The sequence below is a fragment of the Arachis ipaensis genome, chromosome B7 (genome assembly GCF_059453495.1).
Source record: "Arachis ipaensis isolate K30076 ecotype BB chromosome B7, ASM5945349v1, whole genome shotgun sequence".
Classification (NCBI taxonomy): Eukaryota; Viridiplantae; Streptophyta; class Magnoliopsida; order Fabales; family Fabaceae; genus Arachis; species Arachis ipaensis.
Window position 1 is genome coordinate 28,780,348 of NC_142442.1, and position 59,174 is coordinate 28,839,521.

Here is a 59,174-nt window from a genome sequence, read left to right on the forward strand (position 1 = left end):
CTGTAAACACTTTACTGATGATTGTATATCTTTTGAATGTATGATATGAGATGTGTATATTCTATTATTTTTATTTATGTTCAAATATTAATTATTCCTATATGGCTTACAAGGCTAAATCAATAAATGTTATTCAAAAAAATTTTAATTATTCTATATAAACAATTACGTTTTAACAACGAATCTGAATTATATGTTAAATATTAGGTAATAATTAGAGAAGCGAGTTAGTAACGCATAACTTTTAGTGTGATCATAAGACCATCTCCAATAGGGAACTCATCCCAATTCCTGTTTATGGCCCACCTGTCATAAAAAGTAACTCCACAACAGCTTTTGCGTCTGATGATTAGACTTTTGTGTGGCTTAGAATTTCACAAATGAAATCTCGTTGCAATATAGTTTCTAAACCAACAATAGTCCTTTCATACAAGAATTTGGTTGTCACTAGTACAAACCCCTAAATTTATAAACCGAAGTATTAGAACCTCGGGTCGTTCTCCCTAGGAATTGCAATAAAGTGCTTTGTTATTGGTTATGGAGCTATGTTTGGGGTTTTTGAGGTTTTAGGCATGAAATGTAAATGGCAAAGGAAATTAAACTAACAACTAGAAAAGCTCTTGGCAAGATATGAGAACTAGAAGTCCTATCCTAGTTATCCTCCTCAATTGTGACCACAATTGTCCATTGCTACCACTTAGTTAACCTCTAACCATGGAGGAAAGTCAAGTGGATGAATCAACTTGATTCCACAAGTCCTAGCCAACTCCCAAGGGAAAGACTAGCTTTAGTGGTATCCAAATCAATTAGTAACTTGTAATTATCAATCTACAAAGGAATTAGATAACTCAAGCGTCACTAATTACTCTACCTAGGCCAAGAGGAACAAAATCTATACTAAAGCTAAAAGAAGCATTTTATCAAACACATAAGAGGCATAAAAAGAATCATATGAAATCTACAATAAGAATGAAATCTAACAACAATTATTGTAAGAAATTAACAACAACAATCAAAAGAAATACAATTATTATGAATTACCTCAACTTGAATTGAAAGAAAAGAGAAGGAGCAAGAGTAGATCTACAACAAAGTATAGAAGCAACATAAAGAAAATTACAACAAAAGAGTAGAAGAAGATGATTGCAACAACAAAGAATTAAGAAGCAAAAGTAGAGGGAAGCATGAACTAAAACCTAGATCTAAGATCTAAACCTAATCCTAATTCCTAACCCTAGAGAGAAGTGAGAGCTTCTCTCTCTAAAACTACTCTAAACTAATCCTAATGAGTGTAAATGATGCTAAGTGTTGATTCCCTTCAATCCTTGGTCCTTTAAATGCATTTTGGCGCCAAAGTTGGTTGCAAATTGGGCCCCACAGCTCCTCAAAATCGCTGGGCACGTTTTCTATTAAAATATCATGTGCGGCCACCGACACGTACGTGTACAGTGTGCGTACGCGTCCCTTGCGTTTTCGCGATCCACGCGTGTGCGTACGGTGCGCGTGCGTGTGGATGAAGATATCCAAATCTTTGGATTTTTTATGTGTTCTCCACTTTGCATGCTTTTCTCTCCATTTTCTTGATCATTCCTAGCCCTTTTCAACCTGAAATTACTTAACAAACAGATCAAGGCATCTAGTGGAATCAAAGATGAATTAAATTTAGCTAATTAAGGACTAAAAAGCATGTTTTCACACTTAAACATAAATTGGGAGACAATCATGAAACCATGCTATTTCATTGGATAAATGTGGGTTAAAAGGTTATAAAATCCTCTAAATTCAACACAAGATAAACCCTCCAAATGGGGTTTATCAGCGTCATAAACAGTAAATAGGAACTCAAAGCATCTCTCTCTTCTCCATTAGGAGGAACTAACTTTAGTCCCTGTTGTGGTCCCACTTAAATAATTAATTAAAATACTTAAAATTAATGTAATTAATTTTTTTCAATAATATAATTTAAATTTAGGAATTTAAAAATAATTCACTATTAAAAGATATTAATATTAAATAAATTCATATATAACAATAATACACAATATATAATTCAGGATTACACTAATTTGTAAAATTACTTAATACAATGAAAAATATAATTAAGCTCTATAGTTGACGACAAGCATTGTGAAATTGCCATATGTGTTCAATCAAGTCCTCTTTCAATTGTCTATGTTGCTGCCTATTTCGAAGTTGGGCATTTCTTTGGAGAAATTGATGGTATGGTGCAAAATCTTCTTCTCCCAGCTGTGGTTGTGATAAGCCATTTTCGACATCATCATACTCTAAATCTTGAGCAAAATTTCCTGCATAAGTGTCTCTTTCATCCTCAACAATTATATTACGTAATATAATACAAGCTCTCATTATGTTAGCAAGCTTCTTCTTTTCCCAAAAGCGAGCTGGACCACGTATAATTACAAAGCGTGCTTGCAACACTCCGAATGCTCGCTCCACATCTTTTCTTTCCCCTTCTTGGTATTGTGCAAATAACTTGTGTTTCTCTCCTTGTGGCTTTGAGATTGATTTGACAAATGTGGCCTATTGATAAACCACTATTTTATGGTTTATCTTGTGCTCAATTGAGTAGATTTTATCAACTCTTTACCCACTTATTCATAATATTTGCATGGTTTTATATTTCCTTCTTGATTGTGCTATGATTGAAAACATGCTTCTTTGATCTTATATTTGCTTATTATTAATCCTCTCTTATTACCATTAGATGCCTTGATATGTGTGTTAAGTGATTTCAGATATTACAGGGCAGAAATGGCTCAGAGGATGGAAAGGAAGCATGCAAAAGTGGAAGGAATACAAGAAGTTGGAGAAATTGCTAAGCTGTCCAGCCTGACCTCTTCGCACTCAAACGGCTATAACTTTAGCTACAGAGGTCCAAACGACGCGGTTTCAGTTGCGTTGGAAAGATAACGTCCGGATTTTCGATTTAATATATAACATGATATAGTTTTCCTGATGCTAAGCGACACGACCGCGTGATCTATGCGGCCGCGTCGCAGTGACGAAAAATCAGCGTGGCAAAATTCGAAACCAGCGAATTCTGGACTGTTTTTGACCCAGTTTGCGGCCCAGAAAACACAGATTAGAGGCTATAAAGTGGGGGATTACATCCATTCATGAGAACGCTTCCATATTCACCATTTTAGGAGTAGATGTAGTTTTTAGAGAGAGAGGTTGTCTCCTCTCTCTTAGGATTAGGATTTAGGATTTCTCTTAGTTTTAGGAGTAGCTCTCAATCCGAGGTTCTTTATTTTTATTTATTTTTATTTAATTTATGAACTCTTCCGTGTTACATATAATTTTCTTAATTAATGTTATTTGAGGTAATTCAGATTTAAGATTGCTTTGCTCTGTTTAAGATTGCTTTCAATTTAATTTAGATATTTTTCTCCCTTTTGGCTTTGGTCAAGTGATTGGTAATACTTGAGTTATCAAACTCAGCAAGTGGTTGAAATTGGCAGATTTTGCTTGAGCTAGGATTGCTCTAACACTAGTCTCTCCACAGGAGTTGACTAGGACTTGAGAATCAAGCTGATCAGTCCACTTAACCTTCCTTTGTTTAATAAAGGATGACCAAGTGGGATTAAAACCCAATCTTCTTCACACCTGATCAATGGCGGATCCACGGGGGGACCTAAGGTGGCCATGGTCCCCCCCAAAATTTTAAAAAAAAAATAGTAAATAGTAATAATTAATAATATTAAATTTTTTTATATATAATATTTTACAAAATTTTATAAATTAAAATAACTAAAAAATGCACTATGTATTGGATATTTGAATTATTGTTGCTCTTGTTAACAAATAGCCCATTCTAATAATTAATAAAAATAGTTCTATTATACTAGTCCAAACCCATACTATTAATTAAAGTAACCCTAGTACATTTTTCAAATATTTGTTTCAAACCATCAGAGGCATCAGCGCCACTTTTCTCTCTCTTTTAGTGGTTCCCAAACTTTTGGTCTTCTACTCTTCTCATTCTAATTTTCCTTCCATACTAAAACAAGACATATGAAGAAAAACCATTGAAGAGAAATGAACAGCAAAATATTAACCATTGAATGCACAACAAAGATTCAAAGAGGTATATTTCAATTTTTTTTAAGTTAATAACAATGTCAAGTATTATTTATATTATTTATTTAAAATAATTAATTTATTTTTTTTATAATGGACAGTGTTCAAAGATTGAAGTGAGGACAAAACTCAATAGAATTATTTTTTGGTGAGACTTGGAACAAAAAAATAATCAGGTAAATCAATAACTTTATTTTTTGTTATTATATATTTGTGTTTCTAAAATTATTTGTTATTGCTCAATAGGTTTAATATTTTTTTTAAGAAAATAATATATATGCAATTATTTTTATTTTTTTTTGTTAAATAGTTCAAGTTAAGTTAAAAATGTCAAAGATGAAAACAATTCACTCATTTTTCAAGAGAAAAAAGAGAATATATGATGAACAAAATTCAGCTTCAGATTCTTTGAGTAATGTTCAAAATATTATTGAACAACCTGTGACACAACTTGTTGAGCAAGATATTCAACCCCCTGCTTCCAAAATAACAAGGACTGAAATAGATCAAGTTAATATTGATACATTGATGCGTGATCCCAGAAAGCGTCCGTAAAAAGGATGTTGTCACTGTTGAACACCACTATCGTGTTGACATTTTTACTAGCGTGATAGATTTTCAATTGAAAGAGCTAAATAGTAGATTTAGTGAGCAAGCAACCGAGCTCCTCATATTGAGTACATCTTTAGATCCTAAAGATGCTTTCAAGTTATTCAGTGTTTGCAACATATGCAATCTTGTAAAGAATTTCTATTCTTTAGATTTTTCTGAGCAAGAAAAGATTCAATTGGATTATGAGTTACAACATTATGAACTTGATGTGGTTAAAACTCCAGATTTTCAGAATTTGTCTACTCTTGCTGAATTGTGTCAAAAATTGACAGAGACAGGAAAATCAAATATATATCCTTTAATTGATAGATTAATTCATCTTGTTTTGACTCTTCCTGTGACAACGTAACAGCAACAACTGAACGGGCCTTTTCAGCTATGAAGATTATTAAAACAAGGCTTCGAAACAAGATGGAAGATGAATTTTTAGCAGATTGTATGATTGTATATATTGAAAAGGAAATAGCTTCAAAATTCACTTCAGAGATGATAATTGATGATTTTAGTTCTATGAAGCATCGTCGAGCAAGTTTAAAAATATCAAAATCTTAAAGTATGTAGTTGAACATTGACTTTTATATAATATAATTACTTTTTTGATATATATGCTACAAATCATATTTTGTTAATTTTTTGTTATATTTATATTTAATTGGCCCCTCTTATGAAATTTCTGGTTCCGCCACTGCACCTGATAAGGATAACTAGGATAGGAATTCCAATTCTTACACCTTGCCAAGAGATTTTATTATTATTATTTTATTTTACTTGTCATATAACATATTCCCACCTTACTTCCAAAACCCCAATTTACAAACTCATAACCAATAATAAGAACATACCTCCCTGCAATTCCTTGAGAAGACGACCCGAGGTTTAATACTCGGTTATCAATTTAAAAAGGGGTTTGTTACTTGTGACAACCAAAACGTTTGTACAAAGGGATTTTTGTCGGTTTAGAGACTATATCTACAACGCAACTGTTTTTATGACATTCTTTAGTGGCAAAAATCCTAACGTCAAAATGGCGCCGTTGCCGGGGAATTGCAAACGTGTGCCTTATTATTGGTTATTGTAAATATTTTATTTTTGCTTGTTTTTATTTTTGTTTTTATTTTTGCTTTTTTTTCTTAAGTTAAGAGGTTATTTGTTTTTATTTAGTTATTAAAAATTTTTTTTTTCAAAAATTTGTTCTTAGTGTTCATCTTGATCTTCAAGTTGTTCTTCACGTTCATCTTGACCTTCAAGCTGTTCTTAGTTGTTTTCTTCGTTTTGATCTAAAAATTTAAAATTTGGTGCCATTTTATTGTTTTTTTCTTTCTTCATTAAATTCAAAAATATTTTTAATTAATTTTTTTCGAAAAAAAATTTCAGATTTTTATTTTTAAAATTTTTATCTTATCTTATCTTATTTCAAAAATCAAATTTCAAAATTCAAATTTAAAAATTTTCAAAATTTAAATTTCAAAATTTAATTCAAAATTTAAATAACCTTTTAATTTAAATTTATTTTTATTTTCATTTTTTAATTTTTATTTTCTACTATGAACTCTCACCCCTTTGGCTATGAGTCTGGTTACAATTATATTGCAGGAAGAAGAAATTACAATGAGAACAGGCATCAAGGTTGGAACAATCAAAGATGGGAGGAGGCACAAGGATTTGATCAACCCTCATGGCAACAACCACCTCCAATGGACTATCAACAACCACCATCATATGCCTATGAACCTCCTCAACACAACTTGGGACCACCATATTCACAAGCCCCTTTACACCATTCACCTCCATATGACCCTAACCCACATCCACCATACCAACCACCTTATGAACCAAATGAACCATACATAGATCCACCCCAAACCTCCATGGAGAAAGCACTTGCCGATCTAAACTCTACTATACAAGCTCTCTTCACCCAAATCAGACCACCAAATACCTTCAACAATCAACCCTCAAGTTCTAGTGCACTTCCTTGTCAACCACAGAATAATCTCTCCATCCCATCACCACCATCCATGGAAGAGCACCCACATCCATCAATCCAAGAGCAAGATGATCTCAATTATGCTATTGATATGGAACAGAAAAAAGGAATCATCTTCGCGAATCTATACTTCATAAGGAGCTAGAGGGGGCCTTAGGGGTAAAGGTAGGAGAGACCCTTGAAGATAAAGGAGTAGTTGAAAGGAGTTGTCATGGAAAGAAAATCATCGAGGATGAGTACGATTTTATCCTTAAACAACTGGACAAAGCAGCAATTATTAAAAAGGAAGAAGTGGTTGCAGACTTAAGAGATGTTGTACCTCCATTGGAAAGTCCAGTCACAGAGCCTCCTTCCATGGTGTTTGATGTTGATGTTGAAGAGAGCGTACAACCTCCCAGGCAGATCATGGTTGAAGACTTTGTAGAGGTTGATCAAGAGATGGAGATTAAAGAAGAAGAAGCACAACCTCCCATGCCCTTGGTGAGCAATGAAGAAGAGATTGAATTGGAAGAAAGCTACCAAGAGGAAGAGGTTGAAATTGAAGAAACTTGCAAAGAGGTGGAAGTAGTCAAAGAGCACAAGGGAGTGGAGCTTGAAATCACCTTGCCAAAGTTATTGGAGACCCCTCCCTCTAAGTTGCCATCATCCTTCACAACATTCAAGTGGGTAAAATTCATATCCCATAGCTTTCTAATCCCACTTGAATATGGGCTACTGGAGACGGATGGTCAACTTAGAGCTCTTTGTGGCATTAAGAGTAAGAGGAAGATGGCCAATGATAAGAATTGTCGAGCAAGGTTCATTATGGTTGGAAGCTTTAAGTTTAAATGCAAAGGTTGGTATAAAACTCAACTGAATGGGTCTAGGAAGCTGTTTGGATGTCTCAGTGAGAATTCCGACTGTTCACCACCCAAGTGGAAAAATGATGATCAACAAGAAGATGGGTGCAAAGGTAAGGTCTGGGACCCCGGAATTCATCCCAGAAATCAACACTCTTGGGGCCTTGTCACTTGCTTTAACTTGCTTGAAGGCTTTCTGCGCCTAGTTTGGGATCCCGGAGGCCATTGGAATCACAAACATTGGTGGAGATTCCTGGATGAGTTCAAGCACAAGCCTCCATAACAAAGGACTCCCCAAATGTCCAACTTAAGGACTTTAACTAAAAGTGCTAGGTGGGAGACAACCCACCATAGTATGATCGTTCATTTTTTATTTTTATTTAGTTTTATTTGTTTTCAAGTTTTATTTTATTTTATTGAACCTGGAGTTCTGCATCACATTCATATTAACACTGCATTCTGCATCTTTTCAGACTTAAAAAAAAAAAAGCGAGCACGCGACGCGACGCGTCCGTGTCGCAAGGAGATGGAAGACAATATTAATATAAACAGAGAGTTTCGCAAGAGCAGCGCTGGAGGCGTGCCAATGGCACAAATCACCCCACGCGACCGCGTCATATGGGAATAATGGCCTCCCACGCGACCGCGTCACCCACGCGGCCGCGTGACCTGAAATCGGCGTAAAAAGGGTGTATGGCAGAGAGTTATGCTGGAATTGGACTGGACCCGTGCTAGTAGCACAAGCCCTGCCACGCGAATGCGTCACCCACGCGTCCGCGTCATATTGGAAATAAGGCCACCCGCGCGATCGCGTCAACCACGCGATCGCGTCACTCAGGATTTTGGCAATACTAAGTTTTGAACAGAGAGTTGTGCGACCGCGAGGCTGTACTCGCGCCACTAGCACAAATCAAGTCACGCGATCGCGTGCCCCACGCGTCCGCGTCGCCTGACCTTATTGCGCATCACGCGGCCGCGTCACCCACGTGACCGCGTCGCCAGCGTCGCACACCTTAACCTCATATGCCAAAATATCTTGTCTTTCTCTTCCCCAAATCCTATTTTCTCTTTTCCTTCCTTATTTCTTACTTACTTCTCCTCTCTTTCTTTCCCTTCTCATTCTTCTTATCTTTCATTTTATTTTACTTTATTTATTTGCATATTTCATTCATTGCATTATTTTCACTGGTGTTGGAATTTTATTTGGGTCATTGTGGATTATTGCATAATTGTTTGACAATTATATATTACTTTTTAAAGGATGATTGCATGTTCAATTTAATACTTTCAAATAGCTTATTTACCATACATGCTATGTGTTTGTGAAAAAGCCCATATGGCATTATGCACTTCTCTTTTATACTTTATACTATTTAATGCTTGCTTTTCATAAACCCCCTTTACTATTTTAATTGAATATAATTGTCAATACAAACATGGTAATTTATTACAAGTAATGCTTGGTCTATGCTACTCATGCCCTTTTCCGGCATGCCAATAAACACCCTGCATCCACTTATCTTTCGATGCACTGGCAATTTTTCATTCCTGGCTTTTCACATGTACTCGAGAGCATGTGTTAATGTCAATTACATCCTAATGTGCATCCATCACCACTCTTCCATTCTCTTCCTTGCTATATATCTATTTGAATTTAATTTACTTTCTCTTCCCTTCTTCAGGATGGCCACTAAGGAAGGATAGGAGAAAGCTACTCCCAAACCGCCGGCAAGAAAAGGAACAACAAAGAGCCCAGCTGAGAAACCACAACCCCCATCCACTTGCACATCTTAGCATGCACCGAGGACGGTGCAATCTTTAAGTGTGGGGAGGTCGATACCGATCTCCGTGAGTTAGTACCTTCCTATCTCAAACACCAATGTTTTATTTTTTTCTTGTTAGTTGTTGCATTTGTATATTTAATTGCATGTTTATTTGATTTTATGCATTTAGTTACTACTTGGTTGAAGTAATATTTTCTTTTTCAAGAAATTTTATAGCATTTCACTAATTTGAAAAAAAAAATTTATGTTAAAACTTGTTTGAAGTTGTATTTGGAACATGGTTTTTAAGCCAAAGAACACACAACCTGTGAGATTTGAGCTTATTTATATGGTTACATTATTTAACCATAAATATTTTATTCATGTGTGTTTCCTTCTCTATAATTGTAATCTATTTTCTTGTTCCATTCTATATGTCCAACATTTAGTGTATTTACATGCTTGCATATGATTGAGGCCATTGTTTGATTTTAGCTCACTTATCCCAAAATTAGCCTACCTTTTACATTACCCTTGTTAGCCCCCTTGAGCTTTTAAATCCCTTCTGTTTTATAACCACATTACTAGCCTTAAGCAGAAAAACAAAATAAGAATCCCAAGTTGAATCCTTGGTTAGCTTAAGATAGATATTGTGTAAAATTTAAGTGTGGAAAATTTTATGGGAACATGGGATGATATGAAAAAGTAGGGAATTAAATTGAATAAGTTATTTAAAAATTTGGGAAGTATGCTCATGTGAAATCAAAATAATTAAATTACCATGCGCATTGAAGAAAAATATATTAAGTAATTAAATAAGGGGATACAAAAAAAAAGAAAAAAAGAAAGAAAGAAAAAAGAAGAAAAGAAAAATGAAAAAAAAAACCCCAAATGCAAAATAAAAAAAAATTCAATGCACATGGGACAAAATTCAAAAAATAAGTTTGATACATGAGCATGTAATACAAAAGTGGGAAAATTTTGGGTAGCTAGGTAAAGTATTTTTAAATTATATAAAGTATGTATATGTTAGGTGAGATCTTAGACTAATCAAGGATTCACTTTGTTAGCTCACTTAGCCTTATATATATATACCCTCACCCTTACCTTAGCCCCATTACAACCTTGAAAAGACCTCATGATGTTTGCATTGGTACATTAAATTTTTGTTGATTGGTTAGATGAAGAACAAGGTTTAGAAAGCATGACTAGAGAAGAGTAGAGTGAATAACCCTATACACTTGAGAGATTAGAGTGATATACACTTCCAGTGAGGGTTCAACGCTTAAATTCTATGTTCCCTGCTTTCATGAGCTGTCTTCTAACAAGTTCACTTGCTTTTTATTGTCTGATTTGAATTAGTGAAAATTGGTTTGTATTTGTCTTGGAGAACTTATTTACTCTTAACCAAGTAAGTAAAAGCATTTAGCATGTAGTTGCATTCATAGGTTGCATTTCATACCATTCCTCTTCATCTTTATAGTTTCTCTTGAGCTTAGCATGAGGATATGCTAATGTTTAAGTGTGGGGAGGTTGATAAACCACTATTTTATGGTTTATCTTGTGCTCAATTGAGTGAATTTTATCAACTCTTTACCCACTTATTCATAATATTTGCATGGTTTTATATTTCCTTCCTGATTTTGTGCTATGATTGAAAACATGCTTCTTTGATCTTATATTTGCTTATTATTAATCCTCTCTTATTACCATTAGATGCCTTGATATGTGTGTTAAGTGATTTCAGATATTACAGGGCAGGAATGGCTCAGAGGATGGAAAGGAAGCATGCAAAAGTGGAAGGAATACAAGAAGTTGGAGAAATTGCTAAGTTGTCCAGCCTGACCTCTTCGCACTCAAATGGCTATAACTTTAGCTACAGAGGTCCAAACGATGCGGTTTCAGTTGCGTTGGAAAGCTAACGTCCGGGGGCTTCGATTTGATATATAATATAATATAGTTTCCCTGACGCTAGATAACACGACCGCGTGATCTATGTGGCCGCATCGCAGTGACGAAAAACCAGCGTGGCAAAATTCGAAACCAACGAATTCTGGACTGTTTTTGACCCAATTTGCGGCCCAGAAAACACAGATTAGAGGCTATAAAGTGGGAGATTGCATCCATTCATGAGAACGCTTCCATATTCATCATTTTAGGAGTAGATGTAGTTTTTAGAGAGAGAGGTTCTCTCCTCTCTCTTAGGATTATGATTTAGAATTTCTCTTAGTTTTAGGAGTAGCTCTCAATCCCAGGTTCTTTATTTTTATTTATTTTTATTTAATTTATAAACTCTTCCGTGTTACATATAATTTTCTTAATTAATGTTATTTGAGGTAATTCAGATTTAAGATTGCTTTGCTCTGTTTAAGATTGCTTTCAATTTAATTTAGATATTTTTCTCCCTTTTGGCTTTGGTCAAGTGATTGGTAATACTTGAGTTATCAAACTCAGCAAGTGGTTGAAATTGGCAGATTTTGCTTGAGCTAGGATTGCTCTAATACTAGTCTCTCTACAGGAGTTGACTAGGACTTGAGAATCAAGCTGATCAGTCCACTTAACCTTCCTTTGTTTAATAAAGGATGACCAAGTGGGATTAAAACCCAATCTTTCTTCACACCTGATAAGGATAACTAGGATAGGAATTCCAATTCTTACACCTTGCCAAGAGATTTTGTTATTATTATTTTATTTTACTTGTCATATAACATATTCCCACCTTACTTCCAAAACCTCAATTTACAAACTCATAACCAATAATAAGAACATACCTCCCTGCAATTCCTTGAGAAGACGACCCGAGGTTTAATACTCGGTTATCAATTTAAAAAGGGGTTTGTTACTTGTGACAACTAAAACGTTTGTACGAAGGGATTTTTGTCGGTTTAGAGACTATATCTACAACGCGACTGTTTTTATGACATTCTTTACTGGCAAAAATCCTAACGTCACCTATTCAGGATAAATACCATCTGCTAAATAGTATCTCATGGTATAATTATTACCATTAATAGTATAATTTACCTCCGGAGCACGGTCATTTAGAATATCATCGAACACTGGAGAACGATCTAACACGTTGATATCGTTATTTGAACCAGAAACTCCAAAGAACGCATGCCATATCCAAAGGTCTGAAGATGCTACAACCTCAAGTACAATGGTTGCAACCCCACGATAACCACTCATGTACATACCTTTCCACGCCTTTGGACAATTTTTCCATTGCCAATGCATGCAGTCAATGCTACCCAACATGCCAGGAAAGCCACGACCCTCTGCCATTTGTAGCAGGCATCGTACGTCATTTGGATTTGGTTTTCATAAGTATTCATCCTCGAACACCGAAATGACACCTTCAACAAAATTTTCCAAGCATTTGATTGTAGTGCTCTCGCCTATGCGCACATAATCATCAACAGCATTAGCTGCTACGCCATATGCTAACATCCGTATCGCAGCGGTACATTTTTGGAGTGGTGACAAGCCTCTTCTTTCAGTTGCATCAACCATCTGTTGGAAATACGGATAGACGTTTGAGAGAGCGTCTACTATCCAAAGAAACACATGTCTTCTCATTCGAAATCTCCGTCGGAAAATGTCAGCATTATACACTGGTTCGTCTGCAAAGTAATCTTGGAAAAGGCGATTATGTCCTGCTTCTCGATCTCTATTGATCTATCTATGAGGAGTTGGGATAGAGCTTCTATCGATATCTTCTTCTTCTGAATCTTCGAGTAAACACTCATCGATCCAATTATCTATGATTGTGTTATCTTGCAGTCTTCTTTTGCCATACAAAGCCTCATTAAACATATCATCAAAATTTCTAGCCATATCTAGAAATATAATTTTTAGTTCTCTTTCGAGGTGAGAAACAAGAGTTGAAGTGGAGTTGCAGAGTCATTGATAGTTGATATTTATAAGTGTGTCTGCAATAAGTACCTACTCCTTAACGGCTAGTTTTGCAATGGCTACTTAACGGCTAGTTCTGCAACGGCTACTTAACGGCTACTTTTGCAATGGTTACTTTCATGAACAATAACGGCACAATAATATTGAATAATTTAAAAAATTACATCAGAAATAAATAAAATAAACTACATCACATACCAGTAATACGCAATAAAAATAAGAACATACTACATGACTCTACGAATACAAGGAACCATTAAGTAAACCACTTGGCGATTATTTTCTCACATGCAATCTCATGAAGAGCTCGTCGTTTTTCACTCATTGTAGACGTGTCAGCATTAAGTATTTGCATATCCATTTTCCTTTCCCTTTTCTTGGCCATCCTTTCCATTTCCCTTTCTTTTGCATTTGTCTCCATTTCTTTAATATACCTCTGAGTTTGTAATTCTTGTTCTTTCATTGCCGCTTGAATTTGTAACTCCTTCTCTTTGATTGCCATAATCTTTGCTTTATGTTCCCTCTCATCTTCTCTTTCTTTTTTCCTATCCATTAGTTCCTTTTCTCTAACATTCTTAATATCTTCCATGAGAGATAACTTTTTAACCACTGATGATTTCTTTTCGCAAAAATATTCAGACATTTGTGCTTTTTCCTTACCTTTTCGCTTGCTCTTTTTTTATCCTTGTGGGCGAACGGGAGAGTCCACACCGGGTTCGTCAGCCAATGGTGTTTCTGGGTTTGATGAGGATGAGTATGCTCCAGTTGCACTAACCTTGGTTCTCTTTAAACCGCCACTCTGTGTAGGTAGTTGGCTTCTCCATTTTTGCTCCAACCGAAGCATGTTCCAATGCCTCTCAAAAGTAAATTTTGACCATAATTTGTGGAATAAAGTTTATAGGCAAACTCCTTTATATCATCAGTGTTCGAACCACTCCTTATGTTTCGACTAGCTTGATCGTAGCAACCAGCAAATTGTGCAACAGTCTTGTTGATCTTATACCATCATTTCTTACATGCAACTATCCCCCTTGTCATGTCGGAGCAAAATTCTACACAGTAGCTATGAATTCGACTCCAAAATATTTCTCCCTTTTGATCGGTACCAACTATAAGGTCAGTTGAAACATTTAACCATGCACTGATCAGCATCTCATCCTCTTTCCACTGCCAGTGTTGAATACTATCTTGCCTCCGATCTTCAATATCATCATCATTGAGGTCGATAGCATCTAATCTACGAGGGTTGGCAAAATCTGAATATTGCAAATTTGGACTAGATTGTATAGGAGTCTGAGAGGATGGGTTAGAAGAGCCACCAACACCAGATGAGTTATTTCTTGATGCACTAAATTGACTTGGAAACGGCAAGGAAGTTGGACTAACATTTCCAATAGAGGGGTTAAATATGGAAGAAAATGAAAAATGTGGTGTTTGTGAATTTTGATTTTGTGGTTAGAATATAGGAAATTGATTATTATAAGGAGCTTGAAAATTGAAATTAGAAAGATTTTGTGTATTTGGATTTTGAAATGTATTCAGTAGTGTGAAGTTTTGATTTGGAATTTGAGAGTTTGAAGTTTGAGATGGTTAATGAACGGAATTTTGATGGTATAGAATTTTTCTAATGAAATCTCGTCAAAGTATAGTTTCTAAACCAACAATAATCCTTTCATACAAACATTTGTTTGTCACAAGTACAAACCCCTAAAATTATAAACCGAAGTATTCAAACCTCGGGTCGTCTCTCACAGGAATTGCAGGGTAGTGTTCTTGTTACTGGCTATGGACATGTACATTTTGGGGTTTTGAATGAGAGATAAGAAAAATAAATGGTAATGGAAATCAAATGACAAAAAGGTCTTGACAAGGTTTAGTGGTCAAGGATCTCTATCCTTATCACTAACCACAATATGACAATTGCAAGGATCAATCCCACTAAGTCATCCTCTAACAAGTAAAGAAAAGTCAAATGAGCTATATCAATCCAAGTCCATAGGTCCTAGCTATTCACTAATTGAATTAATGAGAGCTAGAGTCAATGGCTACCAACCATCAATCACTTGGACATTAGCAACTCAAGAATTCCTAAGTTACCTTCCCAAGCCAAGAGCATAAAATTCTACTCTAACATCCTCTCAAGCATTTTGACAAACACTTGGAAGGTATAAAAGGGAAGCATAGTAAATTGGCAACAACAATTATTGCAAGGAATTAACATCAACAATCAAAAGAGAACATTATTGACATGAATTACCTCAAATTGAATTGAAAGAAAATAGAAGAAGCAAGAGTAGATCTACAACAAAGCATGAAAACAAAATAGGATAAATTACAACAAAGAATAGAGGAACAAGATGTAACAACAAGGAATTGAGAGGGAAAAGTAGAAGAAAGCATTACTTAAACCCTAGATCTAAGCTTATTGACCTAAATCTAATCCTAATTCTAGAGAGAAGTGAGAGCTTCTCTCTCTAAAACTAACTCTAAACTAATCCTAATGTGCCTAATCATGGAACCCCCCACACTGAATGATAGATGATGCATTCCCCTTTAATCCTTGGTCCTTTAAAGCATTTTGGCGCCAAAGTTGGTTTGGATTGGGCCCTACAGCTTCTTAGAATTTGTTGGGCATGTTTTCACTAAAAAATCACGTGCCAGCACCGACGCGTATGCGTACAGCGCGCGCGCGTCCCTGGGAATTTTACAATCCACGCGTGCGCGTCTAGTGTGCGTGCGCGTGGATGAGCACATCCAATTCTTTGGCTTTTCCATGTGTTCTCCACTTTGCATGCTTTCCTCTTCACTCCTTTGTCCATTCCTAGCCTTTTCAATCCTGAAATCACTAGCAAACACATCAAGGCATCTAGTTAAACCAAAGAAAGATTAAAATTATCAAATTAAGGGTCTAAAAGCATGTTTTCACATTTAAGCACAAATTAAGGGAGAATCACAAAATCATGCTATTTCCTTGAATAAATGTGAGAAAAGATTGATAAAAGACTCTAAATTCAACACAAGATAAACCCTAAAAAGGGGTTTATCAATGGTTGGGTATTTGGAATTTGAGAAAAAATTTGTAAGTAATTGAAAAAAGAGTTGAGTTGGTTTGGATCTATTTTTTCGAACAAAAAATAATATTACCAGAGCTTTGATTTCGTAAACTTGGAAGAAGATGAAGAAGAGTAGTAGAAAGTGTGAGAATAGAAGTGTATCTAACTGGTATATATAGAGTAATAAAATATTAATTTATTAATAATAACAGTAACATAATAACGGCTAATTTTCAACGACTAATTTTAAAATGGCTAATTTTACAACGGCTAATTTAATATAATAATATAAATAATATTCAATATTAATTATGACATAAATAATTAATATGAATCATTAATTAAATAGAAATTTAATTATTTAATCTAATTAATTATTATAATTATTAATGAATTAATTACAATTTAATTATTATTTAAATAATTAATATAAATTATTAATTAAATAAAAATATAATTATTTATTTTAATATAATTATTTAATATAATTAATTAAAATTTTATATAATTATTTATTTAAATAATAACTTGCCAATTAGTAAATTATTATTCGCTACTTCCAGAGTTACTATTCAGAGGAACTTTGTTCCATTGGTCCTTGTGCAAGGTCCAATTCTATTTTGCTCCAAAGGACAGGAACTCATTTGTGTCAGTAAAAATTAGCAAGGCACTCCACAGATGGTCTAAACATACTAAAAATTCGTAGGGCTACACATGGATCGGATAATATCCGCATATCCGCGGTAATTATCCGCATCCGATCCGAATTTTGCAGATATTATCTGATCCGTACTATGGTAGGATTGGATTACGGATTTAGCAGTGATATCCGCAGATCCGATCCGCAAATTCGCATATCCGCACGTCTCATATAAATAGCATAGTTTAAGAAAGTAAACCCTAATATGATATGAATTTTAGTGTGTTGTTTTATGAATTTTATGATATCTTGTTTTTAATTTTTTATGTTGTACTTCAACTTAGAATAATTAAACTTAAATCTTGTGTTATTATTTTTTTTTTGGTTATTCAAGAGAACTTTTATTGATAATATTTTAGGAGTAAATAGGCTCAAACAGTGAAAAATAAATTTTATGGATATTTTTTTGTAAAAATAGTCAAATAAAATCTTAAAATATATTTTTTTTAAAATATATTTTTTAAAATATATTTTTTTAATCGAATCAGATCTGATCTGAAAAAATGCAGATATTGTATCCAATCCGATCCGATGAGTACAGTGCGGATTGAATAGAATTTTAGGTTATATCCAATCCGATCCGATCCAATCCGTGTGCAGCCCTACAAAATTGGATCTATTACACAATTTTCAGAAATAGAGTATCATTCCAGTAAGACTACTCATCACCTAACCTCGACTCTGGGATCACGTTAGAAGATTCTGTGCGTCAAATGGGATTTGCCTTCTCCACTCGCCTTGGACTTGGTCCTCACACCAGGATAGCCATTGCATGATTTACTTCAAGGGGAGATCACTCTACTTAATCGCCAACCCTATTAGGTTCATCTATAAATATCTTAGATAAGGTCTAAAACCATGTTACGAATATCCTACTTATACATCTGTTAATCTTAGTATCGAAATTTCTTATAGACATTATCTTTCAATCGCTGTTTTGTACACTAGAGCTCTAAATCACTCTCGTTCCAAATCCAATTTACCTTCAACAATTCAAGGTAACACCTCAAAACAAATTATTGATCTTCTCCCTCAACGTTACTAATTTTATTCTTTTTTTTTTCTTGGTCATACTAATTGTATTCTTAAGTACGAAATGAACAAGATTGCAAGTATAAAATTAATCGCCCACCAGGCCACCACCGTATAATTTCAAGTGCACAATTATGTAAGTTAATTAAATATTCAATTTAGGACATAACCCATTTCATTTTCGGACCCAAAAGTGTGGCGTTTGTTAGTTTTTAATTTCTAATGGACTTGGAGAACATCTAAATTAGAGGTCCCTCTTTATTTAAGTAGCCCCAACCCCCACCCCATAAAAGAAAGTTAAAAAAGGAGAATAGCAGCCACTATCCAGTATCCACTAGCAGTCAAGCAAAAGCACCATGGCCTTTGGTGTGCCACACGTCAAATCCAGAACCTCAGGCCTCACATGTAAGGATGAAGTGATGAACCCCTCATCCTGCCATATACACATTTTCCCTTCATCGGTAAGAAATTTTAGTGGGGTGTGTGTGTATATAATTATGTATATGTAGACACACACACACAATCAAGATAAGACACTTGTGGAGAACTCATGCTACTCATTACCCACTATCGCATGTCACCATGCAATAAAATTAAACCAAGAAAAAATATGGTATAAACAGAGTGCGAAAGATTTGGTACTGATATTTTTTTTAATTTTGGCACTGATAAATATTTTAAAAAAATGCATGGTGTTTGATAAAATAGTCAAAATGAGTGAATTATTATTAAACAATTATTTAAATTTATTCATAATTTAACAATTTAGATAAACTGCTTTGTATATTTCAATTTCTTTTTGGATCATTTTTTATAATGCTATTATTATTCGAAATCTATTTTAATGGTTAACTATAATATAATTATACAAATTAGATGAAGTCATATAAAATGGATTAAACCATAAATAAATGAATGTATTTAACGAAATCTATTTTTATTCTGAGTATATATAAATAAAAACATAATAAACTTGTAAATACAAAATTAAGTTAGATTAGTCTAATAGTTAACTCACTAATTTGTTTAAATAAGTGTTAGGATTCGAGAATTTAAAATTCTCTTTGTGTATATAGTAATTCATTAGCAATAACAAGTCCTTAAATGAAATTTAGATCTACCATGGATTAGTCCTTTAGCACGCTAGGTTAGAGAATTATGCGAGAACCCAAAACTTGAAAATACAAGAATCTTCAAAAACCAATCCAAAGGCTCACATTCACTTGAGAGAAGGAACCACAAGAAGTGATATATATTATCATTGGCACTTGGCCCTCCACACACTAATCAAAATCCAAACCAAAACATTATAAGGCACTCTGTTCATTCTAGTTTTTCTTTCATTGTTAATTAAAAATGGCTTCAATGATCATGTCATTTGCACCAGCAACAACAGTAAGAGTCTATGCAGCAACAGCAGCAAAGGGTGCTGGTGGCAGCAAAGAAGAGAAAGGTCTTCTTGATTGGATCCTTGGAGGGTTGCAGAAGGAGGACCAGCTTCTAGAAACTGATCCTATCCTCAACAAGGTGGAGGGAAAGACCGGAGGCGGCACCACCAGCGGCCGCAAGAACTCCGTCGCCGTGCCGCCACCCAAGAAGAAGGGTGGCTTTGGTGGTCTCTTTGCCAAGAATGAATAAGAAAGCAAGAAATTTTAGTACCTAAGAATTCCAAGTGCATGCATTGCAATTTGCAATTTGTATCTATCTATATATATTCATGTCAATCCATTTAGACTTCAATCTTATATTTTTTACCATTATAAATTGTTAAATTTGTGTTTGTTTTGGCCTTACTTTACTGAACTCCAATTTATTTATGGAATAATTCCATGAAATAATAGATGTTACTGAATTGAACCAAGCCCAAAATTATTAAGAACTAAACTAGATACAATGTCTTCATCTATGGGGCGGAGTTTCAATCTGGAAAGTAATGTTGTACTTGAAATGAAAGATCCCTCTGCTTTCAGTAACATTAGTACTATTTTCTGTTGCAAAAACAGTCACAATAAAACCATTCAGATTTGCAAAATAGTCCATGACTTTGATATTCAATATAAATTCCAATAGATCCAAAGACTAAAGAACTATGTATATATGACAAAGGTATTTGATAAAGATCCCAAAGAATCATTGCATATTAGTTTCACTCTCAACAAAATCAAGTTATAGTTTAAGGCTTCGGCCCAGCATCTAGGAGTAATTACTAAATGGCTTTCCAACAGATTATCAACTAATGACTTTTATGCACTGTTGGTTAGTGAAAAGAGTTTTACACTTGATATTCAATCATGTGTTAAGCATGTTTATAAATCCTTCAAAAGAATATACAGTGTTTCTGTTTGTACAGAAAGATAAAGGATCACATAGTAGATGAAGTTCCCATTCTTTTTTATCTATGGGAAGAAATCAAATCATGAAGATATATGCTAAAATACAGTAGCAAGCACACCTTCACCTTATTGGTCTGTGATCAAGTGTCTCAAGGAGCATGTATAGAATCTTGGCGAGACGTGGCAGTCGAAGAATTGGATCTAGAAAATGAAGAGTGGATGAATTCAATGCAGTCCTCAACAGCAGCTGTTCTATAAGAATCAACAGAGGATCTTTCTGATTTCGATCTTCCTAAGGAAGACGAACCGCGATGTAAGGATTTCTTGATAGGAACGAAGCGCAAAGATTTCGTTACTCTTTCTGCAATGTCCTTGACAAGCTCAGCAGGGGAGAATTCAGACTGCCAAGGAATCCTGCACATGCAGCTCCTTACCTGCCGGTTTCGGGACGCTCTCTGGCTAGAATTTTTGCAGGACTGGTTTGTTTTCTCATCCATTTCTCCCTTTGTGGCCCTTATTCTTGTTTGCATGATGATGATAATATGTTACAGGAAATAGAGAAGATAGTAGTAATGAGAAACTGTATCTTTGAATGTGGAGTTGCAAGAGTTTTAGGTGAAAATGTTGGAGAAGTTTGGGAACTAAGTAATGAGGGAGTGTCTTTGTGTGCTTTTGAGTGAGAAACAAAGCATTTTTATAGGGGTGATTACTATGGTACAGAATTAAATTTTACATAACAGAGACACTGTAAATTGTGAATGTTATTAGGTAAAGATATTTAAATAAAAGAGAGTTACATTATCTTTTTGTATCTCTATGCATTCTTACTCCGTACCAAAGTCTGAGCATATGTGAATCATGAAAGAGCTTTTGTAAAAGGGAAAATTGCAAAGACAAGTTCACAAGAGAAGAAATTTAAGTACTGATGAAAATGACAGAAAGATGGGTGAGAAAGTCCAAAAGAGGCACATTTAAGGAGTGGAAAAAATAGCACAAACACTTGACATCTTTATTACTAACACTGCATTTTCTTTCATAGAACACCTTTTTTTTATGCTTTCCATGTAATGTAGATGTAGTATCTGAGTTTGAGTAAAACCAAAGATAGCAGAAACGTTATTAAAAAAATTGAAATAAAATAAGTAGAACTGTAGAAGGAATATATTTTTGGTCTAAAGTGAATGATTTCATCATTCCTGTCCAAACTTCATCACACCCTAAGAAGTAAGAAAAACTAATTTAAAAACGTGAGGTGGGGGCTACAATCACACTGAACCCACTCACACTAAACTGAAACCAACACTAGAATTTGCACCATTGTTAATTTGTTCATTCTTTTCTCAAAGCTCACAGTACAATAACATGCATTGCCAACTGTTTTTACTGCCAAATAGTAAATATCTGATCTATAAAAGAGTATATCCTATTGGAAGAATTTTAAGTATACCGAAAATATTGGTGTTCCAGTTGTTTTAACTGTCGATCTAAATTATAAAAAATATATATAATATATATTAATTGAAATCAACTATTAAAACAATGAAATATCAGTGTTTTATGGTAGACTTGAAATTTTTCCTATCCTATTAGTTAGTGTGAACAAGTTGACCTGACATATGATAGTTCCTCATTCAACAATGCCAAAGGGGTCATGGTCTAAAGTTGTAGGTAAACGTAGAACTTGACATTAAAATAATCAGGGTGGAACTGTATTAGAGACAAAATAGTCCATTAAAATTAATCTTACCAAAAAAAAAAAAAAAAAATAGTCCATTAAAATTTGATATACAAGAATAATTTCATTTTGTATTAGACAAATTTATCTATGTTATTTATGAAATTAAAAATACTAATATTTTTTTATGTCTATATAAATTTTATACATAAAGACTTATTTACGGGTGTTTAAGTCCTAACGGAGTCTGAAATCTGATCCGAATATGAAAGATGTTCTATCGAGTTTAGATTTATCATTTTTATCCAATATAGTTTTCGAATTGAATTCGGGTTAAATTTGAATAAATCTAACCTGGTTTGATGTCATATTTTATAATTAAAATATATTTTAAAGTAAAATTCATAATAATATATTATATTTTTATATTTTAATTAATTTTTTTTATATTATACTAATATATATATTCGTGCTCTATACAGAATAACATACAAAAATATATAAAGTAAAACCTCACTCCGACCCTTGACAATTGCACAAAACCCCTTTCCATCCCTTAAAGAAAGCATAATCCCATTGCGACCCATATCCATCACTTCCATCGGACATTCTAGCCCTTGTGTGCAACTCTCCGGCAATAAGAGGCGACGATGTTCCTACGTGTCAGTCGCAGTTTGTTTGGGACAGTTAGCCCCTGCACAATCAGCAAAATGTTTGCATTTTGTTGTTATGAAAAGGGGTTAAAATCACTATACTCTCTTCGTTGTCTTCATTCCTGTGACAGATTTGAAACCCCAACAAGGAAGAATGGACTACACAGAGCTATCATCATCTTTGAATCGACGTTTATGGAGGACTATCGAAAGGTTGATGTATTGTGGAGAAGCTAAGGTGGATACCATTGAAATGGAGAGGAAGAAGAAGTTCTAACACCCACATTGCAATTGTGGATGTTATGCAATCTTGTTCGAATCTAGAATTAGATTAAACCCTAATAGGTTGTTTTGGGGTGCTACTACTTTAAGATAAGTAACCATTATTCTGAATCTAATTTTTGCTACTTGTGTTATGTTAGAAGATTTATTTTTTTTATATTTGTAGACTCCACAACAGCACTGTAAGTACTTCAAATGGCTTGATGAGATGATTGCAGAAAATATTGATTTCAAATTGGAGGGTGTTGACATGGGAAGACAAGAATTTGAGGTGCAAAGCAAATTGTCAGAGATAGAAGAGAGACTCATGAAATTAGAGTTGCTGCTACATAATAGAGTGCAAATCGAAACAAGATTTTCATTGTTAGGATTTTAGAGAGTGTTGGGGTTTATAATCTTTTTTACTGTTGCTATGAAGTTTGTGTTATGTTAATTGTATGAGTTTTGTGACTTAATTTAAGATTGTTGTAACTTTGTTGGGGAGTTATTGATCAAATGACAATATTATGTAATTTGAATTGAATTATGTATGAAGTCATTGAATGTTGCTTCAACTTACTCAATAGACCAATATTTTAAACTGTAACATTGATAGATATCAATATAATCCAAAAGCACAATACATCATTAGCCATTAGTTTTTGACAATTTACATTGTCACAAAACTTAAACATACTAAAATAAGCATCCATAGTATTACGTTATAATGCCTAATAAGCATGATCATAAGTGAACATGACAATAAAGGTCATAGCTTACCATCCAAAATAAATACAAACAACTACATCATTCTAGTAAAGCAAAATAACAACTTAAATTAAGTAGGTTCTAGTCTTCACTTCTTCCTCAGAGGATTGACAGCAGCTGACGCACTGGAGTTAGTTGGTGCCTTTAAGCCCGAGGATTCATTGAGGGCTGAAGTTGGGATAAATTGGAAAAGCGTTACTGTTGTGCTAGAGCTTGTGATTGTCAATATTTTTATAGAAACTCTATTGTTGTTACTTAGTTTGGGAGGTGCTGATATGAATGCTTTTGCAGTCACAACTGATTTAGCAATAAAATTGACACCATAAAAGCTCAAATTGGGCAAGCATGGCCTTATAATGGGCTATTTTGCTCTCCATGGTCTTGCTATTAGTGTGATCTTTGGTTGTATGTCATTATAAGTTGTGGAATTAGGTTGTGGATTAATATTGGCCTCTTGAACCTGGTAAACAAGTCAAATTAATGACAATTTTAATTCTTAAATTCACAAACACTATGGTTGATATATTATACTCCAATACTTCAGCTGGTGGTGCAGATTGAAAAAGTGAAATCTCATTTTCTTTTTGTTGTGATGGTTTTGTAATTCTTTTTTTTTTTCTGTTGTTTCTTTTTCTGCTTCTTAGCCTTAGCCTATATGCACAACCAAGCTTAAAGTTTAGGCTCGCTATGTTTGTAAAGTTTCAAATGCAAAATTATATACAAGTAGCACTTACAACAGGATCAATTGCTTAACTCTCCAGTAATGCACCATTTATCACATCTGAATTAACTTTGTGTGGCCCTGAAGCATTGCCTGCTGGAGGCACATCTTGATGTTGCAAACAGATTAAACAATGATAATTAAATCCTTATCGATTTTTTGTTCAGACATCTAAACCCCTAAAGATTTTGATAATTGACTCTTAAACCCCTGTCAATTTCATACAAAGACACTTAAAACTATTAACACTAAAAATACTAACACTACATGGTACCTACTATTCAATTGGTGGACTGGTTACTGCTGTCCTGATGGATTGTCAGTAGTTCTTTGCTTTTGCTTTTTCTTTTTTTATTGTCAGTTTGGATCCCTTGGAGCTTCTTTGCATGTTTTGTAATAGTGACTTTTTTCCCACACTTAATGCATGTAACCTGGAACGACCTCTTTACTTTTGTGCCATTATTCTCAACTAACTGACTTTCAAATAATTTGTCCACTTTTTTTCTTAGTGCTAAACGTCCAGGAGGTCTTTTGATCAATGGTGCCTGTGGCTTATAGTCAGCTAATTATGTCTCTTACCAGTTCTCCTTACCATTCACAGGCTTGATGGTGATCTCATAAGTCTTTCGAATGGCATTCATGGTAAGCCACTCATAAACAAAATCTTCTGGTTTAAGATTTAGCTTGTGAAGTCTAGAAATAGCAGCTACAGCATGTTTGCATGGCAAACCTAAACAATCAGTATGTGCATAAACAAAATCAACAGTTTAGCAAACTACAATTTCAATCCATGTATAATGAATTTTAGTTACAAAATCTTAATTTCATACCTGTTAGTTGCCATGCATTACAAGTGCATGTTTTCTCCCTAAGGTTGACACCAACTTTGTGATTCCTTCTTTCAACTTCAAATATGACTCTATCATCATCACATGTCCATTTAGCATTCTATTTGTTACTTTCTGGTTTATTAATTTCATCTAGCCTCTGTTGTTAAACTGGAGCTAACTTTTCAGTATAGTTCATCAACTTCTTATGTAAGGCCATCTTTCTCGTAAGATAACACCTTAGATCTTCACACATGGTCAGAATGGGCTTGCTTTGATAATTCACAATCTTCGCATTCCATAACATTTGGGCTTGCTGTTATTGTAGACCCAACATTCTGTCTATCCATAATATCTGGTTGAGCTGAAATATGTTTTTTAGTCCTACCTACATATCTCTTTATTGCCTTCTTCTTCTAAGTACTAGGAGAGTGACCCACAACCTCTTTTGTTTTAACATTCTTCTTTTTTGGAGTCACATTCTTCTTTTTTAGAGTGATATTTCTCTTATTTGCAGTAATATTCATCTTTTTTGGAGTCAATTTTTTTTCTTTGTTATTAATCTCTTCTTCTTTGGAGTCAAAATCTCACGACTACTACTACTATTATCAAATTCAAACCCGGGTGGAGGAGGCTTGTAAGCTTCATCATCTGCACTCTCATAATCATCATCACTGGATGAGTCAGTATCTCTTCCCACATATCAGTGGTAGCCTCCAATAACTCAGGATTATTTTCATCATGATCATAATAGATATACAGCTCATTAGTCTCCATGTTAGTTATTTTGTTATCACACATATCTTTAATCTCTTTGTCTCCTTTGAAAATGTAGAGCCTAGACTCAATATCCCCTGCAATGGGTCTAGCCAGTACATCTTCTTGTAAGTTTGTAACCTAATCCCTTAAGTATTTTCACAAAGTCTTTCAAATTCACAAAGTCTATATCCAATTTAGGAAACTTATGAACCTTACCATCCATATAGTTGAGCACACCTTCTTCATCTCTTTCAAACCATTCTCCATGGTAAAACATAGACACAATTTCATAAGCCATCTGTAGCAAATGTAATAGTAAATTAAACTAAACTCTAATAAAACCAATTTTTAATTAACACATAATATCTCACTCAACACTAATTAGAAATTGCTAACTTATTTTTATTACTTGATTTCCTTACTAAATTCTAAAACAAAAAATATTTGTAGCCCTAACAACCAGACAAGTCATTAACTCCAAATTGCACGCAATGAAGCTATAAAGGAGGACCACCTAGCAGGACCACACTCACAGGACCACAACCAAACATAGAAAAATGTTAGAAAACAAAGTAAAGAACCTACCTCGTGTTTCTCAAATAGCTCGTCACCACAATGTCACAATGACGTCAGCTCTTCGCCATCACTGCACTGTCATGTCGTGGTTCGCCCTTTGTCACGGTGTCCCTCGCTGGATAATTTCTGGCGTGAAAGAGAGTGTTGACTTAGGATTTTTTGTAATTGTTAATGTGAAGAAGGGAGAAGAATGGAAGAGTTTTCCTATATAACGTCGTTGGTGTTAAATGCATCGTTTTGGCCTCTTCAAAACGTTGGCGTTTTGCTTACTATATCAGGGGTCGATTTGTCCTAAACAAATTATCCAATGACAGACAGGAACGTTCTGTTATACGTAGGAATATTACCTGACACGTAGGATTGTTTCCGCCTCCTATTGACGGAAACTTTGACGAAAGGGCCAAAATGTCTGACGAAAGTGATGGATAGGGGTCGCGATAAGATTATGCTTTCGTTAAGTAGTGAAAAGAGGTTTCGTAAAATTGTCAGGAGTCGGAATGAAGTTTCATTCAAATATATAAAGTATTTTTATTTGAAATTTTTAAATAAAAATACGTATAGTAACTTTGTTAACAAATTTTATAAATTTAATTAAATTTAAAATTTAATTATTTTTAATATAAAAAATAATAAAATTAATAAGTAATAATTTTACTTATTTCTAAAGTATAATAATTATTCATTAATATTAATATATAGTTTGTGATTAAATTGAATATCTACATTAGAATGCTATCTTTTTTAAAAAATTTCTACAAATAACATTAGTAGTTGAATTTGTAGATATTTTTTCCTAATTCATGAGTAAAATTTTCAAATTATTTTAATCTTATGTTAAATCCGATTTGAGCAAGTACAATTTAACATGACATGAAATTTTTTTTGAATTACCTTTTTTATTATCATAACAGAAAAAATATTATGGAGAACTGTATTTGTTAAAATATACCTAAAACTATTTTTTATATATTATAGTATTATATTCATTATTGAAATCAACTTAATATGATCAAAGTTGTTACATGTTAAAATTTACTAACACATTTTGTCTATTCTTGAGTTCAAGTAACTATATTTGTACCTAAAAATGATTTTATATTTTTTTATTAGTTTAAATACCTACCAAAACTTCTAAAAATAAGATGAATACACAATATCTTGTCACAACGATGATAGACTTATTGGTGCAAAGTAATTTATAATTTTTTTTCGCTATTTCAAGATAGATAACAAAAATTTAATTAAGAGAAGATGGGATACGATTTATACTTACCCTCTTTGCATAAATACAGTTGTATATATAATTAATCATAATCCTTTCAAAAAGAGAGTAGGTAAGCTAAAAAGACGAAGAAGAAGACACACAATAGTCTTTATCGATATTATTTCATCACTCAATCCCCAAATTAGAAATAAAATAATCACATAAAGAATATAATTTAAACATTAAAAAAACTAAAAATATAAAGAGTTATGATAAATTAACTTGTATGAGATAAAAAAAAAGATAAAAATTATAATAAAAAATTATAAAAATGTAAATAAATAGAAACAAAATAAAAGAAATAGAAGTGATAATTTATAAAAAAAATCATAGAATAGAAATAATGCATCACATAGGAGGGGAAAAAAATATTACCGAATGAAAGAACAATTGGTAAAAAAATGAAATTCTCTTTTAAGATATATGATTTTTTTATGGTGAATAATTTATGGAATACAAAAATAACTAAAATATAAAAGGAAGGAATGAAATTATATTTTTTAATGAATTAAAGAAATATTCATTATCATATAATTTATGGTGGACATATAACTATTAGACAATAAACTACAAAAAATATTAATAGAAATATTAGATTTAATATTAAAATATAAATATAAATAATTAATAAAAATATAAAATTTAAAATCAAAATATTTAAGATCAAAGAAAAATTTTTTTTTTGGTAAACAATGACTTAAATATATATTAACGTGACAATAAATTAAATTAAATAATATAGATTTGAATTAATTAAATTAAATAATTGATATAATAAATTAATTATAATTTTTTGGCTCAATAAAGTAAGTTAAATAAATAAAAGATATTTTATATATATACCATGTAAAAATTCTAACACTTTAAAAATCATTAATTAAAATACATAAGATGAAAAATTAATGCAAATTAAAATAAAAATAATTTATTTATTCGAGTTAAATCAAATAATTAATATAATTGATTAGTTATAGTTAATGTAGTCAAACAAAATATTAAATAATTTGATATTTATTTTAATCAAATTAAATAAATAATTAATTATGACACTCTTAAAAATTATTAATTAAAATATATAAGACAAAAAAAATACAAATTAATTAATTTATTCTAGTCAAATTAAATAATTAATATAATTAAATAGTTATAGTTAATATAAAGAAATAAAATATTAAATAGTTTAATATTTATCTCAATTAAATTAACTAACACATTTAAATAAATCAAAAAAATAAATCAAAAAATATTTTTAAAAATATGTCACATCAATTATGCTATTAATTGTAGAAATTCAATTTTAATAGTATATAATAGATGATATTATTTTAGTTTTAGAATAATTTATTTTGATATAAATGTGATATATTATTTATTAAATTTAATATTTTAAAATAAAATTTTATTAATTTATTATAAAAATTTTACAAAATTTTATATACTAATTTTATATCGAGCCAATTTGGTTTAGTTTAATTTATTCGAATCTATTTAAAGTTGAGTTGAATTTTTTTAAATAGACCTAATAAAATATTAATATTAATATTAAATTCAGATCTAACTAAATTCGATCCATATACATTCATAAATTTATCCATCAAACTTACAAATATTAAAGATAAATTAATCACTTTTAAATCCTAATGAGTGGTTTTAACAGTTTTGATTGGCGACAAGGTTTGAGATCCATTCTCAAAATAAAATAAGATTTGTAGGATCTTTTCTATAAATTAAAAGAAAGAAAAGAATGTTATCTAGCATCCTAAAAAGCTTGATGCTTTGAAGTTTCTATAGAATTTTCTATGCACTGAGATGAAGGTGAGTCCATGTAATCATATATGTCTTGGCAAAAGGGTAATGGTCAGCTTCGTGTGAAAACTATGAATCCACGATAGAGTTTCCTCATCATTTATCAAAACACATGATTAGCAAATATTCTCTAGTGAGGACCACATGTATAAAGAAATAAGTCACATCCATGGCTTTGAATCTTTGGTCATCATTACTGAGATGTTGAATTACTTAAGTATGGAATGGAGGGAGGAAACACATGGTTCAGCAACAATCAGAGAAGTATATCTATCTTGAAGATTTCCAACATAAAAATTAAGAGACTTGTTACACATACAAGTCTTTTTTGGCATACAAGTTTATACAAGTTAATTCTAACTTAATAAAATTCACTTTTATAATGCAAGAAAGAAGAAGAAGAATTTTGAATTATACAAAATTTATCAATACACATACACCAAAAATTTTTAAATAATATAATATAAATGACTTGTATAAACTTGTATCTGTAAATAACTTGTATGTGAAGAATAATTCAAAAATTAAATAAACAGTTCAACTAACGGATAATTGACAAGTAGCGAACATTTCTTCCTTTTATGCCAAGTCTGAGTTAAAATTCTAGGATTTAAATGGATTTAGTCAGCAGACTTTATGATAGAGTTTAAATGGATTGATTGATTTTATAAAATTTTTAATAGATCAAACGATTTTACGATTTAAATTTTATTATAATTTTATATTTTATATTTTATATATGTGATTTACTTTTTTAATTTTACGTAAATCTCGATTTTATTTTACTGATTTCGGGTCTAAATACATTGATAAAAGAATAAATCTCATTTCGTCAAAATATCGAGAATAAAATCGTATTTTATTTATAAATATCACATTCATTCTAGTCAAAATAAAATAAAATAATCTTTTTGTATAAACTTTATATGTATATGACATGAAAGGAGTCCACATTTTTTAAATGATTAGTATTTCCAGACGTATCTGAAATGGATTTTTTGTGATTTGGGTTTGGAGAAAATGTCATAGATGGAACAAAAATACTTTAGAGTACCTGCGTATCAATTTTGAAATAGTGGTAGAAAGTATCTGTAATGAACTCTGATGTTTAAGTCAATAAGATTCATATGCAAAGTTTATAAAAATTGAGATGAAAAATATTTAAATTTAACCGAATATTTATAAAAAAAAAGTGATTTTCAGAATCTTATGAAAATTTATTTTATGTTAAGGTAGTTATTAATTTATAGGTGACATTAGTAGTGGGAGAGCATTGACTTGCTCTTCAAATTGAGTTGAGCACAAATTATAATGTTCGTGTTCCATTTAAGTCAGATAAGACGACCCGAATTTACCTTAAACGCTTCTTATTATTAGATATTTGAATCCATTATCTAAATCTATATAGATCCATAAGGGAAAGATCTATTTATTTTAAACTATCGTTTTATTCTCTTAAATCATGGTATAAACAATTAAAAATAAAATTATTTAATAAATAGGTACGATTATTTCAGTACTAACACACTAGATTTTATCAAAATTTCGCAGTTAAGTATATTTGGTCAAAAATAATATTGAAATAAGTGACCTACTGAAAAATCTTTGCGTTACACCTCTTTTAAAATCTTACCAAAAAAATATTTGATAAAATAACGATGAGAGAATTTGTTCGATAGAAAAATTATTTTCAAATTATTTTGTTCCAGTGTTTTTAACGAGATACACAAACTTTTTTTTTTTTTTTACTCTGAAAAAACATCAGCTCAGAGTAATCTTCTTAGATGTATGGATGGATTTATTTGCTTTCAATATTTGTTAAAATAAAAATTAAAAGAGCATTGGTAACAGACAGAATACAGAAGCCAGGTTGTATCACTCCACCCAATGAATTCTCTTATATCAATTATAACCGAACAATAGAAATGCAACAATTTAAAACCACCGTCTGGCAGATTCAGGAAATGAAGTTTCCCAACGTGTGGAGACAAATTTAAAATATAGTCCTCATCTTTAGCGATAATGAATTTTCTGTTCTGCCCATTTCATGCATAACCTAAAATGGCTTTTTTGCTAAACATGGCTATTACATTACTCGTGCTATTTAATGAGCACAACTGCGCAAGAAGAGATAGAACTTCCATTAAGTTATCAATATAAGTGGCAGATTCACTATAAACATATAAGCATAAAATCATCTAATAATCAATATTTATCAATAATACCACTATTTAATGGAATTATACACATCCAATCTAATGGTAAATGAATAATACGTCGACATAGAGTATGATAATAAGTTAAAATCCATGTTCAAATAGCACTACTTTATGTAAATATATAAATTCAAGATTCTTGTATGCATTCCACATCGACTATTCAAATGAATGAATTTTATCTGATCATTTTCTTATTACTTCTAAGCTTTCAAAAACCAAATGGTTCATCTTTCTAACTATTGATTTATTGGCGTAGATATTCAACCGATTCAATCGTAATTTAATTGAAATAATTGAATTATAATAAAATAATATATAAAATTATAAATAAAAACATAAAAATATAAATATATTCTAATGTAAATTTTAAAAATATACAAATTTAAAATACAATACCAACTAAAATATTAAGAGGTTAGAAGGTGTTAAAAAATTAAGCATGATAAAAAATTTTAGAAAAAATATAAATTGAATATACTAAATTTGATAGAGACAAAATATAAAAAAAAATAGTGACAAAATTTGATGTGATATAAAAATGGGGAAGTAATACGGTAGGTTAGGAATTTGTGGAGTCGAAAAGTATTTTTAATAGTTTGTTATTAATGTGGGATGAGACGGTTTTTTATAAAGGAGTGAGATAGCTGTACATTGAGAGAAAGTTGTTAAAAAATAGTTATAGATGTGTTTTTTGTCTAGTATATCGTACGCATGCAAAGGAAGACAAGCATGTTGTATGGAAAGAATTGAGCTTTTTGTCAGGATTATGCCAGATATCGTTCTGCTATATGGGTGATTTTAATGAGATTGTACATATAGATGAGAGAAAAGGAGCTACCACGTGGCCTGCATCAGCGGAAGAGTTTAGAACCTTGATTCAGGATGGAGCTGGTGGATCTATTGTTAAACGATCATATATTTACATGGTTTAGGAGCCAGTCATGTAGTCGCATTGATCGAGTTCTAGTCAGCATGGAGTGGGTTGGTGCGGAATTTAAAGTCCACAATCTAACCGGCAAGTGCACCGGGTAGTACCAAGTAATACCTCAGGTGAGTGAGGGTCGGTCCCACGAGAATTGATGGATCAAGCAACAATGATTGAGTGATTTACTTAGTTAGACAAGCAGAAAATTGTGTTTGAGATTTTAATTGCATTAAACAGTAAATTTAGAGAATTAGAAAAGTAAACAGTAAACGGGTTGTGAAGAATATGTGAGAAAACAGTTAAGGTTTGAGAGTTGTTTATCTTCCGGATTAACTTTTCTTACCAACTATTTTAATCACGCAAGATTCAATTCATGGCAAACTATATGTGACTAAACCCTAATTCCTTAGTAATTTAGTCTCCTCTAACCTAGTTAACCGCTAATTCATTGGTCACTTAATTTTAATTAGAGGTTTAAATCCAACTCTAGTTTATTAGCCACAAAACCCTAATTATCCAAATATGAGAGGATTATATGTCACGTATCCTGTTAAGTCCAGATAATTAAAAATTTAGGAGGAGAAATTATTTTCAAGCTGTTGTTTAGGTAAATTGCTTTTTCAAGGTTTACAGGAACTCAAATAGAATAAGAGTTATTCTTTTGATCTACCCAAATCCTTAAGATGAAGAACGAAAACAAATTCTTGAAATTGAAATCGAAATATTAATTAAAACAGAAGAGTAATAGTATCAATCCATACAATAAACAGAGCTCCTAACCTTAACAGTGGAGGTTTAGTTGCTCATGACTCAGAGAGAAAACTAGGATTCAGAAAAACTGTAAAGTGCCGAATGAAGTGCGTAAGAGAGAAGAGATCCCGAAAGGTTGAATCTTTTTCCTTTTATGTCTAATCCTAATTAATGTAAAATATATTTTCTAAAACTAAATAATATCTTTTTCTATTGTAAAATAAAATAAAGTTTAATAAAAAATAATAAAATCATCTCGTGCTGCTCCTCCTGGGACAAATGGGGACCACTTTGTTTTCTAAGGTTGGCGCCAAACTTGGAGAATCCCATGTTTGGCGCCATTTGATGCAGTAAGTTCATGGAAGCGAGTGAATGTGGCGCCAAACTTGGAATTTAATTCCAAGTTTGGTGCCACTAAGGCCGAATGCAATGAAGGCTTTTAGTGCTCCTGGCGCTAAACTTGGAGAATCCAAGTTTGGCACCACTTCCTGCGTTAGTCGTGACTTCGTTTCTTCATCTAAACTCTGTCGAATCCGTCCAAACGCTACCTGAAATAAACCAAATTGCACCGAGCTCAAAGTAGCATCCATAGTGGCTTAAAGTACTTAAATCTTGATTAAACTTAACAAATTCAAATGCAAATTCACTAGAAAAAGATAGGAAAGATGCTCATGCATCATGGATAGAGGAGTTTCCGGAGACGCAACTCAAAGGTGGGCCGAGAGGGTTATCAAATCATTGCCCGTTAGTTGTGGAATGTAACACCCTACCATACGGAGTCTTATGCTTAAGTCATAATTTAGAGATGGCAAGGTATTACGGCTTCTAAAAATTAAAATTTAGTATATATAGTAGTGTGAATTAGGATTATAACTAGGAGCCTTTGAAGAAAAATGGGGTAAAACAAAATCGCAACTCAAAAACGCAACACTCCGATCGAAAATGTGACTAACAAGGATAAACCAACGCGAGATATATATATATATATACAAGGAGTGTCAAAAACATGAATATCAAAACTCATAATCCGGTTGCGAAGATAACCGGTCCGAGCATAGTAATATATACAAGTAAATAAATAGGAAACCCCAAAGGAAACCCAAAGGGACATAAATACAAAAAAAAAACCTATTCTCCAAAATCCCCTCTAAGAGGAGTCATCACAGTTTGTATTATTCAGTAGAGATAAAAATATTCTAAGAAAAATATATAAACCAAAATAGAGACCCAAGAACAAAGGATCTTCGCTAATCCAGAAGTCTCCAGCACGTCTCAGCGAGAAGCCTCACGTCCTGCATCTGAAAACCACAAAATCCGCATGGGTGAGAACCGGAGCATGGTAACAGTTCTCACATATTTAAGATGTAATATCAAATGAAAGTCGAAGGCAATCCTAGAACTTCCACCAGACTAATTCAAAGCTTATAAACAAGCTAAACCATAATTGGCAACTGACTAAAGATTCTTCAGTCTAACTAATACTTCCCTTTCCAAATCCTTCAAACCTCCCAACCGCCAGCAGGAGTATAATATGGTAAACATAGTTATATCAGACAAGAGATATAAAAATTGGAACAGATAAGACATTTAGACAATTAGCAAGTAATATGCAGTCAATTAGACAATCTCAAACAAATTACGTAGTATGCAATATGATGAATGTCTGTCTCTAATGGCTGATGATATCATCTGTCAGTTATATAGCCAACCCGACAAGTCCTGGTAGTTAACCATTGGACTGTCCCTCTGTCGCGCATCCCCAACTCGAGTTATACTCAACATAATCGTGATCATAATCATGATCCATATCCAACACCCTCATTGATGTATATTCACGAGGGCGAGCTCATCCGGAACTTTCACAGTGTCCGACCACACTTACGACATAGGATCAACAGAGTCTCGAGTCTCCACCTGGAGCACGTGGTGGCTAGTGGTGCATGAAATTGTGATCCCCGGCAATGGCGCCAAAAACTCTGTACGCACGTCTTAATAAATCGTTTTTCATTCACAACTTCGATACAACTAACCAGCAAGTGCACTGGGTCGTCCAAGTAATAAACCTTACGTGAGTAAGGGTCGATCCCACGGAGATTGTTGGTATGAAGCAAGCTATGGTCACCTTGTAAATCTCAGTCAGGCGGATATCAAAAGGTTATGGAGTTTTCGAAATTAAATAATAAGTAAACATAAAATAAGGATAGAAACACTTATGTAATTCATTGGTGAGAATTTCAGATAAGCGTATAGAGATGCTTTCGTTCCTCTGAATCTCTGCTTTCCCGCTGTCTTCCTCCAATCAGTCTTACTTCTTTCCATGGCTGGCTTTATGTAAGGACATTACCGTTGTCAATGGCTACTTTTAATCCTCTCTGGAAAATGGTCTGATGCGCTGTCACTGCATGGCTAATCGTCTGGAGGCATTGGTGCACGAATTGTGAATCACACTTTTCACAACGCGTACCACTAACCAGCAAGTGCACTGGGTCGTCCAAGTAATACCTTACGTGAGTAAGGGTCGAATCCCACGGAGATTGTTGGTTTGAAGCAATCTATGGTTATCTTGTAAATCTTAGTCAGGAAGTCAATTATGTTTATCAGTTGAATTGTGAATAACCAAGAGAGCATAAATTAAAGGTTACTTGTTGTGCAGTAATGGAGAATATGTTGGAGTTTTGGAGATGCTTTGTCTTCTGAATCTCTGCTTTCCTCTGTCTTCTGATTCACGCACGCACGTCCTCCTATGGCAAGCTGTGTGTTGGTGGATCACCGTTGTCAATGGCTACCTTCCATCCTTCCAGTGAAAACTACGCTCACGCGCTCTGTCACAGCACGGCTAATCACTGGTTGGTTCTCGATCCGGTTGGAATAGGATTTAATATCCTTTTGCATCTGTCACTAACGCCCAGCCTTCAGGAGTTTGAAGCTCGTCACAGTCATTCAATCCTTGAATCCTACTTGGAATACCACAGACAAGGTTTAGACTTTCCGGATTCTCATGAATGCCGCCATCAGTTCTAGCTTATACCACGGAGATTCTGATTAAGAGATCTCAGAGATACTCATTCAATCGGATATAGAACGGAGGTGGTTGTCAGGCACACGTTCATGGTTTGAGGAAGGTGATGAATGTCACTGATCATCACCTTCATCACAGTTAAGTGCGAATGAACATCTTAGATAGGAACAAGCGTGTTTGAATAGAAAACAGAAATACTTGCATTAATTCATCGAGACACAGCAGAGCTCCTCACCCCCAACAATGGGGTTTAGAGACTCATGCCGTCAGAGAATACAAAGTTTAGATCTGAAATGTCATGAGATACAAAATAAGTCTCTAAAAGTTGTTTAAATATTAAACTAGTAGCCTAGGTTTACAAAAATTGGATAAACTATGATGGATGATGCAGAGATCCACTTCTGGGGCCTACTTGGCGTGTGCTGGGGACCACTTGGTGTGTGCTGGGGCCCACTTGGTGTGTGCTGGGGCTGAGACTTAAGCAATTCACGTGCAGAGGCCATTTGTGGAGTTGAACGCCAGTTTTTATGCCAGTTTGGGCGTTCAACTCCAGCTTTTGATCCTTTTCTGGCGCTGGACGCCAGAATTGGGCAGAGGACTGGCGTTGAACGCCAGTTTACGTCATCTATCCTTGTGCAAAGTATGGACTATTATATATTGCTGGAAAGCCCTGGATGTCTACTTTCCAACGCAATTGGAAGCACGCCATTTTGAGTTCTGTAGCTCCAGAAAATCCACTTTGAGTGCAGGAAGGTCAGAATCCAACAGCATCAGCAGTCCTTTTTCAGCCTGAATCAGATTTTTGCTCAGCTCCTTTAATTTCAGCCAGAAAAATACCTGAAATTACAGAAAAACACAAAACTCATAGTAAAGTCCAGAAATATGAATTTTTCCTAAAAACTAATGGAAATAAACTAAAAACTAACTAACACATACTCAAAACTACATGAAATTAACCCCCAAAAGCGTATAAAATATCCGCTCATCAGGCATCACCCTTGTCAATGGCTGCATCCTATCCTCTTGTGAAAATGGTCCAAATGCTCTGTCACAGCACGGCTAATCATCTGAGGTTCTCGATCATACTGGAATAGGATTCACCCTCCTTTTACGTCTGTCACTACGCCCAGCACTCGCGAGTTTGAAGTTCGTCACAGTCATTCAATCCCAGAGTCCTACTCGGAATACCACAGACAAGGTTTAGACTTTCCGGACTCTCATGAATGCCGCCATCAATCTAGCTTACACCACGAAGATTCTGATTAAGAGATCCAAGAGATACCATTAAATCTAAGGTGGAATGGAAGTGGTTGTCAGGCACGCGTTCGTGGGGGAATGATGATGATTGTCACGTTCATCACATTCAGGTTGAAGTGCGAATGAATATCTTAAAAGTGGAATAAGTTGAATTGAATAGAAAAACAGTAGTACTTTGCATAAATCTTTGAGGAACAGCAGAGCTCCACACCTTAATCTATAGAGTGTAAAAACTCTACCGTTAAAAATACATAAGTGAAAGGTTCAGGCATGGCCGAATGGCCAGCCCCCATGATCTAAGAACCACACATCCCAAGATGATCTAAAGATCTAATACAATAGTAAAAAGTCCTATTTATACTAAACTAGTTACTAGGGTTTACAGAAGTAAGTAATTGATGCATAAATCCGCTTCCGGTGCCCACTTGGTGTGTGCTTGGGCTGAGCTTGAATGTTACACGTGTAGAGGTCAATCTTGGAGTTGAACGCCAATTTGTAACGTATTTTTGGCGTTTAACTCTGGCTTGTGACGTGTTTCTGGCGTTTAACTCCAGACAGCAGCGTAGAACTGGCGTTCAACGCCCTTTTACGTCGTCTAAAATCGGCCAAAGTATGGACTATTATATATTGCTGGAAAGCCCTATATGTCTAATTTCCAACGCAATTGGAAGTGCGCCATTTTGAGTTCTGTAGCTCCAGAAAATCCACTTTGAGTGCAGGAAGGTCAGAATCCAACAGCATCAGCAGTCCTTCTTCAACCTCTGAATCTGATTTTTGCTCAAGTCCCTCAATTTCAGCCAGAAAATACCTGAAATCATAGAAAAATACACAAACTCATAGTAAAGTCCAGAAATGTGAGTTTAACATAAAAACTAATGAAAACATCCCTAAAAGTAACTAGATTCTACTAAAAACATACTAAAAATAATGCCAAAAAGCGTATAAATTATCCGCTCATCACAACACCAAACTTAAATTGTTGCTTGTCCCCAAGCAACCGAAAATCAAATAGGATAAAAAGAAGAGAATATACTATAAATTCCAAACTATCAATGAAACATAGCTCCAATTAAATGAGCGGGACTTGTAGCTTTTTGCCTCTTGAATAGTTTTGGCATCTCACTTTATCCATTGAAGTTCAGAATGATTGGCATCTATAGGAACTCAGAGTTCAGATAGTGTTATTGATTCTCCTAGTTCAGTTTGATGATTCTTGAACACAGCTATTTTATGAGTCTTGGCCGTGGCCCTAAGCACTTTGTTTTCCAGTATTACCACCGGATATATAAATGCCACAGACACATAATTGGGTGAACCTTTTCAGATTGTGACTCAGCTTTGCTAAAGTCCCCAATTAGAGGTGTCCAGGGTTCTTAAGCACACTCTTCTTTTGCTTTGGACCTTGACTTTAACCGCTCAGTCTCAAGTTTTCACTTGACACCTTCACGCCACAAGCACATGATTAGGGACAGCTTGGTTTAGCCGCTTAGGCCAGGATTTTATTCCTTTAGGCCCTCCTATCCACTGATGCTCAAAGCCTTGGGATCCTTTTTATTTACCCTTGCCTTTTGGTTTTAAGGGTTATTGGCTTTTTGCTCTTGCCTCTTGGTTTTAAGAGCTTTTGGCTTTTTCTGCTTGCTTTTTATTTTTATTTTTTTTGCCTATATTTTTTTTCTTTTTTTTTTCTGCAAGCTTTGTTCTTTGCTGCTTTTTCTTGCTTCAAGAATCATTTTTATGATTTTTCAGATTATCAAATAACATGTCTCCTTATCATCATTCTTTCAAGAGCCAACATATTTAACATTCTTAAACAACAACTTCAAAAGACATATGCACTGTTCAAGCATTCATTCAGAAAACAAGAAGCATTGTCACCACATCAATATAATTAAACTAAGTTCAAGGATAAATTCGAAACTCATGTACTTCTTGTTCTTTTGAATTAAAACAGTTTTCATTTGAGAGAGGTGATGGATTCATAGGACATTCATAACTTTAGGACAAAGTTACTAAATACTAATGATCATGTAATGAAGACACAAACATGGATAAGCACTTAACATAGAGAAAACGAAAAACAGAGAATGTAAGAACAAGGAATGAGTCCACCTTAGTGATGGTGGCGTTTCCTTCTTGAGGAACCAATGATGTCCTTGAGCTCTTCTATGTCTCTTCCTTGTCTTTGTTGCTCCTCCCTCATTGCTTTTTGATCTTCTCTTATTTCATGAAGGATGATGGAGTGCTCTTGATGTTCCACCCTTAATTGTCCCATGTTGGAACTTAATTCTCCTAGGGAGGTGTTGATTTTCTCCCAATAGTTTTGTGGAGGAAAATGCATTTGAGGCATCTCCGGGATCTCATGGTGATGAGCTTCATGCGTCTCTTGAGATTCATGAATGTGCTCTCTTGCTTGCTCCATCCTTTTCTTAGTGATGGGCTTCTCTTCCTCAATGGGAATGTCTCCTTCTATGAAAGCTCCAGCTGAGTAACATAGATGGCCAATAAGATGAGGAAAAGCTAGCCTTGCCCCAGGAGAGGGCTTTTCGGCTATTTTGTAGAATTCAAGGGAGATGACTTTATGAACTTCTACTTCCTCTTCAATCATGATGCTATGAATCATGATGGCCCGATCCACAGTAACTTCAGATCGGTTGCTAGTGGGGATGATGGAGCGTTGGATGAACTCCAACCATCCTCTAGCCACAGGCTTGAGGTCCAGTCTTCTTAATTGAACCGGCTTGCCTTTGGAGTCAATCTTCCATTGAGCTCCTTCCACACATATGTCCCTGAGGACTTGGTCCAACCTTTGATTAAAGTTAACCCTTCTAGTGTAGGGGCGTGCATCTCCTTGCATCATAGGCAAGTTAAACACCAACCTCACATTTTCCGGACTAAAATCTAAGTATTTCCCCCGAACCATTGTAATATAATTCTTTGGGTTTGGGTTCTTACTTTGATCATGGTTCCTAGTGATCCATGCATTGGTATAGAACTCTTGAACCATTAGGATGCCGACTTGTTGGATGGGGTTTGTTAGAACTTCCCAACCTCTTCTTTGGATTTCATGTCGGATCTCCGGATACTCATTCTTCTTGAGCTTGAAAGGGACCTCGGGGATCACCTTCTTCTTGACCACAACATCATAGAAGTGGTCTTGATGAGCTTTAGATATGAATCTTTCCATCTTCCATGACTCGGAGGTGGAAGCTTTTGTCTTCCCTTTCCCTTTTCTAGAGGATTCTCCGGTCTTGGGTGCCATCAATGGTAATGGAAAAACAAAAAGCTTATGCTTTTACCACACTAAACTTAGAATATTGCTCGCCCTCGAGCAAGAGAAGAAAGAATAGAGGAAGAAGAAGAAGAAAATATGGAGGAGAGGGGGGATGGTGTATTCGGCCAAGAAGGGGAAGAGAGGGTTGTGTTGTGTGAAAATGAAGAAGAATGGAGGGCTTTATATAGGGAAGGGATGGGGGGTAAGGTTCGGCCATAAGGGTGGGTTTTGGGTGGGAAATTGATTTTGAATTTTGAAGGTAGGTGGGGTTTATGAAGTAGGTTTATGGGGAAGAGTGGATGGATGTGAGTGGTGAAGTGGTGATAGGGAAGAGAGATTGAGGTGATTGGTGAAGAGTTTTGGGAAAGAGTGTTTATGGGATTGTGTGAAAGAGGGGTGAGAAGAAGTGAATGGAGGTAGGTGGGGATCCTGTGGGGTCCACAGATCCTGAGGTGTTCAAGGATTTACAACCTTGCACCAAATTAGGCTTGCAAAATGCCCTTGCACACAACTCTGGGCATTCAGCGCCAGATTGGTGCTTGTTCTGGGCGTTGAACGCCCATTTGTTGCCCATTTCTGGCGTTGAACGCCAGAACCATGCTTGTTCTGGGCATTCAGCGCCAGCTTTTCTCCAGGGTGCAATTCTGGCATTCAAACGCCCAGATGCTGCCCATTTTGGGCGTTCAGCGCCAGAACCATGCTCTGTTCTGGCGTTGAATGCCAGCCAGATGCTTCTTACTGGCGTTTAAACGCCAGTAAGGTCTTCCTCCAGGGTGTGATTTTTCTTTTGCTGTTTTTGATTCCATTTTCAGTTTTTATATTTATTTTGTGACTCCACATGATCATGAACCTAATAAAACATGAAAGAACAAGAAAAATAAAATTAGATAAATAAAAATTGGGTTGCCTCCCAACAAGCGCTTCTTTAATGTCAATAGCTTGACAGTGGGCTCTCATGGAGCCTCACAGATGTTCAGAGCATTGTTGAGACTTCCCAACACCAAACTTAGAGTTTGGATATGGGAGTTCAACACCAAACTTAGAGTTTGGTTGTGGCCTCCCAACACCAAACTTAGAGTTTGACTGTGGGGGCTCTGGTTGACTCTGTTTTGAGAGAAGCTTACTGTGCCTCTTTTCCATGTTTACAGAAGGATGTCCTTGAGTTTTAAACTCAAGGGAGTCCTCATTCAATTGAAGAACTAGTTCACCTCTGTTAACATCAATCACAGCTCTTGCTGTGGCTAGGAAGGGTCTTCCAAGGATGATGGATTCATCCTCATCCTTCCCAGTATCTAGGATTATGAAATCAGCAGGGATGTAAAGGCCTACAACCTTTACTAATATGTCCTCTACTTGTCCATAAGCCTGTTTTCTGGAATTGTCTGCCATCTCTAATGAGATTTTAGCAGCTTGTACCTCAAAGATTCCCAATTTCTCCATTACAGAGAGTGGCATGAGGTTTATTTCTGACCCCAGGTCACATAGAGCCTTCTCAAAGGTCATGGTGCCTATGGTACAAGGTATCAGGAACTTTCTAGGATCCTGTTTCTTCTGAGGCAATGTCAGTTGATCCAGATCACTTAGTTCATTGGTGAACAAGGGAGGTTCATCTTCCCAAGTCTCAATACCAAATAATTTGGCATTCAGCTTCATGATTGCACCAAGGTACTTGGTAACTTGCTCCTTAGTAACATCCTCATTCTCTTCAGAAGAGGAATACTCATCAAAGCTCATGAATGGCATAAGTAGGTTTAATGGAATCTCTATGGTCTCTAGTTGAGCCTCAAATTCCTTTGGTTCCTCAAAGGGAAACTCCTTATTGATCACTGGACGTCCCAGGAGGTCTTCCTCCTTGGGATTCACGTCCTCCTCCTCTTTTGTGGTTTCGGCCATGATGGTCATTTCAATGGCCTTGCACTCTCCTTTTGGATTTTCTTCTGTATTGCTTGGGAGAGTACTAGGAGGGATTTCAGTGACTCTTTTACTCAGTTGGCCCACTTGTGCTTCCAGATTTCTAATGGAGGACCTTGTTTCATTCATGAAACTCACAGTGGCCTTAGATAGATCAGAGACTAAGTTTGCTAAATTAGAAGTATTTTGTTCAGAGTTCTCTGTCTGTTACTGAGTGGATGATGGAAAAGGCTTGCTATTGCTAAACCTGTTTCTTCCATCATTATTAAAGCCTTGTTGAGGCTTTTGATCCTTCCATGAGAGATTTGGGTGATTTCTCCATGAGGGGTTATAGGTGTTTCCATATGGTTCACCCATGTAATTCACCTCTGCTATTGCAGGGTTTTCAGGATCATAGGCCTCTTCTTTAGAAGATGCCTCTTGAGTACTGTTGGATGCAGCTTGCATTCCATGCAGACTCTGAGAAATCATATTGACTTGCTGAGTCAATATTTTATTCTGAGCCAATATAGCATTCAGAGTATCAATTTCAAGAACTCCCTTCTTCATAGGCATCCCATTATTCACAGGATTCCTTTCAGAAGTGTACATGAAATGGTTATTAGCAACCATGTCAATGAGTTCTTGAGCTTCTGTAGGCATTTTCTTTAGGTGAATGGATCCACCTGCAGAAGTATCTAATGACATTTTAGCTAATTCAGACAGACCATCATATAATATATCCAGGATGGTCCATTCTGAAAGCATGTCAGAAGGACACTTTTTGGTCAGTTCCTTGTATCTCTCCCAAGCTTCATAGAGGGACTCACATTCTTTCTGTCTGAAGGTTTGAACATCCACTCTAAGCTTACTCAGCTTTTGAGGAGGAAAGAACTTGGCTAAGAAAGCCTTGACCAGCTTATCCCAAGAGTTCAGGCTATCTTTGGGTTGAGAGTCCAACCACACTCTAGCTCTGTCTCTTACAGCAAAAGGGAAAAGCATAAGCCTGTAGACTTCAGGATCTACTCCATTAGTCTTAATAGTATCACATATCTGCAAGAATTCAGTTAAGAACTGAAAAGGATCTTCAGATGGAAGTCCATGAAACTTGCAGTTCTGCTGCATCAGAGAAACTAATTGAGGTTTCAGCTCAAAATTGTTTGCTCCAATGGCAGGAATGGAGATGCTTCTTCCATGTAAATTGGAATTAGGTGCAGTAAAATCACCAAGCATCCTTCTTGCATTATTATTATTTTCGGCTGCCATCTCCTCTTCCTGTTCGAAAATTTCTGAAAGGTGCTTGCTGGATTGTTGTAATTTAGCTTCTCTTAGTTTCCTCTTCAGAGTCCTTTCAGGTTCTGGATCTGCTTCAACAAGAATGTTCTTGTCCTTGCTCCTGCTCATATGAAAAAGAGGGACAGAAAAATAATAATAATAGGGGTCCTTTTTACCACAGTATAGAGGTCCCTGTGTGAGTAGAAGAAATGAAGAAGAAAAAATTCGAACACAGATGGAAGAGGGGGTTTGAATTTGGGTGAGATGAAGTGTTAGTAGATGAATAAATAAATAGAAGGAGATAAGAGAGAGAATTTTCGAAAATAATTTTTTGAAAAAGAGTTAGTGATTTTCGAAAATAGTTTTTGAAAAAGGTTAGTAATTTTTTCGAAAATTAAAATAAAAAATTAAAATAATTAATTAATTAAAAAGAAATTTTGAAAAAGAGGGAAGATATTTTCGAAAATTAGAGAGAGAGAGAGTTAGTTAGGTAGTTTTGAAAAAGATAAGAAACAAACAAAAAGTTAGTTAGTTAGTTGAAACAAATTTGAAAATCAATTTTGAAAAGATAAGAAGATAAGAAGTTAGAAAGGATATTTTAAAATCAAATTTTGAAAAAGATAAGATAAAGAGATATTTTTGAAAAGATATGATTGAAATTAGTTTTGAAAAAGATTTAATTTTTAAAATCACAATTAATGACTTGATTCACAAGAAATCACAAGATATGATTCTAGAACTCAAAGTTTGAATCTTTCTTAACAAGCAAGTAACAAACTTGAAATTTTTGAATCAAAACATTAATTGATGATGATATTTTCGAAAATATGATGTAAAATTAAGAAAAATATTTTTGGGATTTTCGAAAATAGATAAGAAAAATGAAAAAGATTTGATTTTTGAAAAAGATTTTGAAAAGATAAGATTTTTAAATTGAAAATTTGATTTGACTCATAAAAACAACTAGATTTTAAAAAGTTTTGAAAAAGTCAACTCAAATTTTCGAAATTTATGAGTGAAAAAGGGAAAGATATTTTTTTTTATTTTTGAATTTTTTTAATGATGAGAGGGAAAAACATGAAAAAGACTCAATGCATGAAAATTTTGGATCAAAACAATGAATGCATGCAAGAATGCTATGAATGTCAAGATGAACACCAAGAACACTTTGAATGTCCAGATGAACATCAAGAACTTATTTTTGAAAAATTTTTAATGCAAAGAAAACATGCAAGACACCAAACTTAAAAATTTTTCATGTATAGACACTATGAATGCAAGAATGCATATGAAAAATAAGAAAAGACACAAAACATAAAAACATCAAGATCAAATAAGAAGACTTACCAAGAACAAGTTGAAGATCATGAAGAACACTATGAATGCATGAATTTTTTGAAAAATGCAAGATGAATATGCAATTGACACCAAACTTTCAACTTGACTCAAGACTCAAACAAGAAACATGAAATATTTTTTATTTTTATGATTTTTTTATTTTTTTGCATTTTTGTATTTTTTTTTTGAAAAAAACATATAGGAAAAAGAAAATAAGGATTTCAAAATTTTTTTATATGAATTCCAGGAATCTTGTATTCTTAGTCTAAAGCTCCAATCCGAGGGTTAGGCATGGCTTAATAGCCAGCCAAGCTTTAGTATGTAACTCAGACATGCCACGGCTGATATTCCAATTAACTTGCCTCTATGCTGATGGTTGGAAGCCCCTATCCAAAAGAATTAGACATGGCTTTACAGCCAGCCAGGCTTCAACATGCTTCATGAAACTCTAGAATTCATTCTTAAAAATTCTGAAGAAAAATATTTTTTTGAAAAGATTTATTTTTTTTTTCGAAAACAGATGAGAAATTTTTTGAAAGATTTTTGAAAATTTTTTTTTGAAAATAAAACAAAAAGAAAATTACCTAATCTGAGCAACAAGATGAACCATCAGTTGTCCAAACTCGAACAATCCCCGGCAACGGCACCAAAAACTTGGTGCACGAAATTGTGATCCCCGGCAACGGTGCCAAAAACTCTGTACACACGTCTTAATAAATCGTTTTTCATTCACAACTTCGATACAACTAACCAGCAAGTGCACTGGGTCGTCCAAGTAATAAACCTTACGTGAGTAAGGGTCGATCCCACGGAGATTGTTGGTATGAAGCAAGCTATGGTCACCTTGTAAATCTCAGTCAGGCGGATATCAAAAGGTTATGGAGTTTTTGAAATTAAATAATAAGTAAACATAAAATAAGGATAGAAACACTTATGTAATTCATTGGTGAGAATTTCAGATAAGCGTATAGAGATGCTTTCGTTCCTCTGAATCTCTGCTTTCCCGCTGTCTTCCTCCAATCAGTCTTACTCCTTTCCATGGCTGGCTTTATGTAAGGACATCACCGTTGTCAATGGCTACTTTTAATTCTCTCTGGAAAATGGTCCGATGCGCTGTCACTGCATGGCTAATCGTCTGGAGGCATCACCCTTGTCAATGGCTGCATCCTATCCTCTTGTGAAAATGGTCCAAATGCTCTGTCACAGCACGGCTAATCATCTGAGGTTCTCGATCATACTGGAATAGGATTCACCCTCCTTTTGCGTCTGTCACTACGCCCAGCACTCGCGAGTTTGAAGTTCGTCACAGTCATTCAATCCCAGAGTCCTACTCGGAATACCACAGACAAGGTTTAGACTTTCCGGACTCTCATGAATGCCGCCATCAATCTAGCTTATACCACGATGATTCTGATTAAGAGATCCAAGAGATACTCATTAAATCTAAGGTGGAACGGAAGTGGTTGTCAGGCACGCGTTCGTGGGGGAATGATGATGATTGTCACGTTCATCACATTCAGGTTGAAGTGCGAATGAATATCTTAGAAGCGGAATAAGTTGAATTGAATAGAAAAACAGTAGTACTTTGCATAAATCTTTGAGGAACAGCAGAGCTCCACACCTTAATCTATGGAGTGTAGAAACTCTACCATTAAAAATACATAAGTGAAAAGTTCAGGTATGGCCGAATGGCCAGCCCCCATGATCTAAGAACCAGACGTCCCAAGATGATCTAAAGATCTAATACAATAGTAAAAAGTCCTATTTATACTAAACTAGTTACTAGGGTTTACAAAAGTAAGTAATTGATGCATAAATCCGCTTCCGGGGCCCACTTGGTGTGTGCTTGGGCTGAGCTTGAATGTTACACGTGTAGAGATCAATCTTGGAGTTGAACGCCAGTTTGTAACGTATTTCTGGCGTTCAACTCTGGCTTGTGACGTGTTTCTGGCGTTTAACTCTAGACAGCAGCGTAGAACTTGCGTTCAATGCCCTTTTACATCATCTAAACTCGGCCAAAGTATAGACTATTATATATTGCAGGAAAGCTCTGGATGTCTACTTTCCAACGCAATTGGAAGCGCGTCAGTTTGAGTTCTGTAGCTCCAGAAAATCCACTTTGAGTGCAGGGAGGTCAGAATCCAACAGCATCAGCAGTCCTTCTTCAACCTCTGAATCTGATTTTTGCTCAAGTCCCTCAATTTCAGCCAGAAAATACCTGAAATCACAGAAAAACACACAAACTCATAGTAAAGTCTAGAAATGTAAATTTAACATAAAAACTAATGAAAATATCCCTAAAAGTAACTAGATTCTACTAAAAACATACTAAAAACAATGCCAAAAAGCGTATAAATTATCCGTTCATCAGCTAGCCATTGCTTTCTTCCAGGGAAACTCATGTCTCAGATAGTGGAAGTGCAACATTCACATTCCATTCAATAGCATATATGCATTTATACTCGGCCATAATCAATAATGGCACCACCCTAACATGGAAATAACTCAGCCATCCGACTCATGGTTAAATCCATAACCAGCCAATTTATAACAATTACAGCCCTTAGGCTCATGGCATATACAGCACTTCCACCGCCATCCTCCGCATCTCATATAGTCATCTTTGATCCTCATTGATCATTCATTTTTCCCTTGCTTAACTCGCAAGTTACCACATCCCCTAGCTCCTTTTCTCATTGCTAGGCATATCATAATGATTTAAGACATAAGTGGTGAGATCGGAGGCTTAGAAGTATGAAATTTGGCTTTTAAAACTCAAAAAATCAACTTTGGGATGAAAACAAGGCCACGCGTAAGCGTGGGAGACGCATACGCGTCGATGAACTTTTGGCCATCCACGCGTGCGCGTCCTCCACGCGCACGCGTGGATGGCCAAAAGTTCATCGACGCGTATGCGTCTCCCACGCGCACGTGTGGATGGCAGAGAAGCAGAGCGACGCGTACGTGTATGCGTGGGTGCGTTTTGTGCTCCACGCACAGAACTTGCACAGTACTCGCGCAACTCTCAAAAATTTTGGCTGGGCAACCATTTTAGCTCATCCACAAATTGCCATTTTCAAAACAAGCCATTTGCAACCCTTTTCAAAATCAACCAAAACATGCCAATTTCATCCCTTTTTGAAATCAATCAAAATATACCAAAATCAACATCAAGCCATCCTCAACTCACACATTGACACTTTACCAAAATTCCCAAAATCACCATCCAACCATTTTAACATTTCTCAATCAAATGGCTAAAGGACAAACACAATAACATGTCATACATTCTTCCTTATCCCAATTTCTAATAATACCATTTCTAATCAACCATCATTATACATAATCATGATCATACTCACCATCAACATGGTTCCACCCACCAATTCAACCTCAATCATTCATCAAGCATATATCACAACATGCATTTTCTCACATATCACACAATCAAGGCATCAATATTCATAATCACATATATGACCACATCATATATCTCAACCATTCCACAACATCAACAATTCAATGCCTATCTTAGGACCTTTAGCCTAAGTATTTCCTACCGCATTACATTTTAGATACGAGAAACCGAGACCATACCTTAGCCGATTTCCTAAGCTCAACCGGAGCACTTCCAAACCACTTTTCCACAAGCTCTCAAAGTCTCAACACCTCCAAGAACAGATTTTTGCACACAAAGCCCTCTTTCAAACTTTCCAAAATCACCAATCAAGCTCCAATATACATATATAAAATGTCTAAGCCACAATATCACACCAAGACACAAAAGCTCAATACCCAAAACCACAAATTCAACATTCTCACTAGGGTTTGAGATATCTTACCTTACCCAAGGTCCAAGGAGACAAGATTAACCTTCTTCTTCAAGAGAGTTGGGTCCTATAACATTAAAGAGCCAAAAATCTCAATATTTTTGTCCATGAAACTCGAAAACAAGGGCTGGAATTCGAAGAATAAAACGTGGCTTACCTCAAGATTGATTGTATGAGTTTTGTAGATCTCTCCGCGGTGAACGCGTGACCATAAACGATGCAGCAATCGGAGCTCTAGATCAAAAGTTATGGTGGTTTGAAGATCAAATGAGAGAAAGAACTTGAGAGATTGTTTCTTCCCTCCATGGCCTCCATTTCAGCGTGTAAGAGTGTGTTGTGAGGAGAGAGAGTGCTGAAATGAGGGTTTTAGGGTTATGTTGGGCCAAGGGCCCACTATGGGTCCGATTGGACCGGTTTGGCCTGTTCGGTCCAATCTTGGTCCGATTTCTATAAAATTGGTATCGAAATTCTCGTCTCAATCTCCTCTATCATATTAAGCCATGAAAATCACATTTTTGGCTTTCTAGACTAAATTCTCATTTATGGGTTAATTAGCCGTTAATTAACCGATTTTTACATTCTACCCACCTAATTAGGAATTTTTCCCACAAAATTCAAATTCAATTACCTGAGAATAAGTGCGGATAATCCGTTCGCATCTCCGACTCAAGTTCCCAAGTGTGTTCCTCAACGCCACCTCGACTCCATGCCACTTTGACTAATGAAACCTCTTTTCCACACAACTGTTTGATACTAGTATCATCGATTCTAACTGGAGCCACTGGAAGCGTCAAATCCTCTTTTAACTGAACCAATTCAGGTTCCAACACATGGCTAGCATCTGGAGTGTACTTCCAAAGCTGCGACACGTGAAACACGTCATGTAGGTTCGAAAGATGAGGAGGTAGAGCCATCCGATACGTTACCGGTCCAACCCTCTCCAGGATCTGAAACAGACCGATGTATCGAGGATTCAACTTCTTCGCTTTAATCGCCCTACCTACTCCCGTGGTTGAAGTAACTTTAAGGAAAACATGGTCTCCTTCCTCAAATTCCAAGGGCTTCCGCCTCTGATCGACATAACTCTTCTGGCGACTCTGCGTCGTAAGCATCCTATCTCGGATTTTCTTGACTTGTTCAGTAGTCTCAGCTATCATCTCCAGTCCCAACAAGCCTTTCTCTCTTGCTTCATACCAGCATAGCGGAGATTGACATTTTCTCCCATACAAAGCCTCATACGGAGCCATTCTGATGCTCGCATGGTAGCTATTATTGTATGCAAACTCCACTAACGGCATATATCGATCCCAACTCGCCGGTTGGTCCAAAACACAAGCTCTCAACATATCCTCTATTATTTGTATCGTCCTCTCGGATTGACCATCTGTTTGAGGATGGTAAGCCGTACTCAAGCTTAGTCGGGTTCCGAAAGCTTTCTGAAATGCACCCCAAAACCTCGAAGTGAAATGAGGATCTCTATCAGAGATTATAGTAGCCGATACACCATGAAGTCTCACAATCTCTTTTATGTATAACCGTGCTAGCTCCTCAAGGGTGTAAGTCATTCGAATGGGTAAAAAGTGAGCTGACTTCGTCAGTCAGTCCACAATCACCCAGACAGCATCAAAACCGGCCCTAGTCCTTAGCAATCCCGACACAAAGTCCATTGCAATGCTTTCCCACTTCCATTGTAGAACCTCTAAAGGTTGCAACGTCTCGGAAGGTCTTTGATGTTCAATCTTTACCTTTTGACAAGTTAAGCACTTCGAGACATACTCCGTCACATCATTCTTCATACCCGGCCACCAAAACATCACTTTTAGTTCATGGTACATCTTAGTACTCCCCGGGTGAATGGAGAATCCACTTTTGTGTGCCTCTTTTAAGATATCTTGCCACAAAGTACCAACATTCGGTACAATGATCCTATCCTTAAATCTCCATAGCCCATCCTTATCCTCCGACACTCTCCACCATTTCCCTTGCTCAATAGCTGGTAACACCTTCCATAACGCATCATCATTTTCATGAGCCTTTAGGAGTTCGGATTTAAAGTCACTTGAGATCTCTAATCGACTCAAACACAGGGTTCCAGATACTTCCTAAGCACCAATATTTAGGCCCTCGAATTCCTTGAGTAGCTTCTCTTCTTGAAGCATCATCCAAGCCACAAACAACGAATTCTGACTTAACGTATCCGCCACTACATTCGCCTTTCTCGAATGGTAATTCAACTCAAAGTTGTAGTCCTTCAGTAATTCCATCCATCTTCTCTGCCGCATATTGAGCTCTTTCTGATCAAAGAGGTACTTCAAGCTCTTGTGATCGGAGAAAACTTAGAACTTAACCCCATAGAGATAATGCCTCCACACCTTCAAGGAAAATACAACCGCAGCATGTTCCAAATCATGCGTAGGGTAGTTAACTTCATGTGGTCTCAACTGCCGTGAGGCATACGCCACCACATTATGGTGTTGCATCAGCATGCACCCTAGACCCTTTAGTGAGGCATCACAGTACACCTCAAACGGTTCATTCGGCTCAGGTAACACCAACACAGGTGAGGTGGTCAACTTTTTCTTCAACACCTGAAAGCTTTCCTCACACTCAGGAGTCCAAACAAATTGTGTGTCCTTGTGGGTTAACTTTGTCAATGGCAAAGCTAATTGCGAAAAACCTTTGATAAATCTTCGGTAATAGCCGGCTAAGCCCAGAAAACTCCTTATCTCAGTTACTGTGGTTGGTTGCTTCCATTCCATCACTGCCTCCACCTTGGATGGATCAACTGCTATCCCTTTCTTACTCACCACATGATCCAAACACTTCACCTCACTCTTCCAGAATTCACATTTAGACAGCATCGCGTAGAGTTTCTTTTCCTTCAGTATTTGAAACACAGTCCACAAGTGTTCTGTATGCTCCTCTTCGGTCTTGGAATAAATTAGTATGTCGTCAATGAAGACAACAACGAATTTATCCAGAAATGGTTGGAAAACTCTATTCATAAATCCATAAACACTGCAGGAGTGTTTGTCAACCCAAAAGACATTACAGTATACTCGTAATGACCATAACAAGTCCTGAAAGCGGTCTTAGGGATGTCCTCTCCCCTCACCCTTATCTGGTGATAACCGGATCGTAAATCGATTTTGGAAAAAACCCCAGCTCCTTGTAACTGATCCATGAGATCGTCGATTCTCGGCAACGGGTACTTATTCTTTATTGTGACCTTGTTCAGCTGCCTATAATCCACACATAGCCGCATACTTCCGTCCTTCTTCTTTACCAGCAGCACCGGCGCACCCCACGGGAAAACACTTGGTCGGATAAAATTCTTACTCAACAGATCCTCTAATTGAGACTTTAGCTCGGCCATTTCCAATGGTGACATCCTATAAGGAGTACTCAAAATTGGTCCAGCCCCAGGCACCAACTCGATAGCAAACTCAACCTCCCTGTTAGGTAGAAATTCATCAATATCATCGAGAAACACTTCCGGAAACTCACACACAACCGAAATTTGTTACAATCTTTGATCATCACCCAAAACACCCGCGGTTAATAACAAGATACCCTGACATTCGATCCCAGAGCAATTCACCTTCATAGAATTCAAGTAGTAACTATTCACCACAACCGGTCCTTTTATATCTTCCGGCAAAAAGCACACTGTTTTTGTAGAACAGTCGAGCAGGACATGGTTCTCAGACAACCAATCCAATCCCAAGATAAGATCAAGACCGATCGTTGACAAGCAGATTAAATTATGGACAAAATCACGCTGCTTGAACCTAAAGAAAACTTGTGGGCATCCTAGCCTAGTTACCATGGCTTCATGGGTAGCATTATACACCTTTAGGTCATAACCTAAAACTACAATCTTTAATCCTAACTCATGAGCTTTTTCGAATGAAATGAATGAATGTGATGCTCCTGAATCAAATAAAGCATTTAAAGTTTGACCAGCCATTTCACAGTTACCTCGGATAAGTGTCTCGGATCCCTTGGCACCTATAACTGAGGTGGTGAACACTCGACCAGTCAGCTGTGCCTTTCCGGCACCTTGTTTCTGCTTCTCCGGAAAGTTTGCGGCCCTATGTCCCGCCTTACCACAAGAATAGCACAAGCCCCACCCAGCCTTGCACGGGTCTCCCGGATGGTGACTTCCGCACCTAGCACATGCTTGCTCACTCTGAGGCTGCTTCCCAAATTTCTTTTCTTGGGAGTTGTTGTTGTTGTTGGACTTTCTGAAGGAGCCTCCCCACTTGAAAGGCGGACCTCTAGGTGCAAAGTTCTTCCCTCAGTTCTGTGGGAATGATCCCTTGTGACTTTCCCTCTCAGCAGCTACCTTCTTCACACACTCTTCCGCAACCCTCGTCTTATTCACTAACTCGGAGAAGGTCCTAATCTCCATTGGTCCCACTGAACTGAATATGTCACTTCGAAGTCCTCCTTCATACTTAATGCACTTCCATTCCACATAGTCCCCCGGAGTCCCTTGACACATACGGGAGAACCTGAACAACTCCTCAAACTTGTCTGTATACTCAGATACGGACATAGTACCCTGCTTCAGCTGCAGCAACTTAAGTTCCTTGGCCGTCCTGGAAGAAGTTGGAAAGTACTTCGTATAGAACTCCTCCCGAAAGACATACCAGGTGATATAGTCATCTCCCTACTGCAGGAGACGTTGGACTCCTTGCCACCAATGCGATGCTTCCCCAGTGAGCAAATAGGTAGCAAACTCAACACGTTGCCCTTCAGGCACCACCTGCGCCTGCAGTGCTCGCTCCATAGCCTGGAACCAGGTGTCGGCTTCAGTCAGGCTAGTAGTTCCCTTGAACTTAGGTGGATTAACCTTCAAAAAGTTTGCTAGTGTCATCGGGCCCTGAGCTCCACCTCCATCATTGCCATGGTTGTTCATCTGTTGTCCAAGGGCCACCGCCGTGGCTTGCATAGCAGCAGCCATGTTCTCTAATACCGTCATAAAGTTCACCGGGTCATTAGGGTTAACCTCCAGTGCACAAGTATTAGTACGACCTCTCCCACGGCCTCTACCGCGTCCACGAGTCGCCATCTGGTTCCTATACACACCAAACAATCGATATTAAGTTAATCAGTCTCAATATCAGAAGTCTAGTGCTTCAAAGTCCCAAATGCATGCTCATGAACGTTTATGCCAGTTATATCAAGCAGATATACTAATAGCACATAACACACATACAGAGAATGCACAGAAGCATAGTCAGTCCGTCCCTCAGGCTCTATAGGAACGAACTGCTCTGATACCATAATGTAACACCCTACCATACGGAGTCTTATGCTTAAGTCATAATTCAGAGATGGCAAGGTATTACGACCTCTAAAAATTAAAATTTAGTACATATAGTAGTGTGAATAAGGATTATAACTAGGAGCCTTTAAACAAAAAGGGGTAAAACAAAATCGCAACTTGAAAGCACAACACTCCGATCGAAAACGTGACTAACAAGGATAAACCAACACGAGATTAAATATATATATATATACAAGGAGTGTCAAAAACATGAATATCAAAACTCATAATATGGTTGCGAAGATAACTGGTACGAGCATAGCAATATATACAAGTAAATAAAATAGGAAACCCCAAAGGAAACCCAAAGGGACATAAATACAAAAAACCTATTCTCCAAAATCCCCTCTAAGAGGAGTCATCACAGTTTGTATTATTCAGTGGAGATAAAAGTATTCTAAGCAAAAAACATATAAACCAAAATAGAGACCCAAGAACAAAGGATCTTCGCTAATCCAGAAGTCTCTAGCACGTCCCAGCGAGAAGCCTCACGTCCTGCATCTGAAAATCACAAAATTCGCATGGGTGAGAACCGGAGGTTCCCAGCATGGTATTAGTTCCCACATAATTAACATGCAATTCTAGAACTTCCACCAGACCAATTCAAAGCTTATAAACAAGCTAAACCATAATTGGCAACTGACTAAAGATTCTTCAGTCTAACTAATACTTCCCTTTCTAAATCCTTCTAACCTCCTAACCGCCAGCAGGAGTATAATATGGCAAACACAGTTATATCAGACAAGAGATATACAAATAGGAACAGATAAGGCATTTAGACAATAGCAAGTAATATGTAGTCAATTAGACAATCTCAAACAAATCACGTAGTATGCAATATGATGAATGCATGTCCCTAATGGCTGATGATATCATCTGTCGGTTATATAGCCAACCCGACAAGTCCTAGTAGCTAACCATTGGACTGTCCCTCTGTCGCGCATCCCTAACTCGAGTTATACTCAACATAATCGTGATCATAATCATGATCCATATCCAACACCCTCATTGGCGTATATTCACGGGGGCGAGCTCATTCGGAACTTTCACAGTGTCTGGCCACACTTACGACATAGGGTCAACAGAGTCTCGAGTCTCCACCTGGAGCACGTGGTGGCTAGCCACTACTTTCTTCCAGGGAAACTCGTGTCTCAGATAGTGGAAGTGCAACATTCACATTTCGTTCAATAGCATATATGCATTTATACTCGGCCATAATTAATAATGGCACCGCTGTAACACGGCAATAACTCAGCCATCCGACTTATGGTTAAATCCATAACCAGCCAATTCATAATAATTACAGCCCTTAGGCTCATGGCATATACAGCACTTTCACCGCCATCCTCCGCATCTCATATAGTCATCTTTGATCCTCATTGATCATTCATTTTTCCTTGCTTAACTCGTAAGTTACCACATTTCCTAGCTCATTTTCTCATTGTTAGACATATCATAATGATTTAAGACATAAGTGGTGAGATCGGAGGCTTAGAAGTATGAAATTTGGCTTTTAAAACTCAAAATTCAACTTTGGGATGAAAACAGGGCCACGCGTACGCGTCCTCCACGCGCACGCGTGGATGGCCAAAAGTTCATCGATGCGTATGTGGCATTCACGCGCACGCGTGGATGGTAGAGAAGCAGAGCGACGTGTACGCGTCAACCACGCGTACGCGTGGGTGCGTTTTGTGCTCCACGCACAGAACTCACACAGTGCTCGTGCAACTCTCGGGAATTTTGGCTGGACAACCATTTTAGCACATCGACGCATACGCGTGAGCCACGCGCACACGTGGATGGAATTTTTCCAAAAACGACGCGCACGCGTCAAGCACGCCTACGCATGGGGTATTCTGCTAAAAATTTTTCTAAGTTAAAAGCTGCAGAATTCACAGATTAAATCCCCAATCTTCCAACGGACATAACTTCATCGTTTTAAAACGTTTTTCACCCGTTCTTGGAACGGCATAACCACCCCGGATCCAATTTCAGTTTTAAACAGATTTGGGACAAAACAAAGATCCGAATTTCAAGTTACGTCCTATCAAAGTATGCCCAAAAATCACATTTTCATTCAAAACCACAAATTGCCATTTTCAAAACAAGCCATTTGCAACCCTTTTCAAAATCAACCAAAACATGCCAATTTCATCCCTTTTTGAAATCAATCAAAATATACCAAAATCAACATCAAGCCATCCTCAACTCACACATTGACACTTTACCAAAATTCCCAAAACCACCATCCAACCATTTTAAAATTTCTCAATTAAATGGCTAAAGGACAAACACAATAACATGTCATACATCCTTCCTCATCCCAATTTCCAATAATACAATTTCCAATCAACCATCATTATACATAATCATTATCATACTCACCATCAACATGGTTCCACCCACCAATTCAACCTCAATCATTCATCAAGCATATATCACAACATGCATTTTCTCACATATCACACAATCAAGGCATCAATATTCATAATCACATATATGACCACATCATATATCTCAACCATTTCACAACATCAACAATTCAATGCCTATCTTAGGGCCTCTAGCCTAAGTTTTTCCTACCACATTACATTTTAGATACGAGAAACCGAGACCATACCTTAGCCGATTTCCCAAGCTCAACCGGAGCACTTCCAAACCACCTTTCCACAAGCTCTCAAGGTTTCAACACCTCCAAGAACAAATTTTTGCACACAAAGCCCTCGTTCAAGCTTTCCAAAATCACCAATCAAGCTCCAATATACATATATAAAATGCCTAAGCCACAATATCACACCAAGACACAAAAGCTCAATACTTAAAACCACAAATTCAATATTCTCACTAGGGTTTGAGATATCTTACCTTACCCAAGGTCCAAGGAGACAAGATTAACCTTCTCCTTCAAGAGAGTTGGGTCCTATAACATCAAAGAGCCCAAAATCTCAACATTTTTGTCCATGACTCGAAAATAAGGGCTGGAATTCGAAGAACTAAACGTGGCTTACCTCAAGATTGATTTATGGGTTTTGTAGAGCTCTCCGCGGTGAACACGTGGCTGCAAACGGTACGGCAGTCGGAGCTCTAGATCAAAAGTTATGGTAGTTTGAAGATCAAATGAGAGAAAGAACTTGAGAGATTGTTCTTCCCTCCATGGCCTCCATTTCAGCGTGTAAGAGTGTGTTGTAAGGAGAGAGAGTGCTGAAATGAGGGTTTTAGGGGTTAGTTATGTTGGGCCCATTATGGGTTCGGTTGGCCCGGTTTGGCCCGTTTGGTCCAATCTTGGTCCGATTTCTATAAAATTGGTATCGAAATTCTTGTCTTAATCTCTTCTATCATATTAAGCCATAAAAATCACATTTTTTGCTTTCTAGAATAAATTCTCATTTATGGGTTAATTAGCCGTTAATTAACTGATTTTTACATGGAAGATACAAGTATGTGAGGGGGCCTGCGACTTTTTCGAAGTCTTGATTCTTAGTTCACACATGAACGCTTTCTGGAAATGGTTAAGGAGGAATGGAGAGGTTTAGAAGATGTGTAGTTTACTGATAAGCTGAAAGTTCTGACAATTCCGTTGGGTAAATGGCACAAGGAGAGTTTTAGTGACATGGATATGCGAATAAAGAAGCTTGAGGATGAGATCAGGAATATAGATGATATGGTTAGCAATGGGAAATATGATGGTACTATGAAAGCAAGAAGGGAGTCACTGGTTAATTTTTTTGAGAAGTGGTTTGTCAAGAAAGAGATTCATTGAAAACAAATGTCTCGATCTCGACACGCGAAGAAAATGGATAAGAATACTAGGTATTTTCATAGATAGCCTCGGCGAGATGGAGGAATAATCAGATTGAAGCCGTGATAATCAATGGGAGAGTTGTGAGGAATCATGTAAGAATTAAGATTGCAATCAGGGACTTTTACATAAATTTATATCATTAGGAAGCTTCTCCTCTGATAGGCTTCTGTGAAGGACTAGTGAAGTGAATCACTGAGGATGAGTCTGTAGATTTGGAACGACTACCTTCCCTTGAAGAAATAACAAAGGCTGTATGGAAGTGTGAGTCGACAAAGCCTCTGGATAGTGATGGGTACAATACGAATTTCATCAAGAAGTGTTGGGACGAAATCGGGGTAGAGTTTACTACAGCTGTTATAAGTTTCTTTTAGTCAGCCAAGCTACCAAGAGACTCTAATATTACCTGGGTAGCTCTAGCACCAAAGTTCGTTGGAGCTAAGGAGATTAAAGCCCTTCACCCAATTAGCATACTAGGTTATGTGTATAAGGTTGTATTTAAGGTGTTGGCTAGGAGGATGCGGAGGGTAATGCCAGGATTAGTAGGGGAGATATAGAGTGCATTTGTAAAGAATAAACAAAAACATGATAGGACGTTAATTGCTTGTGAGACTGTACAGT

General features: G+C 35.9%; 1 protein-coding gene, 1 non-coding gene and 1 pseudogene across 2 annotated transcripts; 2 read left to right on the forward strand and 1 right to left on the reverse strand.

Moving 5' to 3' along the window:
• Positions 1-2,106: 2,106 nt before the first annotated feature.
• Positions 2,107-13,860, reverse strand: LOC148550682 (uncharacterized; annotated as a pseudogene).
• Positions 13,861-19,227: 5,367 nt separating this feature from the next.
• Positions 19,228-19,782, forward strand: LOC107609290 (uncharacterized). The gene has a single exon (XM_016311179.3). It carries the CDS (start codon positions 19,359-19,361, stop codon positions 19,638-19,640), a length of 282 nt encoding a protein of 93 aa, XP_016166665.1. The 5' UTR covers positions 19,228-19,358; the 3' UTR covers positions 19,641-19,782.
• A 23,956-nt stretch (positions 19,783-43,738) lies between these two features.
• LOC148550683 (small nucleolar RNA R71) lies at positions 43,739-43,846 on the forward strand. Its single transcript, XR_015893047.1, has one exon. It is a non-coding gene; the product is annotated as a small nucleolar RNA R71 (small nucleolar RNA).
• Positions 43,847-59,174: the final 15,328 nt, after the last annotated feature.

Excerpts from the sequence above, each read along its gene's own strand:
- LOC107609290 (XM_016311179.3), top strand. The coding sequence starts at position 19,359 with ATGGCTTCAATGATCATGTCATTTGCACCAGCAACAACAGTAAGAGTC.